This window comes from Enoplosus armatus, chromosome 19, assembly GCF_043641665.1.
Source record: "Enoplosus armatus isolate fEnoArm2 chromosome 19, fEnoArm2.hap1, whole genome shotgun sequence".
In the NCBI taxonomy this organism is placed as follows: domain Eukaryota; kingdom Metazoa; phylum Chordata; class Actinopteri; order Centrarchiformes; family Enoplosidae; genus Enoplosus; species Enoplosus armatus.
Genome location: NC_092198.1, coordinates 7,501 through 66,746, shown reverse-complemented (window position 1 = coordinate 66,746; position 59,246 = coordinate 7,501). Strand labels below are relative to the sequence as shown.

Here is a 59,246-nt window from a genome sequence, read left to right as displayed (position 1 = left end):
CTGTCACCCCTCACCCCCTCACCCTCCTCACCCCACCTCACTCTCTCACACTTGATTTCACTGGGACTTCAGATCTGGATCAGACAGAGAACAACTGAACTTTCCGGAGATACAGCAGCGTCTAAATGATCCAAACTCTAAACTGATTCGGGCTTCTGGTGGATCTGGACTCTGGACTCAGGTCTGCGGTGGTGCAGTCTTAACGGAGTGTTTTCATGATGCTGAGTTTTTTCCACATGGTGATCTTCCGTTTCTTCCAGGTGAGAGCTAATATATTGAATATATATTTTATTGTATATTAATATATCATTCTAATATTAATATATAAAATAATATGTAAGGGTGCTCTGACGTCAGATTAAACACGTTTCACCTCAGTGCTGACGTGAAAAGTTTTTATTTCACAGAACTTATAAAAACGTGACGAACTTTAATGCCTCATGTTTAACGTTTAAGATTAAATGTGATTCTATATATATAGCCTCTATACTTATATTATAAAGATAATATTATTACACAGACCTAACAGAGAGACAGAGAGAGAGAGAGAGAGAGAGAGAGAGAGAGAGAGAGCACACAGCAGCATAGAGATGTAAAGTAATAGTAATGGTAGTGGTAATAATATTAATATTGATAAAGATAATAATAATACTTATAATAACAACAACAATAATAATTATAGTAATGTTTGTAGCACTAGGTGTCTGCAGTCACAGATCCAGACTCTGCAGCTCCGGAGGCAGAAAACAACAGAAGCAGAGAGACGAGAAGATGTCCAGTTAGTAACATTAATGAGATGAGAATGAGTACAGATGGAGAGAGGAGCTCAGTGCATCATGGGAAGTCTCCCTCAGTCTAGGCCTATAGCAGCATCACTAGGTGCTGGTTCAGGGTTCACATGAGCCAGCCCTAACTATAAGCTTCATCAAAGGGGAAAGTTTTAAGCCTACTCTTAAAAGTAGAGAGTGTGTCTGCCTCCCGGACCCAAACTGGGAGCTGATTCCACAGGAGAGGAGCTTGATGGCTGAAGGCTCTGGCTCCTGTTCGGCTTTTGGAGACTCGAGGAACCACAAGCAACCCTGCATTCTGGGAGCACAGTGCTCTAGTAGGGTAATAGGGTACTATGAGCTCTTTAAGATATGATGGTGCCTGACCAGTAAGAGCTTTGTAGGTGAGGAGAAGGATTTTAAACTCTAACCCTAACCCAGGAGAAATATGATCTCTTTTCCTGGTTCCAGTCAGTACACGTGCCGCAGCATTCTGGATCAACTGGAGAGTCTTCGGGGGCTTATTGTTTCAATATTACGGAGGTGAAAAAAAGGCAGTCCTTGAAGTTTGTTTTTTACGTGAGACTTAAAGGACCTGTCCTGATCAAAGAGAACTCCGAGATTCCTCACGTGGTGCGGGAGGCCAGGGCAATGCCCTCTAGAGTAACTATATCTTTCGATAACATGTTTCAGAGGTTCAGGGCCAAGAACAGTAACTTCTGTCTTGTCCGAGTTTAACATAAGATAATTGCAGGTCACCCAGGTCTTTATGTTCTCAAGGCATGCTTGAAGCTTAGCTAACTGATTGGTTTCATCTGGCTTGATCGATAGATATAACTGGGTATCATCCGCATAGTGTTTTCTAATAATATCTCCTAAAGGAAGCATATATATGGGGAATAATAGTGGTCCAAGCACAGAACCATGTGGAACTCCTTGACTAACTTTGGCGTACATGGAGGATTCATCGTTAACATGTACAAACTGTGATCGATCTGATAAATACGACTTAAACCAGCTTAGTGCGGTTCCTGTAATTCCAATTAAATGTTCCGGTCTCTGTAAGAGGATGTGATGGTCAATGGTGTCAAATGCAGCACTAAGATCTCACAAAACAAGTACAGAGACAAGTCCTTTGTCTGATGCAATTAGAAGGTCATTTGTAACTTTCACCAGTGCTGTCTCTGTGCTATGATGAGCTCTGAAACCTGACTGAAAGTCCTCAAGCAACTTATTGTTGAAAGTCACACAGCTGGTTGGTGACTGCTTTCTCAAGAATTTTAGAGAGAAAGGGAGGGTTAGATATAGGTCAATAGTTGGCTAAAACCTCTGGATCAAGAGTGGGCTTTTAAGAAGAGGTTTAATTACAGCTACTTTAAAGGACTGGCCTGTTAATAAAGGCAGATTGATCATATCTGATCAATTGTCTCTGGTTTTTGGACTTTGCCTGCTCCCTGCCGGTTTGTTTGCCTGAATTGGACTGATCTCCTGTGTATGACTGCCTGGTTTTTTAGTAAAGATTTTGCCTTTTTGAACTCTGTCTTTCACCTGCCTAAAGTCGTTACAATATCTAGAAAAGAAGAGCTGACTACACCAATAAGGTTGAGCACAGGTTGACTGTGTGTGACCTGACAGGCTTAAAATGTAAAGTTTAAAAATATTAAATATGATAATGAAATGATAATTATTTTCCCTAAATCACCTGGTGTCTGTTTCCTGTCTGACTGTGTGTCCAGGTGTTGGAGATGGAGATGCGCTGCAGGGGTTGTCCTTACATCCTGTTACCTCCTCCTCCTCCACCTCCTCCTCCTCCTCCGCCCAGTGAGCTGACGTTCACAGGTAAACACACACAGGAACACAGGAACACCAATCACATGACTTATCTGTTTGTTTTAAAGATTCTGACAGTTTCAGAGGATGAGACACAATCTCTCATTCAGAGTTCCTGAAGTTTATTTTAAACCAGCTCCATGGCAGCAGCTGATATTAGAAACTGAAACCTTTGTGATTTTAATGACTTATGAGCACAAAACAATACTCCAGCTTTCATGAAAACATGTGTCCTCCATCTTTTCATATTGTTGTTGTGTTTCAGTGTTGCCCTCTGCTGTTCCAGATGTGAAGTTTGAACATCTGCTGCGCCTGATGTTCATCTTCTCTGCAGCATTTTTCTTCTTATTGCTCATCTTCACTGTGTGTTATAAAGTCATGAAGAGGTGAGTCATCTCTGATTACTGTTTGACCAACGTAGTCCCTGTTCACACCTGGCAACATCCGTCCTGGGTGATCGATCACAAGTGGACAGCTTTAATACCAGGTGTGAATGCATCCAAGACGCATTGAGGATGCATTGAAATCCGATCACTCAGACCACATTCAAAAGTGGTCTGGGCCGCATACGGCCACATTCTGTTAGCAGCGTGTATGCAACTGCATCCTGGGCCACAATGAAGGACCGCTCAGTGCAAAACAAGAAGAAGAAGACGCCACGATAACCATGAATGTATAATGGATTCTGGTGAATGGAGAACACACGAAACAAGCTGTCTGATGTCTCTAGCTGCTTTGCCTAAATTTAGGGGTAGAGTTTCCTGATACAGATGGACAGATAGCTTTACTTGTTACTAAAGTAAGAGCTACCTGCTGCTGACTGTACCTGTGTTAGTTTGTTAGGTCAGCTAGGGGTCCTGTTAACACTAGCTGACTTTGCCCGGACTGTAAGCATGTTAACACCAGGTGTGAACAGGGCCATATTCTTTAAAATCACATATATTAGCTTTCATCTGTTCTCCAATGTCGTTTTATATAAACACACTTCTAAACGACCTCCTCTCTTTTCCCCACAGATATAAAACAAGATTAAATACAAACCTTTAATTACAGTATCAGTTTATTTCAGTCAGATCAGCTAAAGTGACTTCATCAGCATCATCACTCTTCAGTCTTCTTCTAACATCATAAACTGCATTTATCACAGGTGGGACTGATTTCAGGGTCTGTTTGGGACAATTTAACCTTTGATATGAGTTGAACTGAATGAACTATGACCAAAGAATGATTTGAAATTGTATTAAAGAGTACACATGGAAGCTGAATGTACTGATCTAAGAATAGTGTTTCAGATTTAATTCATGAAAGATATACCAGATTTAATGATTACATCTTGATATGTTATCATACAGAGTGGAAAGAGCTTTAGAGAAAGTAAAGTATCAATAATATCCGACTGTTTTAGAATCCTGATTGAAAGTGAAAATGGTGGACAGAGAGATGTTAACATCTGGACAAACATGGAGAACAAATATGAGTTTTGTTTGTTCATATTTTAATATATTTCATATTTATACATAATATATCCCATTGCTGTTGTTCCCTTTTAACCTTTTATCTTTTAATCTTCGAATAAACAGTATATTCATACCTTCAAACACAGTAAAGCATTCTGTCACCTGCTGTCCTGATGACCAATCCAAACTGCCCACTGAAGTCTGTTTACCAAATTTATTTTAGGTAAGTCAAAGTAAATCTGTGCGGGGAAATGAAATTAACAACAACAAAATGGTGGTTTGGTTGATGTTTTACTGACAGATTCTCTGTTTTCTGGTTTTAAGAAACCTCTGAGGAAACAACAGCAACAAAAACAACAGCAACAGTAACAACAACAACAACAGAGACACTAACAACAACAACAGCAACAACTTTCTGTCACTTGTCGGGTTTCTGGGGCAGAGGGAGGGGAAGGAGATGCTCCCTGTGAGGCTGGGGGAGGACCATGGGGTGTTTGTTGTCTCCTCGGTCATGCCAGCAGACATCCAACAGAGGATAGACTTTCCCCTGGACCTCCAGCTTGAAGCTGTAGATGAAGCCCAGCTCGTCAGGACTGTCACTGTTATAGAAGGTCAGACCTCTGCCCTGGTAGTCCATGAAGAGTCCCACCCTGCGAGGGGGACACAACACCGGCAGGACCACCCTGGGTGAAGTGAAGGCTTCATAAACTCCGTCCTTCAGACCAATCAACCACACTCCACTATCTGGATTCTTCACCAGCTTGGCCTTACGATTGGTTGTCCCTTTGATCAACCCAAGACGCCATTTAGGTTTATTACCGACCTCCACCTGGACAGTCAGAAGAAGCAGAGCAGATGTATGGACCTACTGTAAAAAACATTGTTTCATTCATCTTCACCTGTAAATCATGTTACCCTACATGAACAGCAGAGTTTACCTCCCAGTAATGTTTGCCAGAGGAGAAGCCTCGGTTGGCCAGGACACAGTAGCTGTAACTGAACCTCTCTGGATTATCAGGAAGCCTCCGTAGTAGAGCCCCACAGGACACCTCTGTGTCGCCACGATGGAGCTCCAACATTGGGTGAGCAGTTTGAGGATCCAGCTTCAACGGCTCTGGTGCTGGAGGAAGAGAATAATATATAATCACCAGGTAGAGACAGGCAGACAGACAGGCAGACAGCCAGCCAGCCAGGCAGACAGACAGGACGTGAAACAGACAGGCAGGCAGACAGACAGACATACAGGCCGTGAAACAGACAGACAAGTACAGGTGTACCTGGCAGGACTTTTCGGTGTAATCTTTTCCACACGGTGAGTTTAATGTCGTTGTGGTTGAAACCTGGTTTAAAATTCAGAGAGCTGAAGATTCTCTCCTCCCTCTGCTGGAGCTCCTGAATCTCTCTGAACCTGAGGAGAGGAGGAAGAGGAGAGGAGGAAGAGGCGAGGCGAGGAGAGGAGAGGAGAGGAGGAAGAGGAGAAGAGAAGAGAAGAGAAGAGGAGAGGAGGATATGTTAAATGAATTCATGTTTAATCACTGAATTAGTTTATTGACGACATGTTGACATGTTGATGTTTGTTACCTCGGAGCGATCGATCCGTACTTCTGTAAACAGAAACAAATGTTATTTCAGATTTGATCAATAATCTATCAGAACTTTTCAATTCTGTGTTGTCTCATGTAGACTGATAAAAAAATCAAGAAATACACAACATAATAATCTATCAGAGACATAACTGATCAGTTTATACACTACATACTGGACTGATCACAGACTGGAGCAGACTGACAGTACCGTGATGAAGTCCAGGTGCCCCTCGTTGCTCAGGTCCTGCAGGGTGTTTTGGGCCTCCTGCAGCCTGTTTAGGTTCAGGTTTAACTGGTCTGTCTGGTTCTGGAGAGATGAGATGAGGACTGCAGCTGACGTCTCCACCTGCTGCATGAACCCCGCCTCCTCCACTTCCAGGCAGCGCCGCAGTTCACCAAACTCCTTCCTCACCACCCACTTCAGCACGTCAGACTCGTTCTGATTGGACAGAGAGCAGCAGTTAGTCACCTCCTACTGGCTGACTGCTCCAACAGAAACAGATCCTGTTTGAATGTTCAATGTCTGAACTGAGATCAGTAACATTCTCAGAGAGTCTGATGAACTGAGTTCATCATCTGAGCTCATCTACTATTCATTTTGTGTTTCTTGGTAATTGAGTCTCAGGGCGCTCAGGGTGCTGTGAGTGTTGTTTAAAATAACAAACACTACAGATGTTAATGTTGTTGACCTTTATGTTCTCAGTGTAGAGCAAGATAATATTAATGCTCATAAAGCCTCAGCTCTTGTACTTGGTTTGTGATGGAGTGGTTAAATGTGTTTAACTGTTTTAATAAAGACATAATGTATTGAGTTGTTTTCTCCAGGAAAGTCTCACATGGATTTAAGTGCTCTGGAAAATCACACATTGTCAACAATCAATAAATACAAAATAAAGTTAAGTAAGTTATTTACTACGTACTGTCAAATCACCTGGAAAACCGTGTGCTGCTGTTTTTCTCTTGTGTGTTTCTGCTCTCAACTCTTCTTCATTACTCAAATGCAAACTTGAAAGTCAAATTACTTCATAAACTTCCTCCCCCCCACCTTTTTGATGTTGGAATGGGGAGTTGTGTCCGACCGTTTTTGTCATTTTTGGAAGTACACAATCTGACATCACACCAACCTCATGCAGTGAGTGGTCAGCTGTGTGGAGGTGAGAAAGTAGGCGGGGTTTTAACCACTCTCTCAGCTCTCTTTTTTTCATTCTTTACATTTCTGTCACTTTTCATGTGAACAACTGAGGTCAACATTATGAATGTCTTCCAGCTCTTAACATGAGGATTTTTTTTGTCAATGGTTCTTCCAGTTGTGGTGACAGGATCAAACAGTGTTTGTACATTTAACAGATACATGATGAGGTCTCAACGTGGAACAACAAATCATTAAAGAATATCAGAAACGATAACAGTAAAGTGTAAATGTAGATATCACCCACAGTGATCCTAGATTTGTTGTACGCCATTTTACAGATCTGATCCTCCAGTTTACGTTTATGGTGCTGGAACTCTGTCATCAGGCAGGAAATGTCCTCCTGAGAGACAGACAGAAAAATAAAATCCTTTAGTACAGAAGAATCACATCATTAAAAGCAGAATAACTTAATCCAGGACCAATTATTACTCTTTAACGGTCTACTTTACTCTCAAAATTGTACTCTTTACTGTTAGGTGAACCACCTTTCAACATGAAGGAGCAGTGGTTCTCCTCTGAGCTCCTCTCCCTCTCTCTAAGGCTGAATTCAGACACCCTGTCAAGGAAACTAATTTCAGCTTTTCCAGGGAGACTGAGCAGTGTGATACCCTGGTAGTTGGAGCTTACCCTCTGGTCCACTTTATAAAATGGGAACCACCACACTGGTTGGCCAGTCCACAGGTACTGTTCCCAATCTCCACAAGACACTGAAGAGTAAACCAAGAAAGTCAAACAATTTCCAGAGCTTTCAGCATCTCAGGGTGAATCTCATTCACACCTGGCATGTCTGTAGAGCATTTTAACTACCCCAGTGACCTCCTCCAGGGAAATGTACATGGCTTCCCCCAAGTCTTCCCATTCTGCCTTCACAGAGGACATGTCAGTCAGGTTCAGGAATTCCTCAAAGTGTTCTGTCCACTGTCCAACAACATCCTCAGTCCTGGTCAGCAGTTCTCCTCCCTGTTGAAAACAGTCTGGACTAAGCCCTGCCTCCACCTCCTAAGTCATCTGAAGATTTGCCAGAGTCTCTTTGAGGCCGACCAAAAGTCCTTCTCTATGACCTCCCTGATCTTCTTCTGAACTACTGATACCTTTTTGCTGCCTCAGGAATCCCCTGGGTCAACCAAATCTCTAAGGACTGCATCCTCAGCTTGACCGCCTCCTTCACCACTGCTGTTCACAAGCAGGTTCTTTGGCTCAAGCAGTTGGAGGATTTTAACATGGTCCACTTGGATTCCAACTGTCTAGTTGCTACCGCTCTATCTCCTAAACCATCTCCAGTTCCTCCCCCACCAGAGAGGTGATGTTCCACATCCCTAAAACCAGTTTACGGTAGAGTCCACGCCCTTGTATGCCACCAGATTTACAACACACCCAACCCCAATGTCTATCCCTGCAGGGACCCACAGGGTTTCAAGTTGTACCCAACTGGGTCCAATGGGTTACTCTTTAAACGGCTCTCAGTCACCACAGATTAAGCTCTTCTTGTCATTATATGTTTGGAAACAGGGTAAACTCATGAGCCCACAATGATAAAGACATCTGAACAAACAGTTGCCTTCACAGCAGCCATTTTCTTCAGTTGACTGATTGATACGACCTAAAATGGCGTCAGCCTGAAGTCACACAGGATGTAAACACTATATGCCAGAGGACAGATGCCAATGAAGGTCAAACCAGTTACAGTGTGCAGTGTGTAGTATTACTGTTATTCATCAATGTTACACCAATCTGATGAAGACAAGATAGCCAAAAATGTTTGGTGAATAAAGCACGGTACACTGGAGAGGAGTTTAGTGATGTGTTTTAATTTTAATGGATTTGCATTGTAGCTCACCCTGGTCTTCACCTCGCTGTGTGTGTTCATGAACATTAACAGCATGTGACTTTATTGTTGTTAAACTGAAAACACAAAGGTGATATTTGGTTTGTGTGGAACATTAAACTCCTGGTTGTTAATCTCATTGTGATATGATGTGAGCTAATGGCTGCTTATCTGCACTGAGTCAACATCAAACTGCTTCAGGTTTTACTTTAACCTCAATGAACACTGTCTGTTCTCAAGATCAAAAGTTTACACAACTGCAGTTCTGTGAAAAATGATTATTAGAACAATGTTTGTACATAAATGAACAGAATATCACAACATTTTTCATTTATACACCATTCATATATAAATCTTCTTTATAAATGTATATATAGAACCTAGATATTTGATATGTATGTATTTATTACTGTAGACGGAGCTCACAGTGTGATTTTGTTTTTTTTGTACCTTCATGTGACTGTAGACGGAGCTCACAGGTGTGATTTTGTGTCCGCGGTGAGCACCGATGCTTCCACAGAGGCCACAGATCACCATTCGTTCATCCTCACAGTAAAGGCTGAGCGGGTTGTGATGTTGAGGACACGACTCCGGCTGAGCTCCACCTGAAACACTCACTTCCTGTCAGGATGAACAAAACAATGTGTTAATAAAAATATTTTAAATAAATATTTCAATTTGTCAGATCAGATGAGATGTTTCATTTGTTGAAGCATGAAGTAAAGGCCTTTTATTAAAATGCTTTAAATTTGAGTTTATGAGTTTTACTGTATTGATCACAGGTGTTTTTACCTGCAGAACCTCAATGATTCGGGCCAAACTGACGTTGGGAGGAGGACTGTCTCCGTCTACAGCACAGCGACACACAGGACACTGCAGCTGACCGAGCAGGTCCATTGTCATGGAGCGCACACAACACCTAGACAGGTGAGGACAGGACAAGACAGGACAGGACAGAACAGGTGAGGTCAAGACAGGTGGGGTGAGGACAGGTAAGTTCAGGACAGGTGGGGTGAGGACAGGTAAGTTCAGGACAAGTGGGGTGAGGACAGGTGGGGTGAGGACAGGTAAGTTCAGGACAGGTGAGGTCAGGTGGGAACAGGACAGGACTGGTGGGGTAAGGACAGGTGAGATCATGACAGGACAGGACAGGTGTGTCCCATCCATCCATCATACCTGCAGTAAGAGTGTCCACACTGTAACATCAGCGGTTCAGTGAAGACGTCCAGACAGACGGGACACCTGAGCTGCTCCTCCAGACTCTGGCGACGCTCCATGTCCTCACTGATCCCTCACAGCATGACCAGAACCACCAGATCCACCAGCACCATCAGGACCAGCACCACCAGGACCAGAACCACAGGCACCAACAAAAGCAAAAACCCTCCAAAAACAAACAATAAAACTTCCAGAGATCAGCACCAAAATAAACTTCAGTTAAACTTAAAAAACGAGTCTGGCTGAGTTCTGACTTCACTGCTAGTTTGAGTTTCTGAGCTGACTCTATTTGTAAACTGATGGTTTCTTTCTTTTTTCTTTAATGTGATTGGATTGACACTCATAGTAGGTGGAGCCAGAGGCTGATAGGTCCTTTATGTGTAATAGTAATAATAATAATAATAATAGTAATAATAATAATAGAAAATGTTTTGTGAGCTTAGAATGTCATCACAATATTTCAAAATGATTTGGCAGAAAATAAAAATGTTCTTATTAATTTAAATCAAACATATAATTCAATTTTCAATTTCAATTCAACTTTATTTATAAAGTCATCATAACAGATGTTATCTCATGCCACTTGACATACAGAGCAGGTCTAGACTCTGTATGTAAAGACTCTAGACTCTTTATAATATCATTACAGAGATAGAACAGTTCACCAGGAGCAAGAAAACGTCAAGCCTATTAGATACATACGGTGTCTGTTGACTATGGAGTTTGAGCAGAAACCGCTGAGTATGTGAAATGCACTCATTAATATTATTATCACTATTATTATTATAATTAGTCATGTAATTACTGTTATTATTATTGGAGAGTTTAACTCTCAGTTTGAACAGCAGTGTTTGTGTTCCTGAAAGTTTCTGATAATTTGCTTCTATTTGATAAACTGACACGTGAAAGTCACCTTCACCTCACAAACAACATCTCCGTGGTCACCGAGACATGCACAGGATAAAAACCAGTCCACACCAGACTGGCTCCACCAGTCCACACACCAGACCGGCTCCACCAGTCTACACCAGTCCACACCAGACCGGCTCCACCTGTGTACTATACTATACTGTTCTGTACTCATACAATACTATACTGTACTTATACTACATTATACTATACTGTACTATACCTTATTATATTATACTATATTGTACTATTCTACATAGTTCTCATACTATACAATACTACTGTACTGTACTATAGTACTATATATATATATTATATTATACCATACTACACTCACACTACACTACACTGTATTTATACTATACGGCACCATATTATATTTGATATTTGCTGTTATATTGCTGTACTATACTATAGCATGTTATACTGTTTTATTATATTATATACCACATTATATTTCTATTATAATTCTTTATTAATACAGACAAACACTAATTATTATGACTTAATCACATTATATATTAGTCTGCTGTTTACACACACTAGACTTGCTGACGCTGTTGTTATTAATCACACCACTTTACCTTGCATAGTTTCCATTCTTTACTTCTATTGATATTTTAGTTTTATGTATCTCTTATTATTTATGTTTACTTTCTCTATTTAATCTGCAACCAAATTTCCCATCTGGAGATCAATAAAGGATTATCTTATCATATCCTATATTATCTCACTAAATGTTGGATTTCTCCACGAACTTTGACACCAAAACTCTGATTCAACGTGTGTCATCAGCCGGTGGATAAATTACAGTTTGGAGAATTTTGGTTTATGTTGTCAAAATAAAATAGAAAGAAATGTAGGGATCCTGTTTGAACAGCAGAAGGCGCTGGAGAATCGGGTCTGTGAATGACGTCAGCCATGGGTGTCAGATGACAAAACAGGAAGAGAGAGTCGAGACTTCCCGGACCTCCCGGGACCGAAGTGGGTAAAAACGAGTCTACAGCAGAATTTTAATTTGAAAGAGTCAGCGCGAAGGAAGGTAAGAGCTGATAAAACACGAGCTAATCGCCTAATAGATTGCTAACAGGCTAAAATAGACTACTGCTACTGATTGTCTGTATGTAAATAAACAGAAAGCAAGATGGAGGTCGGCAGGAAACATCACAGTGTCCAACAGTCATCTGACTGAGAATTAAATTGGCAGAAAAATGAATGGAGTCTGGCACAGAGAGTCTATTGAACTTTGCTACAGTGAACCGAGGTCAGGTCAGATTCAATATTGTTTGCGTTGAAAGCAGGGGTCATAAATATAAAACTTCATATTAACCGGCATTAAAACCGGCAAAATATTAATTGAGTGTGGCAGGAACAGACAGTAACTTACATATCTGCTGGCTTGATATCACATCCGTTTTGAATGTAATGTTTAAGGTAAGAGTATGGACATAAATTGACAGGTAAGACTTAAATTACCTAACATTTAGCTGGAGACTGGCACAGACAGACCAGACACACTAATGGGTTAGGGGTCAGTACGGATAATGATGAATTTTCGTCGGAGGATAGGATAACATATTGATTTGATTTTTTTTTTTGCAGTATGGATGATGTACAGATAACGTATTGATTATTGGTAGATTTTTGATTGGTTTCTATGGGGTTACTTTTGTGTCTTTGTTATGCAACAGAATACTTACGAGTAAAACTTTACACACTGCAATGAAAAAATAATTTGAGAGTAAAGCTATCGACACTGAAATGAAAAAAGGTAGTATTGCAAGTAAAATATATTTGTAATATAAAAAATGTATTAATGCGAATCCAAAAGTTTTGTTTGCTGTTGAGCTGAATCTCATGGGATCTACGCTGAAAGATGTAAGACACGTCTCGATTGGCCAGTCTCAATGGGAATGACAGCTTGTCAACATCCACTGTTAGTAAAGGAGTTCTGAAGTCTGTGGAGAAGACAGAAAATCACTGCGCAGGTACGTTTACACACAACTTCTGTCTTAGTAATAGCAAGAATGTTACGTCCTCCTCAGTGTCAGTAATGAAATCACACCAGCTCAATCCAGTTACTGCTCATTGACTTCAAACCTGCCAGTAGAATTTAGGATTTATTATCAGTTTTGCTGGGACATTCACACCTTTGACATGCCCTGCCTCAGAAATATTACAGATGTCTGCATCTGGGCTGGCACCTGGTCAGGAGCACCGGGATGTGTGACAAAGCCACAGGGTGAGACATTTACATTGAACACTTTTGAGTATTGTCCCAGCACCTGAGGTTCACGCTCAAGGCCCCTTTTTCATTGCACTAGTGTCGTACTCCCTTAAGCATTCGTGCTGCCGTTGCCTGACCACAAGAGGTCCTGGCCATGAGATTCAGCTCAACAGCAGGCAAAGGTTTTGGCATTAAAACATTTTTAATCACAAATTTATTTTACTTTTAATAAAAAGCTGTTGGATTACATAATAAAGACACAAAAGTGAGAAGAGGATATTGAACATATAGATTATTATTGATTGTTTCTCCCTGCAGTATGGAGGATGATGAACTTCCGTCAGCGGATGGGATGGGTGGGCGTGACTCTCTACCTGCTGCTCAGCGTCATGGCTGTTTATTACATCTTTGAGGTTCACAGCTTCAGTTTGGAGCATGTGCAGAGGGGCGCGGAAGGCCCATCGGCTCCGCCCCTCACCATCAGCTGGTCTCAGAGCCTTAGCACTCACCTGCCGCCACTACCTGTCTGGATGTGGGTGTCGGTCTTCCTGCTGCCGTACCTGCAGCTCTTCCTCTTCCTATTCTCCTGTACGAGAGCCGACCCTCGAGCTGTTGGTTACTGCGTCCTTCCTGTCTGTCTGGCCCTGCTCTGCAGCCGCCACCACACTGTCCGCAAACCAGCCAATCAGAGAGGCTCGCCGCTCATCGACACATAGAGAGCAGGACGACCAATCAGAGAGGCGACATGTAGAGGGGGCGGGACCATGGCTGGAGGACGAACTGTGTTTGTGTTTTATGTTTGTGATGTCACTTCCTGTGTGCCTTTTTAAACAATTGAACAGAGACTTTTCTCGGATTCAAACCTTTTGTTTTGTCTATCAGGTGAAGTTTTGTAGTCTGCCCTGAACAGGGACAGTCAGGATCAATACATCTGCCCTCAGTTGTATCTTTCAATACTACCATCTTAACCCTGCGTGTCGACTGTCAGGATCAACAGTTCTTTGTACTATTGTCTGTTCCTTGATATAAACCTTTCAGTTTGCAGCTGTCAATCATTCTCCTCTTGTTATTTTATTATTGTAACACCACAGATAGTCCTGTGGTGTTTTTGGCTGGAGGATGTTTAGTCCACAGCACCTCCTGCTGTGTGTCTGTGGTCAGTTTAACCCATAGTTAGAGGTTAGTTTAACCTGTTAACCCCTAACCCTGAAGCATCAGTACTGTTGCTGTGGTTACCTGCAGTTTAATATTTAGAAGTTAAAATACTGACCTGACAGCTGCTGGGCAAGCGGTCAATCAAAATACTTTGCTGTATTTAATAAGATGAGTCACATGACAACATCAATAAAATGAAAGAAAAAATTAAAGTACAAAATTAAAGTGACGACCAGTCTGTATTCTCTTAACAGCTTTAATTTAACAAATTATTTCTTTTCTTCAGGTGAACAGGTGACCAACGTCAGCATGTCACACTGAAACAGGGTTTTCCTCTCACTTTCAGTATCCTAGTAGCACTGTAGTATTACATGTTGTCTGTCGCTGCTATGAACGTATAAACTCATTGAAAACCTGCATGAAATCAACAAAATGTGATTTTTGTGTTTTGAGAAATTATTTGTCATTAATTATTTATTTCTATTTATTGTTATTTAACTCTTTATGACTATTTATTGCTGTTTTTAAGTTTCAAAAAAACAAACTGGACCTGCTCAGAGATCAGGACTAAATGTTTCCTGTGAACTGGCCACACCTGACCTCAATATCACACATCACTAATTTGTCTCAGAAGACTTCACAATCTGTACAGCATCTGACGCCTCTGTCCTCAGACCGTCATCAGGCAAAGAACTAAGATTGGACACACATGATCTCACAGTTTGGGAATTTTAAAATAAAACGTCCTGTAACTTAACTGGTTCAAACTGACGTTTACATTTTCATTTCCAGTAAACTCAGTGTATGACGTCAGGTGAACTGTGGCTCAGAAGCTGTGATGTGTTCAGGAAAATCCGTTTGTTGGGACGCTGACATCACTTCCTATCAGTTTCACCCAAGCACCAACCTCCGGGTCTGAAAAGTGAAGCCAATGCTGAAGTGCCTTAAACCTGGATTCTTTCTAATGACCAGCCAGGGGTGACTCCACTGGTGGCAATAAGAAGTCTGATAGTATAGTATATGAGAAAATTACCCTACTTCTCACTTTATTTATTTATGACCTCAGTAAACATTTTCCTAATGATAATTACTAAATTATGGTCCCATTTAGAGTTAAACAGACAATAAAGCAGGGTATGCTTTAGGGTCCTGACCTGTTGTTTAGGATAGAGGCATTCCGTTGTACTAAAAGACACTCAAGGAGTCGGCAGTTCATGTTTTCCAGTAAGAACATTAACAAGCTAACTGTTAGCAGCTACTTTGCTCGGCGTAGCCAGGTGCAGTCAGGTTGCAGGTGTAGGTAGGCGTGCATAGTGGCCTCGGGTTCTCAGACCCCCAGCTCCACCCTCTAGTTGAAATATGGTCACTTCTGGTTCCAAAAAATCAAGATGGCGACGGCCTAAATGCCAAACTCAAGGCCTCAAAACGGTAGTCTACAAACCAATGGGGGATGTCACAGTGGTTAAGTCCACTTCTGTTGTACAGTGTATGGTTCTGGATCAATGACTCTGGATGACTGACAACTGATTGACAGAGTAGAAGAAAAGGCAGTGTGGTTACACACATTTTGAAAAGCAGATTTTATTTTTGGTCTTTACCTTGAGTGTAAACAGTGAATCAGGCACACCTGCAGCTACTGTTAGTTTCTAGTGGATCATGTGACTGGTCACGTGACATCATCTTCTGCTCAAACGGGTAGTAACGTCATCCTGTCTCATACTGTCCTCAGGTATTTCGGGTTTTGGATCTTTTAGCTGGTGGTTGTAGTTCAGAGTTTTGAGGATCCTCTGCCTTGTCGTCTTCTTCATCACCGTCCTCCTCCTCTTCCTCACCTGCAGGAGGTAAAACACAGGTGAATCAGAAAAACTATTGTGGTCTCACAGAACTGACAGGTAATGTTAGCAGCAGAGAGCTCACCTGCGCAGTCTCCGTGGGTTTTTTCCCGCTCCACCAGCTCGCTAAGGAGTCGCGAAACGTTCGAGTTCAGCTCGCGAATGCCGTTGATCAGAGAATTCAGATTATTTTCTACTTTGACGCTGATTTTCTCTTTCTGTCCATCTCTGAATTTCAACTCTGCTAGCATAGTCAGGGCCGCCATCTTTACCACAATTTCCTGATGGCGTCATCCCTCACCGTCTGCTGTCTTCAGGCGCCCTCCGAAAATAGGAGATTTCCAAGGGATTAACTCATTCAGAAATGAAGTATTGAAGAAATGTTTTCTTCTTCATCATCGTCATTATCATTATTATTATAGTAGCAGTAGTAGTAGTAGTAGTAGTATTGTTTTACAAACATGAAATAAAACAACACTGATGACTGATCTGTGTTCTGTAAGACTTTGGCGTGTGCTATGTGTAATTTCTGGGGGACACATGAATGCACCACAGACCCCCCCCCCGGTTACGCCAACACGTCATTAAAGTTTACTTTCATCATTACGCTATCAACGGTTCTTTTTCCGTCGCGTTAGAAGTCATTTTCCCCCGTCTGACTTATTGCATTTAATTTTATTCGTTTTATTTCTGTTTTTAAACTTGGTGACCTCTGACCCCAGAATACCGCCAAGTACGATCTGCGGAAATAAACCGGACGTTGTCATTGGAGCTACCAGCAGCTAGTGGTTTGATAACAAAGATCCGATCAGCTCAACACCAGACGGAGCTAATAATAGATAGTTATTGGCTGGTTTACGGTCGGATCAGACGGTTTAAACAGTCCAGTTAAAGTTCTGGTTGGGTCCTTGTTTGATTCGGTATGTTCGTGTTTTATTCACGCAGCTAACACTGTCCGCATTAGCAGCTGATTCACGTTCACGTCTACTGATGAAGCTAACTGATGCTAACTAATGTAAACTGGAGCAATCGGCAGCTTATCAGATTGATCAATGGGCTGATCGAACCTGTCCGATTATGAGCTGTTCACAGACGGTTCGCTGAGAGGCTGAACGTGGCGCTGTGTGTGATCTCATCATGTGTCCTTCAGTCAAATAACCACCGACTGGAGAGACAGTACAGACAGACAGACAGTAGAGACAATAGAGACAGACATGAGAGACAGAAGAAACAGTAGAGACGGACAGACAGTAGCCGTATTAAACAGTAGAGACAGACAGACTGTAGAAACAGTAGTGACAGACAGTAGAGACAGACATACAGTAGCAGTGTTAAACAGTATACAGATAGACAGACAGGCAGTAGAGACAGACAGACAGTAGCTGTATTAACTTGAATGTGTTTTGTAGTTCTTGAGGATGTCGGAGGAGCAGACGGTGTCTCTGGTTGATGTTTTGGAGGAAGATGAAGAGCTGGAGGAAGAAGCTTCTGCTGTGTTGGCAGGAAGTGACTCTGATCACTGCTCATATCCTCAGGTGAGTGTTAATGTGTATACTTAATATTAGGGCTGGGGGATTAATGAAATTTTATTTTCAATTAGGATTTTGGCTCCCAATGACTCTGAAAACAACATAGTTGAGATAAAGTGGTTGAGCCATTTCTAGCAAGTTCTTATAACTTCATATTGATTTCAATGTTAATAGTTTGGCAGCACCTAGTGGTAGTTTTTGGTGCTATACTTAGCGCACTGCAGCACCTAACTTCTCAGAAACCTCTTACTGAAGGCAGGTGTGTGAGCCTAACTCCACAACTCATATACCATTAAAACAACCCTTCAATCAACGCATTGCTTCCAAAGTCAATGAGTAATCATGTCGAGCAGCCCTACTATGTATGTATACAGTGCATCCGGAAAGTATTCACGGCGCTTCACTTTTTCCACATTTTGTTATGTTACACCCTTATTCCAAAATGGATTAAATTAATTTTTTTCCTCAAAATTCTACACACAACACCCCATAATGACAATGTGAAAAAAGTTTTTTTGAAATTTTTGCAAATTTATTAAAAATAAAAAACTAAGAAATCACATGTACATAAGTATTCACAGCCTTTGCCATGAAGCTCAAAATTGAGCTCAGGTGCATCCTGTTTCCACTGATCATCCTTGAGATGTTTCTGCAGCTTAATTGGAGTCCACCTGTGGTAAATTCAGTTGATTGGACATGATTTGGAAAGGCACACACCTGTCTATATAAGGTCCCACAGTTGACTGTGCATGTCAGAGCACAAACCAAGCATGAAGTCAAAGGAATTGTCTGTAGACCTCCGAGACAGGATTGTCTCGAGGCACAAATCTGGGGAAGGTTACAGAAAAATTTCTGCTGCTTTGAAGGTCCCAATGAGCACAGTGGCCTCCATCATCCGTAAGTGGAAGAAGTTCGGAACCACCAGGACTCTTCCTAGAGCTGGCCGGCCATCTAAACTGAGTAATCGGGGGAGAAGGGCCTTAGTCAGGGAGGTGACCAAGAACCCGACGGTCACTCTGTCAGAGCTCCAGAGTTCCTCTGTGGAGAGAGGAGAACCTTCCAGAAGGACAACCATCTCTGCAGCAATCCACCAATCAGGCCTGTATGGTAGAGTGGCCAGACGGAAGCCACTCCTTAGTAAAAGGCACATAGCAGCCTGCCTGGAGTTTGCCAAAAGGCACCTGAAGGACTCTCAGACCATGAGAAACAAAATTCTCTGGTCTGATGAGACAAAGATTGAACTCTTTGGTGTGAATGCCAGGCGTCATGTTTGGAGGAAACCAGGCACCGCTCATCACCAGGCCAATACCATCCCTACAGTGAAGCATGGTGGTGGCAGCATCATGCTGTGGGGATGTTTTTCAGCGGCAGGAACTGGGAGACTAGTCAGGATAGAGGGAAAGATGAATGCAGCAAAGTACAGAGACATCCTGGATGAAAACCTGCTCCAGAGCGCTCTTGACCTCAGACTGGGGCGACGGTTTATCTTTCAGCAGGACAACGACCCTAAGCACACAGCCAAGATATCAAAGGAGTGGCTTCAGGACAACTCTGTGAATGTCCTTGAGTGGCCCAGCCAGAGCCCAGACTTGAATCCGATTGAACATCTCTGGAGAGATCTGAAAATGGCTGTGCACCGACGCTTCCCATCCAACCTGATGGAGCTTGAGAGGTGCTGCAAAGAGGAATGGGTGAAACTGCCCAAAGATAGGTGTGCCAAGCTTGTGGCATCATATTCAAAAAGACTTGAGGCTGTAATTGCTGCCAAAGGTGCATCAACAAAGTATTGAGCAAAGGCTGTGAATACTTATGTACATGTGATTTCTCAGGTTTTTTATTTTTCATAAATTTGCAAAAATCTCAAATAAACTTTTTACACGTTGTCATTATGGGGTGTTGTGTGTAGAATTTTGAGGAAAAAAATGAATTTAATCCATTTTGGTATAAGGCTGCAACATAACAAAATGTGGAAAAAGTGAAGCGCTGTGAATACTTTCCGGATGCACTGTATATCATTGGTTAGTGCATTTCATTGTGTATTGTCTGTGTTTGTATTTGTGTGTACTTCAGGGCTATGTGAAGCGTCAGGCTCTGTATGCCTGTAACACCTGCACACCAAAGGGAGGAGAGGCAGCAGGAGTCTGTTTGGCCTGTTCATACAAATGTCACGAAGGTCACGACCTCTTCGAACTCTACACCAAGAGGTCAACACTCACCTTTAAATATATTATTCATCACATGTATCACATTTATATAACATTGTTTATAATAATCTGATGCTCTGGTTAAAATGTCTTTTTAATGTGTCAGAGGCTTATTGTGAAGACATTTATAACATGCAGATAAAGTTTAATGTTATACACTGATGGATCAATCAATTGATCAGTTTATAAAGGTGAAGTTCATGAAATGTAAACCATTAAAAACATTAAACTGTATTCAGATTATTAATAAAATCCTAAAACTAATCTGATGTGTCTCTGATGTCTCTATCAGCTGACATTAGACAGATTTAACATTTCTTCTCTGTTTTCTGTAGGAACTTCCGCTGTGACTGTGGAAACAGGAAGTTCACAGAGCTGCAGTGTAAACTCTTCCCTGTGAGTTCATAACAGATCACATATAATGACATTTAATTTAATTCACACCAACAGAGTACTGATGCTGGATCTGTTGAACAAACAGACATGGAGACCTGACCGTAATCTTTCCATATGTTGTGTGTTAACTGGTACCCATAAACACAGAATTACCTAAATTCCTGAAAATACCTACATTCCTGTCAGGTCCACAGATAGTTGTTTACATTCCTTTTCTCTAATTGTTGTGTGTGTGATATTTTTATCTTTCACAGTACTGCAAAGTGTTTCTGATGATTTTCACATTAAAATGAAAACAGGTGGTCCCCACAGTGCATGTTCAGGTCAGGTGGCCTCACCATGTCACAAAGATGTGTGTGTGTTATATTTACACTGTTTGTGTGTGTGTTTCAGGAGAAGGAGGAGGTCAATAGTCTGAACAAATACAGTCATAACTTCTTTGGAGTTTACTGTACCTGCAGTCGTCCTTACCCAGACCCAGACGACCAGGTGAGACACATACCTGAACATCACCTGACACCTGTCCGCCTGGTTCCTTTATTGAATCTGTCTGTGATTGGCTGGTTTTGTCCTCAGGTGGAGGATGAGATGATTCAGTGTGTGGTGTGTGAGGACTGGCTGCACGGCAGGGTGAGTCCAAGAAAAGTACACAGGTAGCAACAGTACACCTGACACACCTGTCAGCTGTGACGTCACACCTGTCAGCTGGCATCACAGTCCTGTGTGTGTGTGTGTGTGTGTGTGTGTGTGTGTATATATAAAATCTACCACAGCAGAAAGGTGAAACTCTGTGTCCAAACTGCTGATGTACAGGAATGAATGCTGCTGAATGAATTAAATTGTGTAGCTGTTGTGGCACTGCCTGCTGGCCGACTGTCACTGAACTCACCTGTTTGTGTTTACAGCACCTGGGCTGTGTGGTTCCAGACTGTGTGGAGCTGCAAGAGATGATCTGTGAATCCTGTATGAACAAAACCCCTTTCCTCTGGACCTACGCCACTCACCTGGCAGGTAATAGTCAATTTTATTTATATAACCCAATATCACAAATCTCAAATCTGCCTCAAGGGGCTTCACAATCTGTCCAGCATATGACACCCTCTGTCCTTAGACCCTCGATTCTCAGCTCAAAAACCCGTTAATAGCTCAGAAAGAACAATCAGGATGACAAAATTATAGCTAGATTGTAACGTATATGAAGAATATGGATCTGGAAGGACGTTGAGCTACTTCAGGTGTCGCCAAACAGACCTGAGTCACATGACCTCCTCTCCAGAGAGACAGAGGGGGAGAGAGGGAAGGAGAGGAGAGCACTGAGATCCTCTAATAGAAGTACTGAGGTGCAATCTGAAGATTTCAGTTTCAGTGGAGTGACGGGCATGGTTGTATATTGCTGAGACACAACTGCTTGTAGTACTTTAGAAAAGGATGGACGATTAGAGACTGATCTATAGTTGTTTAACTGTGTCCCTGTTTGACTGGTCTCCCTTGTGATTAATCCAAATCAAACTGCTAAAGAAGACAGGAGCTCTGTGATGTGTTTAAGGTGTTTCTGAAAATGGTGATAATCACAGAACTGATGGTATTAGAAACTGAAGGTGTTATTACCATCAAAATGTTTCACCAAGGTGTAAATTAAAACTGGTGGACAAGCATACCTCTATTCCTGATCATCTTACACTTCCTGTATCTGTGCTGTACTTCCTGTGTGTGTGATATACTTTCTGTTCAGTTCCAGGTGCAGCACTACAGGTGAAAGAGGAAACGAGAGCAGCCGAGTCAAACACAAACCTTCCTAACAAAGAAGAGAAGGTCAGAGGATTAAACTGATTAATTCTGTGTTAAAGTGAAAATCAGGTGGTTACCATAGTAACATCAGGTTTAATACTGCACCAGGTATCAGTCAGATCACATTATGAACAGTAACTCTGAATTACATGCTGTAATCTGAATCCAGAGCGGGAATGGTCCACCATTCCTGCTCTGGCTAACCCAAGGAGGCTAACCCTAACCCCAACAGTAACAACTACCATAAAGAGATAATGAATGATAATGAATGTAAAAACACTGGATGGTTTTGATAAATAAATAAATAATAATATCAGAATCAGAAATACTTTATTGATCCCCGGGGGGAAATTGTACAGTACCGGTGCTCCCATTCAAGAGTAAAAGTAGCATAATTTAGAGCTAAAAGTATGTACAAAATATAAAAATAAGAAATGCAAAATAAAAAATATACACATTTACAGTAATTAAGTGAAAAATAAGGTAAAAAATATATACAATAACAATGTATATATATATATATATATATATATATATATATATATGTATGTATTGCACTGTTGTGTATGACTATATATGTATTGCACTGAAACATTTAAAGAATAAATAGTGAGGTAGTATATGGCAGGTGAAGCAGGTCCAGATTTCCAGTCTCTTCCCGAGTGTCTGACACTCAGAGGGAGGAGTTGAACAGTTTAATGGCCACAGGCAGGAATGATTTCCTGTGTCGCTTCGTTGTGCATTTGGGAGGAATGAGTCTCCCACTGAAGCTGCTCTTGTGTCCGACCAGTACGTCATGGAGAGGATGTGAGACATTGTCCAAGTTGCCCCGCAGCTTAGACAGCATCCTCCTCTCTGACACCACCGTCAGAGAGTCCAGCTCCACCCCCACAACGTCACTGGTCTTGCAGATCAGTTTGTTTAGGCTGTTGGAGTCCGCCACCCTCAGCCTGCTGCCCCAGCATGCAACAGCATAGAGGATAGCACTTGCCACTACAGACTCATAGAACATCCTCAGCATAGTCCGGCAGATGTTGAAGGACCTCAGAAAATAGAGACGGCTCTGGCCCTTCCTGTAGAGGGTATTATAGTGTTCTTCGCCCAGTGCAGTTTATTGTTAATGTGAACTCCCAGGTACTTGTAATCCTCTACAGTGTCCACACTGACTCCCTGGATGGAAACAGGGGTCATCAGCACGTTGGTCCTCCTCAGATCCACAGTCAGCTCCTTTGTCCACAGCAGCCCTGTACTCCTCCTCATCACCCTTGCTGATACATCCAACTTTTGCTGAGTCATCAGAAAACTTCTGAAGATGGCAGGTCTATCTGCAGTAGCTGAAGTCTGTGGTGTAGACGGTGAAGAGGAAGGGAGAGAGGACAGTCCCCTGCGGGGCCCCGGTGTTGCTGACCACTCTGTCTGACACACAGTGTTGTAAGCGCACATACTGTGGTCTGCCAGTCAGGTAGTTGACAATCCAGGACACGAGGGGGACATCCACCTGCATCTCCGTCAGCTTCTCACCCAGTAGAGCCGGACGAATGGTGTTGAACGTACTGGAGAAGTCAAAAAACATGACTCTTATCCAGGTGGGTGTAGACGCGGTTGAGCAGGTAGATGATGGCATCCTCAACTCCAAGTCGGGGCTGGTAGGCGAACTGAAGGGGGTCCAAGTGTGGCTTGACCAAGGGCCGGAGCTGCTCCAGGACGAGTCTCTCCAGGGTCTTCATGATGTGGGAGGTCAGTGCCACGGGTCTATAGTCCTTTGAGCCACTGGGACGCGGCGTCTTTGGCACAGGAACGAGGCAGGACGTCTTCCACAGCACGGGGACCCTCTGAAGACTCATGCTCATGTTGAAGACATGGTGAAGTACGCCACATAGCTGGGGGGCACAGGCTTTAAGCACCCTCGGGCTGACACCATCAGGGCCTGCAGCCTTGCTGGAGTGGAGTCTCATCAGCTGTCTCTTAACATGGTCAGCAGTGAAGCACATTGTAGAGGTGACCGGCGGGGGAGGGGTGGTGTAGTCAGGTTGAAGAGTGCCGTCAGCCTGGGGACTGGGGAACGAGGTGTGAGGAAAGCTCTCACAGGGGGGTGGGGGGCTGTGAGGAGCAGGAGGGGGAGGGGGGAGTGGAATAGGTGATGGTTGGAGGCAGACAGCAGAATAGTCATGGGGGGGGGGTGAGCAGGGCCCGCAGAGTCAAATCTGTTGAAAAACAGATTCAGTTCGTTGGCCCGGTCCGCACTGCCTTCAGCTCCTCTGTTGTTGGTCGGCCTGTAACCTGTGATGGTCCTCATTCCACTCCAGACCTCTCTGGTGTTGTTCTGCTGGAGTTTCTTCTCCTTGGCTTCCCTGAAACACTGGATCAGATTCTGTACTGCACATGCTCAGATGAACCAGGTCCAGACCGGAGATTTATCCTCCAGAGTCCGAGGTATTAATCCAGCAGGTCTGAGTCCAGGTGAAGGCAGCATTGGTGCTGCAGGTCTGTTGTTGTTATTATTATAGTATTATAGTAAAAAGTCGTAAAAAAAAGTTGTGGTTTAGTCTGGTTAGACTGATCAATGTAATTGATTAATGATCAATAATTTGTCAGGGTGATGATGTCATCCAGCCCAGCTGTAAGCGGAGTCGTGAGGAGGCGGAGCCAAGCTGCAGATTGAAGGAGCTGCAGGCAATTGGTCAGAAAAGAATCCACTCAGGAGCTGTGTTCTGGCCGTCAGCATGGCGCTCCAAACTCTGCTCCTGCAACACCTGCCAGGTAAAATTCACCTGTCTGAGTTTCTATTGGCTGAGGCACTGCTGATGTGACAGTGAGGTGATGTCATGGGTTAGTTTAGCATGTAGTTCTGTTTATCTGATCACAGCCACACGTTTCATCACAGTTTACTCTTTAAATGCTCTTCAGACTGAAAAATCTAATCTTTGTAGTCTTTATTTTTTAGGAGAGTCTGTCTGGAGCTGGTCTCTCCTTCCTGTTGGACGAGTCGGACACCGTCCTCGCCTACGAGAACAAAGGAAAGAACAACGAACAGAGACAACAAGGACACGACCCTCTTATGTCAGCACTGGACAACCTGAACCGAGTGCAGCAGCTTGAGATCATTCACGGTATACAAAGTACTACACATAAAAGTACATCCTGAACTGAGTGCAGCAGCTCGAGGTCATTCACGGTACACAAAGCTTCAACTACTACACATAAAACTACAAGTGCCACAGATGGAACCACAAGTACTACAGTTACACCTGTATCTGTCAACCTTCTTTTCTGATGTCAGTTTGTTTCTTTCAGGATACAACGACATGAAAACTGAACTGAAGGACTTCCTGCAGAGATTTGCAGCAGAAGGAAAGGTGAGTCTAAGACTGAAGGTGACCTTTTTTTTGGGGGGGGGGGTCACTAATTGACTGACATGTTGTCTAAATTAAAAGGGGGCTTTTTCCATTCCACTCTGTGTCTAGTATTAACCCGGCGTCATGAGGGCGACCATCGGCTCTCAGAATAGAAATATTTTGGTTTGAGTACCTTGAAAGTGCTTTAAAGGTGCTTGAATTTTACTCTTTGGAAGCTGTTCGATATGTCCTGTGAACCAAACCATTACAGTCTATATTTACTACTCTCACGTGCAGAACAGAGATTCTAGAGTGCAAGTTTTACCCGTAGAGTTTTGGCAGCTTATCAGTTGCTGTCTGTCGATCAGGTGCTCATTAGTCAAGCTCATGTAGTGTCGCTGCCTCCGAATGAAAAACACAGAGCTGGAGGATCCGCCTGTGACATTACATTACAAAGAGTCGGTCTAGACCTGCTCTATTTGTAAAGTGTCATGAGATGACTTTTTGTTGTGATTTGGCGCTATATAAATAAAATTTAATTGACATTGAAATGACATTTAGATCCATTGTATGGGAATGTTACGGTTTACCAGTTAGTTACAGAGAAAAGAATGGTTACTGTCAAACTGTGTGTCATCAACGTTCAGCTGAAGTCGGGTCTTTCTGTGGAAACATTTCAAACATGACATTTACAACGTCACCTGAATATATCGATTAGAGATAAAACCAGACTGGAAGGGGAGTCCTCCTCCCCACACCGTCCAGGCAGCCTCTCAGTGCAGAGTAAGACCAAGGTAATAACTGATGCTACAGGAGTGTTTATCTCTGCAAATATGTGACTGTACAGAATTTAAACATGTGGTCAAAGTTCTTCAGCTACAATGAGCCTTCATGTTAGTCAGTCGTTGTTCCTGGTCTATATAAACCAGCTCAAACTGCAGCTGTTCTTGTCAACAGCTCAGAGTCTTGGATGGAGCATCATTGACGTTTGTGTTGATTATTTGTTGTTATTGATAATATGTCAGTATTTGAGTGCATTAAGGGTCAGTAAGAAATATATTACTCTGCTCTGATATGTTGTGACTCCTGATGACATGTGACTGTCTGTTCTCTGATAGGTCGTGACTCCTGATGACATCCGTCAATTTTTCGAGCAGCAGCAGAGTCGTAAGAGACGACGAGTCGACGGCCATTTCTACTCCACCTGATGACCTTTGACCTGCCACTAACCTTGAAATGACCGTCCTTGTCCTCCTGACTGGGATCGTCCTCCATCTTTTATCTTCGTCTTGTTTCCTCTGTTGTTTTCTATAGTTTCTTGTGTACGCTGTGGATTATTTTTGACATTTCAGTTTTTATTTGCAGTTTATTTTTAACCTTTCGAACTTCCAGTCTTTAATGTTGTTCCTTTGTGTTTCACCAACGTTAATGTCTCTGTGTTGTCTTTGTGTTTCCTTTTTAATGAAAACTAATAAAACTGAATCAACAACATGATTCAGCATCAATCAAAAGTACTGAGTGATTATTGGTGTCATAGTGGAAGCTTTATATCTCTGCAGGTTGATTTAAGTGAAACCAAACGCTGCCTGAAGGAAATCAAAATAAAAACTTAAGTGAATATTTGAAAATAAAATAAATTGTAATTTAAAAGGGTTAAAAATATGTAAATCATCCAGTTTGGTCCTCATATAGAGTTAGGCCCAGAAATATGTAATATAACCCTAACCCCCTAACGTCCACGGAAGACAACAGTGGTGGATGATCGCAGGATCCTTTACATGGTGAAGAAAAACCCAGTCACTACATCCACCCAAGTGAAGAACACTCTGCAGGAAGTAGGTGTATCAGTATATAAGTCTACCATAAAGAGAAGACTTAATGAGAGTAAATACAGAGGGTTCACCACAAGGTGCAAACCATTAATCAGCCTCAAAAATAGAAAGGCCAGATTAGACTTTGCCAAAAAATATCTGAAGAAGCCAGCCCAGTTCTGGAACAGCATTCTTTGGACAGATGAGACTAAGATCAACCTGTACCAGAATGATGAGAAGAAAGTATGGAGAAGAATTGGAACAGCTAATGATCCAAAGCACAGCACATCTTCTGTAAAACATGGTGGAGGCAGTGTGATGGCATGGGCATGCATGGCTTCCAATGGCACTGGGTCTGTTCATTGATGATGTGACAGAAGACAGAAGCAGCTGGATGAATTCTGAAGTGTATAGGGATATACTTTCTGCTCAGATTCAGCCAAATGCAGCCAAGTTGGTTGGACGGCGCTTCACAGTACAGATGGACAATGACCCAAACATACTGCGAAAGCAACCCAGGAGTTTTTTAAGGCAAAGAAGCAGAATATTCTGCAATGGCCGAGTCAATCACCAGATCTGAACTCGATCGAGCATGCATTTCACTTGCTCAAGACAAAACTTAAGGCAGAAAGACCCACAAACAAGCAACAACTGAAGACAGCTGCAGTAAAGGCCTGGCAAAGCATCACAAAGGAGGAAACCCAGCATTTGGTGATGTCCATGGGTTCCAGACTTCAGGCAGTAATTACCTGCAAAGGATTCTCAACAAAGTATTAAAAATGAACAATTTAGTTATGGTAATGTTAATTTGTCCAATTACTTTTGAGCCCCTGAAATGAGGAGACTTTGTATAAAAATGGTTACAATTCCTAAATGTTTCATAGGATATTTTTGTTCAACCCCCTGAATTAAACCTGAAAGTCTGCACTTCAATTGCATTTTAGTTGTTTCATTTCAAATCCAATGTGGTATCATGCAGAGCCCAAATCATGAAGATTGTGTTACTGTCCAAATATTTCTGGGCCTAACTGTAAAACATCGTGAACCCTGTTAGATACACATGAATCCAGGTTGTAGTCAGAAGTAAACAAGCCTCCATCAGTGCTTATAACTCTGCTGTACCACCATGTATAACCATGTTGAGAATATAGTCATCAGATATCATTTAAGTGAAATTTTACTCATCAGTGAATTTCGTTTTAATAGACGGACGTCTTTTCTGTTCTATGCTGTTATCAGCGGCTCCAACAACAAACTGTCGCTGTCTGTAGGAGGTTCCACGGCTGCTGGTCATACGCTGGTAGGTGCCACTCTTTTGGGCACCAGCCAACGTAGCTGCAGCTGCTGGACAATAGTTAAAGTCCAGTGAATGATTGCAACATGTATAGTGTCACTTTTACTACCATGTTGATTCTTGCTGCACCAGTCGCACATTGAATTTGAAATATATGAGCAGTATGCAGGATTTGATCCAGTGCTTAAGAGAGAGGATGTTTAGTTCAGTAATTGACTTAAATTGGTTCCACAAAGGCCAGGTTTTGTCAGAATACAGTACATGAGTCCACAAATGAAGTAAATTACAATTGGGCCCTTTTTTTCACCCACTAGTGGACATTTGGGAAACCTGACCGACCCATACAAATGTATTCCAGGTGTCAAAGAATTAGGGAAATTACATTTGGGATTCTTTCTGTCAGGTCAAAAGGTCGCCAGGTTTCCAAAATGGCAAAGCCATATGAGCCATTCCACTGAAAAGTGAAAGTTTTCAATAAAGCCAAAGGTCGAAACCTTTTCTGAGTCAAAGTTGGGTTTGTAGAGAATAACTGACCTGAATTTGGTGGATCTGGCTGCATGTTGAGGTTTCCAAAGACCTGCATAAATGTCAAAAGGTCAACAAGTTTCCCTAATGTTGCAGTGTATGTGTATAATTAAAAATATGTACATTTTCTCAGAGAATGTCCCAGAGACCCAGATTTTGCACAAACATGGTGGACGCTGCCTCGAACAAGCCCACATCACCACCTCCCCTCTGTGCCATCTGGAAAAGGGTTGGTTGTTTTTAAAGAACCCAGGTGAGGATGGTGTGAGGACGAAGTGGTTTGACACCCTGTGTGAAAGTGGGTCAGGTTGGGGAATTTCTTCTAAACTTGTCAGAGCTTTTTTAATATGTCGCCCAAATGAGGCATTTCCATTTTCGTTTGCACCCTCTATCACTTAGCATTCCTGTACGGGAAGCTTTTGACACTCCATTACAAATGAACAGGAATATTTTGCTGGGATTAATGAGTGGGATTTATTTCCCAAATATCAAATTTAGGCCTCAAACCTCCACCCTCCACCCCCCACCCTCAGGTATGGAGGTGTGGACCCTGATGTACATTTTGGAAACCTTACCGCAGTATACAAATTAAGGAAATGACGTGGGGAACTTTTTGAAATTGTGGCGTTGATTATTAAAAATATCTCTTGTTCTGTCCAGCTTCTGTCAGGTTTAATGGACACTTGGGGGTGCCAATTGTAATTTTGATTGCACCAGGGCCACATCTCCATACCTGAGGGGGGGTGGCTGGAGACGGAATCCAGCATTGACATACAGGGACTCTGATCTGGAGATCACAGAATTGATATGTTTTTCCAGAAGACAAACAAGGACTTACCAACATGCTGCCAAGATCAGAATTTGATCAGCTTAAAGAGTAACTGAAAACTGTAAATCTTGTCTTTGTTGACCTCCAGTGGTTGAACTTCTTACCTTGCTGCAGTGATGTACAGGTGTTAGTCTTAAAGCTGGCAGCATGTTGAGACGTTTCTGGTTATTGAGTGCAGTAGAAAAACAAAACAAATTCGTCCTCAATTTCATGCTTTCCATGTGAGAGGCTCAGAAAAGTAAAAATCGAGGTGATCGGATTAAAATAGAGTTAAAATGCTGACTTTTCGGACAGGAAGTGAATAAACAACCAGAAAACGTGCTGAAGTTACTTTTTATTTTCCTGTATCTATGTGGTCAGAAGGCAAAAGGGTTGGAAACACCTGGTTTCATCTTTATGAATACGTTTTATGTGTTATATGTAAAATCTTAGTCTCTGAAGTAACTCCAGTAAAAATGTAAATATTGCCCTCTGAAATGTAGTGGAGTTGAAGTATGAAGTATAGTAAATGTATTTAGTCACTTTCCTCTGCTGCTTTGTGTTTAATATCATGAGTCTCCTGTCGTGTTTGTGATGTTGAACAGATTTGAAGCAGCAGGTCTGTTTCTGTACATCAAACATCACATTAACTGTTTATCCTCCTTCACATCACTCATCCTCCATCAGTCCTTTTCTTCTCCTCTGTCAGCTGTTTGTTCTGCAGAGGAAATCTAATCAGCTGGACTGTTGAGATGCTCTGACTGTGAACCGGATGTTTACTGACTGTTGGTTCATTTGGATCATTTCACAATCGGCAGGCTGCTGGGACCTCTGCACCACCTCCTCCTCCTCCTCCTCCTCTGGTCCACCAGACTTCAGATTCAGTGTGACTGTACTGGTCAAACTGAACACATCATCAACAACATAGAGAACAAACAGTTACTCAGCAGCAGCCAATCAGACTCCAACACGTGCTGCTTAGTGAGCAGGTGACAATGGTGAGCGCTGTCCTGAGGATGATGGGAAATGTTTCTGCATCAACTCTGACTCGTCCAAAAGAAATCCTGAAGGAGACAAAGAAGATGATCTACAGCAAACCTCCCAGAAACAAGATCGGAGCCGTGGTAAGTCTGAAAAAACGAAGTAACTAACTAATGAACTAACTAACTAACTACTCTTAGAGTTTCTAGAATTCAAACAAAGAATATAAGCTGGTTTTACTCCAGCGACAGATCTGTATACCAGTAACCATACTCAGTGGAGAGACTTTAGAATGTAGAATTTTCATATTTCTGTGTTTTATTTGTTAAAATTGTGGTAGCTGAATTTTAAATGATCTGAGCTGCTGGAATAATTTAAAAGTAATTATAAGGATTTAACTGATTGAGTATGACCTTTTAGAGTCTGTACTTGTTTAGTCTTATAATAGTATATAATATATAGTCTAATTATTTTTCTTCTCAGCTCAAAACCCAAGTGTTTTCAGCTTCATTAAACTGAACAACATTGTAATTTTTTAAAATGTATTTTATCTTTAATTGGTTTTATTATTGAATGTTGATTGCTTTTAATTTCTCATGTTCACCAGTCTGCCACAATGTGATTAATCAATAAGGTTTAAATTAATTAATTAATTAAGGTTTAGATTTAATTTAGAGTGACACATGTAGTTATGATTTCTGTGAAATGATCACATCTTAAATGTATCATTAACATACATTTATATGTATGTTATATGTATGTTTCATGAAAGATGTTTTATTTTCTACACAGTATTGTTTGTATTGTTTATGTATTTTCAGTCTTTACCCTGATGATGTCATGTGATGTTTCAGATGGATGTCTGCTGTGATTGGTTGTAAAAAAAAAAAGAAAGAAGAAAAGGCTGTGATTGGTTGTTTTTTGTCTCTGACAGCAAAGTTTCATCGTCATGTCGGTGTTTGCTGTGGCCATGTTGACTCCAGCTGCCTGGATCCTTCATCACCTGCCAGAGTACCGGCAGAGGTCAAAACAGAGTCCCAGAGACTGATCTTCATCATCTTCATCACTTGAAGAACTTAACATTTTCTTCATCTTCATCTTCCTCTTCCTCACCACAAACAGCTGGAGGAAGTTCACTCATCAATATATTATTAATTTTAAGCATTAAATATTTCACATTTGATCATCAATATTAAACTGTAATCAAAGTGAAATAATTAATTGAATGATTTAATCTTGAAATCTGCAGGTTTTTACAAAATAGTCATGTATCTGTTTTATTGAGACTGAAGCTTCTTATATCATTATGATGTCATAAATATTTATTATGACACCGTAAATACTCATTATGTCTGTGTCCTCATTGACTTATTTTGTTAAAAACCATTTCCACCATGTTGAGCTGGACGTTTGCTTTTTTCTGCTTCTCTCGCTGTTTAAAAACATTAAAAACCAAGTTGTTCTAAAGTTTGTACAAACAAGAAGTGTTTTTGTGTTTGAAGAAAAAATAAATCTTCAGTTTGGGTGTTTGTGTTTGAGCAGGAAACATCTCTGTTTGTTTACTTGGTTCTGCTGGATTTACAGAGTTAATCACTTCCTGTTTGAGAACATCAGTTCCCACAGAGATGACATGATTAAACCTGAAAGACTCTTCATCATCTTCATCATCATATTTGAAAGATAATAATATACGTTCAAGAAAAGTTTGAAAAATAGGTTTATTTTAACAACATTAACTATTTACCTTGCTAACCTCAAATCCTGCTTCTTAGAATAGGCCTCTTCAGGGTTAACCCTGGTTTTGAGGGAGTGGCAGAGAGCTTTGTCTTTCACTGACAGTGTTTTATATGAGAGATATAGATTCTGGTCAGAGGGAATGACTTCTGTGTGCATTTTATTGTGCTTTGTATACTGATATCATTCTCCAGCAGAGACTAACTGAAGCACAAAAGCCTATAGTTACTGTTCTTATAAGATATGAAATTAAGCCTACTCAGCACTTTGAGTCATGTTTTTATATTTATGTTTTATTTGCTCCGTTTGTAACTCTGGTGCTGCAGCTGACAGAATAAGACTAAAACTGCCAAACAAGCCATAAGAGTACATCTCAGCAACACATACATTTTATAGAACACAAAAATGTAATCAGACCTCCTCATGCCCCAATGATGGGGCAGTGATATTAGAAGCCTTCATTCACACAGTGGGGATTGTTTGCCAGCTGTCCTTCCTGCATCTGGCAGCTGCAGCTGTGTTGGCTTTAGTTTGGATGAAGTGTGTCTTCTTCATATTTGTCTAATATTATAGTTTGCTCTGTTTGGTCTGTGTTTGCGATAGGTGAGATGCTGCCATGTTTGCTCTGTTTGGTCTGTGTTTGCGATAGGTGAGATGCTGCCAACCCGGCTAGGGTTAGGGTGGGGGAACTGAGCCCGTCCCATGAATGGGGCGGGAGGCACACGGTCCGTCCCCCGGTCAGCAGCATAATCCTGGCCCCAAGCTGGCTGACGGAAGCGCTGGCGTCTCCTGCCATAGCGCATTTCCGTCCAGCCATCCCACATATGAGCCATCTGGTATGGCTGTATGAAATATATTGTCGCCTTTGTTATGTTAATTTATGTATTTATTTATGTATTTATGAATGAAGTTATGTATTTAAGAGGCGAAAATCCAAAGGAAATGAAAAAACAAAAAAATAAAATAAAATCTGGTTTTAGAAAAATAAAAAAATAAACTGTATTTAAATCTTTCAAAACAAAGAAATTGTGTGCACTAAAGCAACGTTTCAACCCTGTAGTGGGTCTTCTTCAGGCTATGGCACACAAAAGAAAAGACTGGCTTGCTGGTAGTCGACTGGAGAGATGTTGTCTCTTTGAGAGTCTGAGCAAAAGTGAGCTCTAGTGATGGGTCATGCGCACAAGCATCGGCTCTGAGAGCCGGCTCTTTGTAGTGAATCAGAAGAGCCGGCTTGCATGGAGTGAGAGCCAGGCTCCCAGTTTTTTTCCATTCGCTGTTTAGGTTTCACTTTCAGTGCTCAGTCCCAGCTCTGGTTACGACAGAGCTTTGTTATGATTGGCCAGCATGGCGACCAGCATGCGGCATTCACGTGAGAATCAAGGATGTGTAAACAGAGAGGGGGGCTGGGCAGACACTCCACTTGAGCGTGTGTGCGTCTTGCATTGTCGTGTAGTTTAACTATGAGTGACACTAGAAAGCGAAGCAGCATCTGGCTGCAGGTTAAAGATATTGGGAACAACAGGGCAGATACTCACGGAGAGGCGAAATCGTATCAGCCCATCCAAGCTGAGGCATCTGATCTTCCTGAATGCCAACCTGCCCTGAGGACTAAAGCTGTTTGCTGGAGTTTGGTTGTGGTTTTGGTTCTGTTCTGTGGATTTGTTTGAAGTTTGTTTGTTCATTTGTCCAATAAAAAAGTTTAATTGAGGACATTATTAATGTTAGCTTGAGTTTGGTTCTGTTCTGTGGATTTGTTTGAAGTTTATTGTTAATTTGTGCAATAAAAAAGTTTAGTTGAAATAAACAAATGTAAGAGTGGTTTTTTCACAGACTAAATGCACAGAATTAGGCAATTATAAGGTCTCTCATAAAAACACTGAAAGCAAAAGGGTTTTCAACACATAAACCATGATTTTTTTGCAAAGTTAAGGTAAAATATAGGATACAAAAGATCCTAAATAAAGAGCCGTTCGGGAGTCGAAAGAGCCGGCTCTTCTTTGGGAGCCGAGTCAAAAGAGTCGGCTCTCGGAAAAGAGCCGAACTTCCCATCACTAGTGAGCTCTCCCCTGTGTGTGTGTGGCTAGCCACTCCCCTTACTGCCTTTGATGACTTTGATGTTTTTTTGTCCCTATTTTTTTTGTTCGTCTTTTAGTTTCTAAATTTTAACCCCTTAATCCGTGTACTAACTTAACTGGCGTCAATGGTATGTTTTTCTGTCAATATAATTTCAACTTTCTATATTAGTTCCCAACTTTTTTAACCCCTCGATTCCTTTCCAGACGAATAAAGCCCAATTAAATATAATTCTGTCCCTGTAAATTTAACTTTTAACCCCGTAATGTCCTTGCGAAATGAATAGTGTCAATATAAATGTAATTTTAACTTTAAACTATGTTAACCCCTTGCTTCCCTTATCAAGAAATTACTATTAATAAAATGATTAGGGGGTTTTACCCAAAGTGAGCCTGGGCTCACTTACTTTTTGGTGAATAACTTTTGAACGGAAGGTCGTAGAGACTTGAAACCAAGGTCCTTGAATTGAAATAGTGGGCCGGCCTTTCCAACGGTAGCACCCCCGAGTCTGTACGAGCTTCCGTTGCGGAGATACGTCACTTCCTTTGGTCATGATTTTGTGTATCTCAGCTTGGGAAGGTCGTAGAGAGCTGGGGACACTTCCTACGTGTTCAGCGTGGTGTAATTAGTGTATACGGAAGGTGGTTTGGAGAGTGTACGAGGTTCGGTTCGGGAGATATTGGCCAAAGTGTGTTTTGTGATTGATTGTGATTGGCCGAGTGGTTTTTGTTGAATAACTTTTGAAGGGAAGGTGCTAGAGACTTGCAACCCTCATTCGTCTAGCATATATGGACTATTGCCGTTCCAACGGTAGCAGCCACGAGTCTGTAGGACGTTCCTGTCCGGAGATACAAGTGTGTGCTATTCTCCATAGAGAATGAATGGAGTGAATTTTTATGGAAAAATGCCTAAGTGTGGAGGGAGGTGAAAAATGCCTAACTAAATGGTGTTCCCAGAAAGTGGTTAGGAGCACGTTTCAGGCAATTTGGAGTGGATTTGATTTGACTGGGTTAGGGTTAGGGTTAGGGTTAGGGTTAGGGGTTAGGGTTAGGGTTAGGGTTAGGGTTAGGGTTAGGGTTAGGGGGTTAGGGTTAGGGTTAGGGTTAGGATTAGGGGGTTTTACCCAAAGTGAGCCTGGGCTCACTTACTTTTTGGTGAATAACTTTTGAACGGAAGGTCGTAGAGACTTGAAACCAAGGTCCTTGAATTGAAATAGTGGGCCGGCCTTTCCAACGGTAGCACCCCCGAGTCTGTACGAGCTTCCGTTGCGGAGATACGTCACTTCCTTTGGTCATGATTTTGTGTATCTCAGCTTGGGAAGGTCGTAGAGAGCTGGGGACACTTCCTACGTGTTCAGCGTGGTGTAATTAGTGTATACGGAAGGTGGTTTGGAGAGTGTACGAGGTTCGGTTCGGGAGATATTGGCCAAAGTGTGTTTTGTCATTGATTGTGATTGGCCGAGTGGTTTTTGTTGAATAACTTTTGAAGGGAAGGTGCTAGAGACTTGCAACCCTCATTCGTCTAGCATATATGGACTATTGCCGTTCCAACGGTAGCAGCCACGAGTCTGTAGGACGTTCCTGTCCGGAGATACAAGTGTGTGCTATTCTCCATAGAGAATGAATGGAGTGAAATTCAAGCGAAAATTCTCTAAGTGTGGAGGGAGGTGAAAAATGCCTAACTAAATGGTGTTCCCAGAAAGTGGTTAGGAGCACGTTTCAGGCAATTTGGAGTGGATTTGATTTGACTGTACTTTTGAGCATTTTGGTGGATTGGTAGGTGACGACGCACTAGCCTGGCCCCTTTCCCTGACCTTAACCAGTGTGAGATGTGTTGCCTAAGCCCAACCTTGAGCTTGCCTCCCCCTGTGTTGGTTAGGGTAAGGATAGAGGAGAGGTGAGGGTTAGTGTTTGGGTTGGTGTTTGGGTTGGTGGTTGGTTGTTGGTTGGGGTTAGGATGGGGGAACTGAGCCCGTCCCATGAATGGGGCGGGAGGTGCGCGGTCCATCCCCCAGTCAGGAGCATAATCCCAGCCCCAGGTTGGCTGACGGAAGCGCTGGCGTCTCCTGCCGTAGCTCACATCCGTCCAGCCATCCCACCTCTGAGCCATCTGATATGGCTGTATGAACTCTATTGTCGCCTTTGTTATGTTAATATATATGTAGTTATCTATTTATGTATCTATTAACAAGGTATGTATTTTTAAAGGCGAAAATCCAAATGAAATAAAAAAATCAAATAAAATCTGTGTTTAGAAAAATAAAAAAATAAACTGTATTTAAATCAAGTTGTGTGCGCTAAAGCAACGTTTCAACCCTGTTGTGGGTCTTCTTCAGGCTATGGCACACAAAAGAAAAGAAAAGACTGGTTTGCTGGTAATCGAGTGGAGAGATGTTGTCTCTTTAAGAGTCTGAGCAAAAGTGAGCTCTCCCCTGCGTGTGTGGCTAGCCACTCCCCTTACTGCCTTTGATGGCTTTGATGGCTTTGATGTTTTTTTGTCCCTCTTTTTTTCTTTTTTTCTTTTTTTCGTTCGTCTTTTTTAGTTTCTAAATTTTAACCCCTTAATCCCTGTACTAAATTAATTGGTGTCAATGGTATGTTTTTCTGTCAATATAATTTGTAGTTCCCAACTTTTTTAACCCCTCGATTCCTTTACCGACGAATAAGGCCTGATTAAATATAATTCTAACCCTGTAAATTTAACTTTTAACCCCGTAATGTCCTTGAAAATCGTGTTGTATCAATGTTATTTTAACTTTTAATTAATTACCCTTATTAAATGTTTTAACAATAAATGAAATTGTGTCTTGTGTTTATTTAAAGGAGGGGAAAAGTTCGGGGAAGGGGGGAAGGTTAGGGTCAGGAAAAAGGATTAGGGGAGAGGTTCGGGGAAGGGGGGAAGGTTAGGGTCAGGAAAAAGGATTAGGGGAGAGGTTCGGGAAAGGGGGGAAGGTTAGGGTCAGGAAAAAGGATTAGGGGAGAGTAAGGGTCAGGAAAGGGGAAGGGGAGTTAGGGTAAGGAAAGGGGAAGGGGGGTGTTAGGGATAGGATTAGGAAAAGGGGAAGGAGGGTTTTAGGATTAGGAAAGGGGAAGGGGTTAGGGTCAAAGGGAGAGGGTTAGGATTAGGGTTAGGATTAGGAATGGGGAGCGGTTAGGTTTAGGAAAGGGGAAGGCGAGTTAGGCGTGAGAAGGAGGAGTGAATTAAGCATAGGGATGGGAAGTATAGGGTTAGGGTTAGGGTTAGGGTTAGGGGTTAGGGGTTAGGGTTAGGGTTAGGGTTAGGGTTAGGGTTAGGGTTAGGGTTAGGGTTAGGGGTTAGGGTTAGGGTTAGGGTTAGGGGGTTAGGGTTAGGGTTAGGGTTAGGATTAGGGGGTTTTACCCAAAGTGAGCCTGGGCTCACTTACTTTTTGGTGAATAACTTTTGAACGGAAGGTCGTAGAGACTTGAAACCAAGGTCCTTGAATTGAAATAGTGGGCCGGCCTTTCCAACGGTAGCACCCCCGAGTCTGTACGAGCTTCCGTTGCGGAGATACGTCACTTCCTTTGGTCATGATTTTGTGTATCTCAGCTTGGGAAGGTCGTAGAGAGCTGGGGACACTTCCTACGTGTTCAGCGTGGTGTAATTAGTGTATACGGAAGGTGGTTTGGAGAGTGTACGAGGTTCGGTTCGGGAGATATTGGCCAAAGTGTGTTTTGTCATTGATTGTGATTGGCCGAGTGGTTTTTGTTGAATAACTTTTGAAGGGAAGGTGCTAGAGACTTGCAACCCTCATTCGTCTAGCATATATGGACTATTGCCGTTCCAACGGTAGCAGCCACGAGTCTGTAGGACGTTCCTGTCCGGAGATACAAGTGTGTGCTATTCTCCATAGAGAATGAATGGAGTGAAATTCAAGCGAAAATTCTCTAAGTGTGGAGGGAGGTGAAAAATGCCTAACTAAATGGTGTTCCCAGAAAGTGGTTAGGAGCACGTTTCAGGCAATTTGGAGTGGATTTGATTTGACTGTACTTTTGAGCATTTTGGTGGATTGGTAGGTGACGACGCACTAGCCTGGCCCCTTTCCCTGACCTTAACCAGTGTGAGATGTGTTGCCTAAGCCCAACCTTGAGCTTGCCTCCCCCTGTGTTGGTTAGGGTAAGGATAGAGGAGAGGTGAGGGTTAGTGTTTGGGTTGGTGTTTGGGTTGGTGGTTGGTTGTTGGTTGGGGTTAGGATGGGGGAACTGAGCCCGTCCCATGAATGGGGCGGGAGGTGCGCGGTCCATCCCCCAGTCAGGAGCATAATCCCAGCCCCAGGTTGGCTGACGGAAGCGCTGGCGTCTCCTGCCGTAGCTCACATCCGTCCAGCCATCCCACCTCTGAGCCATCTGATATGGCTGTATGAACTCTATTGTCGCCTTTGTTATGTTAATATATATGTAGTTATCTATTTATGTATCTATTAACAAGGTATGTATTTTTAAAGGCGAAAATCCAAATGAAATAAAAAAATCAAATAAAATCTGTGTTTAGAAAAATAAAAAAATAAACTGTATTTAAATCAAGTTGTGTGCGCTAAAGCAACGTTTCAACCCTGTTGTGGGTCTTCTTCAGGCTATGGCACACAAAAGAAAAGAAAAGACTGGTTTGCTGGTAATCGAGTGGAGAGATGTTGTCTCTTTAAGAGTCTGAGCAAAAGTGAGCTCTCCCCTGCGTGTGTGGCTAGCCACTCCCCTTACTGCCTTTGATGGCTTTGATGGCTTTGATGTTTTTTTGTCCCTCTTTTTTTCTTTTTTTCTTTTTTTCGTTCGTCTTTTTTAGTTTCTAAATTTTAACCCCTTAATCCCTGTACTAAATTAATTGGTGTCAATGGTATGTTTTTCTGTCAATATAATTTGTAGTTCCCAACTTTTTTAACCCCTCGATTCCTTTACCGACGAATAAGGCCTGATTAAATATAATTCTAACCCTGTAAATTTAACTTTTAACCCCGTAATGTCCTTGAAAATCGTGTTGTATCAATGTTATTTTAACTTTTAATTAATTACCCTTATTAAATGTTTTAACAATAAATGAAATTGTGTCTTGTGTTTATTTAAAGGAGGGGAAAAGTTCGGGGAAGGGGGGAAGGTTAGGGTCAGGAAAAAGGATTAGGGGAGAGGTTCGGGGAAGGGGGGAAGGTTAGGGTCAGGAAAAAGGATTAGGGGAGAGGTTCGGGAAAGGGGGGAAGGTTAGGGTCAGGAAAAAGGATTAGGGGAGAGTAAGGGTCAGGAAAGGGGAAGGGGAGTTAGGGTAAGGAAAGGGGAAGGGGGGTGTTAGGGATAGGATTAGGAAAAGGGGAAGGAGGGTTTTAGGATTAGGAAAGGGGAAGGGGTTAGGGTCAAAGGGAGAGGGTTAGGATTAGGGTTAGGATTAGGAATGGGGAGCGGTTAGGTTTAGGAAAGGGGAAGGCGAGTTAGGCGTGAGAAGGAGGAGTGAATTAAGCATAGGGATGGGAAGTATAGGGTTAGGGTTAGGGTTAGGGTTAGGGGTTAGGGGTTAGGGTTAGGGTTAGGGTTAGGGTTAGGGTTAGGGTTAGGGGTTAGGGTTAGGGTTAGGGTTAGGGGGTTAGGGTTAGGGTTAGGGTTAGGGTTAGGGTTAGGGTTAGGGTTAGGGTTAGGGTTAGGGTTAGGGTTAGGGGGTTAGGGTTAGGGTTAGGGTTAGGGTTAGGATTAGGGGGTTTTACCCAAAGTGAGCCTGGGCTCACTTACTTTTTGGTGAATAACTTTTGAACGGAAGGTCGTAGAGACTTGAAACCAAGGTCCTTGAATTGAAATAGTGGGCCGGCCTTTCCAACGGTAGCACCCCCGAGTCTGTACGAGCTTCCGTTGCGGAGATACGTCACTTCCTTTGGTCATGATTTTGTGTATCTCAGCTTGGGAAGGTCGTAGAGAGCTGGGGACACTTCCTACGTGTTCAGCGTGGTGTAATTAGTGTATACGGAAGGTGGTTTGGAGAGTGTACGAGGTTCGGTTCGGGAGATATTGGCCAAAGTGTGTTTTGTCATTGATTGTGATTGGCCGAGTGGTTTTTGTTGAATAACTTTTGAAGGGAAGGTGCTAGAGACTTGCAACCCTCATTCGTCTAGCATATATGGACTATTGCCGTTCCAACGGTAGCAGCCACGAGTCTGTAGGACGTTCCTGTCCGGAGATACAAGTGTGTGCTATTCTCCATAGAGAATGAATGGAGTGAAATTCAAGCGAAAATTCTCTAAGTGTGGAGGGAGGTGAAAAATGCCTAACTAAATGGTGTTCCCAGAAAGTGGTTAGGAGCACGTTTCAGGCAATTTGGAGTGGATTTGATTTGACTGTACTTTTGAGCATTTTGGTGGATTGGTAGGTGACGACGCACTAGCCTGGCCCCTTTCCCTGACCTTAACCAGTGTGAGATGTGTTGCCTAAGCCCAACCTTGAGCTTGCCTCCCCCTGTGTTGGTTAGGGTAAGGATAGAGGAGAGGTGAGGGTTAGTGTTTGGGTTGGTGTTTGGGTTGGTGGTTGGTTGTTGGTTGGGGTTAGGATGGGGGAACTGAGCCCGTCCCATGAATGGGGCGGGAGGTGCGCGGTCCATCCCCCAGTCAGGAGCATAATCCCAGCCCCAGGTTGGCTGACGGAAGCGCTGGCGTCTCCTGCCGTAGCTCACATCCGTCCAGCCATCCCACCTCTGAGCCATCTGATATGGCTGTATGAACTCTATTGTCGCCTTTGTTATGTTAATATATATGTAGTTATCTATTTATGTATCTATTAACAAGGTATGTATTTTTAAAGGCGAAAATCCAAATGAAATAAAAAAATCAAATAAAATCTGTGTTTAGAAAAATAAAAAAATAAACTGTATTTAAATCAAGTTGTGTGCGCTAAAGCAACGTTTCAACCCTGTTGTGGGTCTTCTTCAGGCTATGGCACACAAAAGAAAAGAAAAGACTGGTTTGCTGGTAATCGAGTGGAGAGATGTTGTCTCTTTAAGAGTCTGAGCAAAAGTGAGCTCTCCCCTGCGTGTGTGGCTAGCCACTCCCCTTACTGCCTTTGATGGCTTTGATGGCTTTGATGTTTTTTTGTCCCTCTTTTTTTCTTTTTTTCTTTTTTTCGTTCGTCTTTTTTAGTTTCTAAATTTTAACCCCTTAATCCCTGTACTAAATTAATTGGTGTCAATGGTATGTTTTTCTGTCAATATAATTTGTAGTTCCCAACTTTTTTAACCCCTCGATTCCTTTACCGACGAATAAGGCCTGATTAAATATAATTCTAACCCTGTAAATTTAACTTTTAACCCCGTAATGTCCTTGAAAATCGTGTTGTATCAATGTTATTTTAACTTTTAATTAATTACCCTTATTAAATGTTTTAACAATAAATGAAATTGTGTCTTGTGTTTATTTAAAGGAGGGGAAAAGTTCGGGGAAGGGGGGAAGGTTAGGGTCAGGAAAAAGGATTAGGGGAGAGGTTCGGGGAAGGGGGGAAGGTTAGGGTCAGGAAAAAGGATTAGGGGAGAGGTTCGGGAAAGGGGGGAAGGTTAGGGTCAGGAAAAAGGATTAGGGGAGAGTAAGGGTCAGGAAAGGGGAAGGGGAGTTAGGGTAAGGAAAGGGGAAGGGGGGTGTTAGGGATAGGATTAGGAAAAGGGGAAGGAGGGTTTTAGGATTAGGAAAGGGGAAGGGGTTAGGGTCAAAGGGAGAGGGTTAGGATTAGGGTTAGGATTAGGAATGGGGAGCGGTTAGGTTTAGGAAAGGGGAAGGCGAGTTAGGCGTGAGAAGGAGGAGTGAATTAAGGGTTAGGGTTAGGGTTAGGGTTAGGGGGTTAGGGTTAGGGTTAGGGTTAGGGTTAGGGTTAGGGTTAGGGTTAGGGTTAGGGGGTTAGGGTTAGGGTTAGGGTTAGGGTTAGGGTTAGGATTAGGGGGTTTTACCCAAAGTGAGCCTGGGCTCACTTACTTTTTGGTGAATAACTTTTGAACGGAAGGTCGTAGAGACTTGAAACCAAGGTCCTTGAATTGAAATAGTGGGCCGGCCTTTCCAACGGTAGCACCCCCGAGTCTGTACGAGCTTCCGTTGCGGAGATACGTCACTTCCTTTGGTCATGATTTTGTGTATCTCAGCTTGGGAAGGTCGTAGAGAGCTGGGGACACTTCCTACGTGTTCAGCGTGGTGTAATTAGTGTATACGGAAGGTGGTTTGGAGAGTGTACGAGGTTCGGTTCGGGAGATATTGGCCAAAGTGTGTTTTGTCATTGATTGTGATTGGCCGAGTGGTTTTTGTTGAATAACTTTTGAAGGGAAGGTGCTAGAGACTTGCAACCCTCATTCGTCTAGCATATATGGACTATTGCCGTTCCAACGGTAGCAGCCACGAGTCTGTAGGACGTTCCTGTCCGGAGATACAAGTGTGTGCTATTCTCCATAGAGAATGAATGGAGTGAAATTCAAGCGAAAATTCTCTAAGTGTGGAGGGAGGTGAAAAATGCCTAACTAAATGGTGTTCCCAGAAAGTGGTTAGGAGCACGTTTCAGGCAATTTGGAGTGGATTTGATTTGACTGTACTTTTGAGCATTTTGGTGGATTGGTAGGTGACGACGCACTAGCCTGGCCCCTTTCCCTGACCTTAACCAGTGTGAGATGTGTTGCCTAAGCCCAACCTTGAGCTTGCCTCCCCCTGTGTTGGTTAGGGTAAGGATAGAGGAGAGGTGAGGGTTAGTGTTTGGGTTGGTGTTTGGGTTGGTGGTTGGTTGTTGGTTGGGGTTAGGATGGGGGAACTGAGCCCGTCCCATGAATGGGGCGGGAGGTGCGCGGTCCATCCCCCAGTCAGGAGCATAATCCCAGCCCCAGGTTGGCTGACGGAAGCGCTGGCGTCTCCTGCCGTAGCTCACATCCGTCCAGCCATCCCACCTCTGAGCCATCTGATATGGCTGTATGAACTCTATTGTCGCCTTTGTTATGTTAATATATATGTAGTTATCTATTTATGTATCTATTAACAAGGTATGTATTTTTAAAGGCGAAAATCCAAATGAAATAAAAAAATCAAATAAAATCTGTGTTTAGAAAAATAAAAAAATAAACTGTATTTAAATCAAGTTGTGTGCGCTAAAGCAACGTTTCAACCCTGTTGTGGGTCTTCTTCAGGCTATGGCACACAAAAGAAAAGAAAAGACTGGTTTGCTGGTAATCGAGTGGAGAGATGTTGTCTCTTTAAGAGTCTGAGCAAAAGTGAGCTCTCCCCTGCGTGTGTGGCTAGCCACTCCCCTTACTGCCTTTGATGGCTTTGATGGCTTTGATGTTTTTTTGTCCCTCTTTTTTTCTTTTTTTCTTTTTTTCGTTCGTCTTTTTTAGTTTCTAAATTTTAACCCCTTAATCCCTGTACTAAATTAATTGGTGTCAATGGTATGTTTTTCTGTCAATATAATTTGTAGTTCCCAACTTTTTTAACCCCTCGATTCCTTTACCGACGAATAAGGCCTGATTAAATATAATTCTAACCCTGTAAATTTAACTTTTAACCCCGTAATGTCCTTGAAAATCGTGTTGTATCAATGTTATTTTAACTTTTAATTAATTACCCTTATTAAATGTTTTAACAATAAATGAAATTGTGTCTTGTGTTTATTTAAAGGAGGGGAAAAGTTCGGGGAAGGGGGGAAGGTTAGGGTCAGGAAAAAGGATTAGGGGAGAGGTTCGGGGAAGGGGGGAAGGTTAGGGTCAGGAAAAAGGATTAGGGGAGAGGTTCGGGAAAGGGGGGAAGGTTAGGGTCAGGAAAAAGGATTAGGGGAGAGTAAGGGTCAGGAAAGGGGAAGGGGAGTTAGGGTAAGGAAAGGGGAAGGGGGGTGTTAGGGATAGGATTAGGAAAAGGGGAAGGAGGGTTTTAGGATTAGGAAAGGGGAAGGGGTTAGGGTCAAAGGGAGAGGGTTAGGATTAGGGTTAGGATTAGGAATGGGGAGCGGTTAGGTTTAGGAAAGGGGAAGGCGAGTTAGGCGTGAGAAGGAGGAGTGAATTAAGCATAGGGATGGGAAGTATAGGGTTAGGGTTAGGGTTAGGGTTAGGGGTTAGGGGTTAGGGTTAGGGTTAGGGTTAGGGTTAGGGTTAGGGTTAGGATTAGGGGGTTTTACCCAAAGTGAGCCTGGGCTCACTTACTTTTTGGTGAATAACTTTTGAACGGAAGGTCGTAGAGACTTGAAACCAAGGTCCTTGAATTGAAATAGTGGGCCGGCCTTTCCAACGGTAGCACCCCCGAGTCTGTACGAGCTTCCGTTGCGGAGATACGTCACTTCCTTTGGTCATGATTTTGTGTATCTCAGCTTGGGAAGGTCGTAGAGAGCTGGGGACACTTCCTACGTGTTCAGCGTGGTGTAATTAGTGTATACGGAAGGTGGTTTGGAGAGTGTACGAGGTTCGGTTCGGGAGATATTGGCCAAAGTGTGTTTTGTCATTGATTGTGATTGGCCGAGTGGTTTTTGTTGAATAACTTTTGAAGGGAAGGTGCTAGAGACTTGCAACCCTCATTCGTCTAGCATATATGGACTATTGCCGTTCCAACGGTAGCAGCCACGAGTCTGTAGGACGTTCCTGTCCGGAGATACAAGTGTGTGCTATTCTCCATAGAGAATGAATGGAGTGAAATTCAAGCGAAAATTCTCTAAGTGTGGAGGGAGGTGAAAAATGCCTAACTAAATGGTGTTCCCAGAAAGTGGTTAGGAGCACGTTTCAGGCAATTTGGAGTGGATTTGATTTGACTGTACTTTTGAGCATTTTGGTGGATTGGTAGGTGACGACGCACTAGCCTGGCCCCTTTCCCTGACCTTAACCAGTGTGAGATGTGTTGCCTAAGCCCAACCTTGAGCTTGCCTCCCCCTGTGTTGGTTAGGGTAAGGATAGAGGAGAGGTGAGGGTTAGTGTTTGGGTTGGTGTTTGGGTTGGTGGTTGGTTGTTGGTTGGGGTTAGGATGGGGGAACTGAGCCCGTCCCATGAATGGGGCGGGAGGTGCGCGGTCCATCCCCCAGTCAGGAGCATAATCCCAGCCCCAGGTTGGCTGACGGAAGCGCTGGCGTCTCCTGCCGTAGCTCACATCCGTCCAGCCATCCCACCTCTGAGCCATCTGATATGGCTGTATGAACTCTATTGTCGCCTTTGTTATGTTAATATATATGTAGTTATCTATTTATGTATCTATTAACAAGGTATGTATTTTTAAAGGCGAAAATCCAAATGAAATAAAAAAATCAAATAAAATCTGTGTTTAGAAAAATAAAAAAATAAACTGTATTTAAATCAAGTTGTGTGCGCTAAAGCAACGTTTCAACCCTGTTGTGGGTCTTCTTCAGGCTATGGCACACAAAAGAAAAGAAAAGACTGGTTTGCTGGTAATCGAGTGGAGAGATGTTGTCTCTTTAAGAGTCTGAGCAAAAGTGAGCTCTCCCCTGCGTGTGTGGCTAGCCACTCCCCTTACTGCCTTTGATGGCTTTGATGGCTTTGATGTTTTTTTGTCCCTCTTTTTTTCTTTTTTTCTTTTTTTCGTTCGTCTTTTTTAGTTTCTAAATTTTAACCCCTTAATCCCTGTACTAAATTAATTGGTGTCAATGGTATGTTTTTCTGTCAATATAATTTGTAGTTCCCAACTTTTTTAACCCCTCGATTCCTTTACCGACGAATAAGGCCTGATTAAATATAATTCTAACCCTGTAAATTTAACTTTTAACCCCGTAATGTCCTTGAAAATCGTGTTGTATCAATGTTATTTTAACTTTTAATTAATTACCCTTATTAAATGTTTTAACAATAAATGAAATTGTGTCTTGTGTTTATTTAAAGGAGGGGAAAAGTTCGGGGAAGGGGGGAAGGTTAGGGTCAGGAAAAAGGATTAGGGGAGAGGTTCGGGGAAGGGGGGAAGGTTAGGGTCAGGAAAAAGGATTAGGGGAGAGGTTCGGGAAAGGGGGGAAGGTTAGGGTCAGGAAAAAGGATTAGGGGAGAGTAAGGGTCAGGAAAGGGGAAGGGGAGTTAGGGTAAGGAAAGGGGAAGGGGGGTGTTAGGGATAGGATTAGGAAAAGGGGAAGGAGGGTTTTAGGATTAGGAAAGGGGAAGGGGTTAGGGTCAAAGGGAGAGGGTTAGGATTAGGGTTAGGATTAGGAATGGGGAGCGGTTAGGTTTAGGAAAGGGGAAGGCGAGTTAGGCGTGAGAAGGAGGAGTGAATTAAGGGTTAGGGTTAGGGTTAGGGTTAGGGGGTTAGGGTTAGGGTTAGGGTTAGGGTTAGGGTTAGGGTTAGGGTTAGGGTTAGGGTTAGGGTTAGGGGGTTAGGGTTAGGGTTAGGGTTAGGGTTAGGGTTAGGATTAGGGGGTTTTACCCAAAGTGAGCCTGGGCTCACTTACTTTTTGGTGAATAACTTTTGAACGGAAGGTCGTAGAGACTTGAAACCAAGGTCCTTGAATTGAAATAGTGGGCCGGCCTTTCCAACGGTAGCACCCCCGAGTCTGTACGAGCTTCCGTTGCGGAGATACGTCACTTCCTTTGGTCATGATTTTGTGTATCTCAGCTTGGGAAGGTCGTAGAGAGCTGGGGACACTTCCTACGTGTTCAGCGTGGTGTAATTAGTGTATACGGAAGGTGGTTTGGAGAGTGTACGAGGTTCGGTTCGGGAGATATTGGCCAAAGTGTGTTTTGTCATTGATTGTGATTGGCCGAGTGGTTTTTGTTGAATAACTTTTGAAGGGAAGGTGCTAGAGACTTGCAACCCTCATTCGTCTAGCATATATGGACTATTGCCGTTCCAACGGTAGCAGCCACGAGTCTGTAGGACGTTCCTGTCCGGAGATACAAGTGTGTGCTATTCTCCATAGAGAATGAATGGAGTGAAATTCAAGCGAAAATTCTCTAAGTGTGGAGGGAGGTGAAAAATGCCTAACTAAATGGTGTTCCCAGAAAGTGGTTAGGAGCACGTTTCAGGCAATTTGGAGTGGATTTGATTTGACTGTACTTTTGAGCATTTTGGTGGATTGGTAGGTGACGACGCACTAGCCTGGCCCCTTTCCCTGACCTTAACCAGTGTGAGATGTGTTGCCTAAGCCCAACCTTGAGCTTGCCTCCCCCTGTGTTGGTTAGGGTAAGGATAGAGGAGAGGTGAGGGTTAGTGTTTGGGTTGGTGTTTGGGTTGGTGGTTGGTTGTTGGTTGGGGTTAGGATGGGGGAACTGAGCCCGTCCCATGAATGGGGCGGGAGGTGCGCGGTCCATCCCCCAGTCAGGAGCATAATCCCAGCCCCAGGTTGGCTGACGGAAGCGCTGGCGTCTCCTGCCGTAGCTCACATCCGTCCAGCCATCCCACCTCTGAGCCATCTGATATGGCTGTATGAACTCTATTGTCGCCTTTGTTATGTTAATATATATGTAGTTATCTATTTATGTATCTATTAACAAGGTATGTATTTTTAAAGGCGAAAATCCAAATGAAATAAAAAAATCAAATAAAATCTGTGTTTAGAAAAATAAAAAAATAAACTGTATTTAAATCAAGTTGTGTGCGCTAAAGCAACGTTTCAACCCTGTTGTGGGTCTTCTTCAGGCTATGGCACACAAAAGAAAAGAAAAGACTGGTTTGCTGGTAATCGAGTGGAGAGATGTTGTCTCTTTAAGAGTCTGAGCAAAAGTGAGCTCTCCCCTGCGTGTGTGGCTAGCCACTCCCCTTACTGCCTTTGATGGCTTTGATGGCTTTGATGTTTTTTTGTCCCTCTTTTTTTCTTTTTTTCTTTTTTTCGTTCGTCTTTTTTAGTTTCTAAATTTTAACCCCTTAATCCCTGTACTAAATTAATTGGTGTCAATGGTATGTTTTTCTGTCAATATAATTTGTAGTTCCCAACTTTTTTAACCCCTCGATTCCTTTACCGACGAATAAGGCCTGATTAAATATAATTCTAACCCTGTAAATTTAACTTTTAACCCCGTAATGTCCTTGAAAATCGTGTTGTATCAATGTTATTTTAACTTTTAATTAATTACCCTTATTAAATGTTTTAACAATAAATGAAATTGTGTCTTGTGTTTATTTAAAGGAGGGGAAAAGTTCGGGGAAGGGGGGAAGGTTAGGGTCAGGAAAAAGGATTAGGGGAGAGGTTCGGGGAAGGGGGGAAGGTTAGGGTCAGGAAAAAGGATTAGGGGAGAGGTTCGGGAAAGGGGGGAAGGTTAGGGTCAGGAAAAAGGATTAGGGGAGAGTAAGGGTCAGGAAAGGGGAAGGGGAGTTAGGGTAAGGAAAGGGGAAGGGGGGTGTTAGGGATAGGATTAGGAAAAGGGGAAGGAGGGTTTTAGGATTAGGAAAGGGGAAGGGGTTAGGGTCAAAGGGAGAGGGTTAGGATTAGGGTTAGGATTAGGAATGGGGAGCGGTTAGGTTTAGGAAAGGGGAAGGCGAGTTAGGCGTGAGAAGGAGGAGTGAATTAAGCATAGGGATGGGAAGTATAGGGTTAGGGTTAGGGTTAGGGTTAGGGGTTAGGGGTTAGGGTTAGGGTTAGGGTTAGGGTTAGGGTTAGGGTTAGGGTTAGGGTTAGGGTTAGGGGTTAGGGTTAGGGTTAGGGTTAGGGTTAGGGTTAGGGTTAGGAATAGGGGTAAAAACCACGATTAGAATTTTGAGGATTATAATAATTGAATAACTTGTGATAGGAAGGTCGTAGACACTTGAAACCAAGATACGTCCCCCCTATATCGACTACGGCCGTTCCAACGGTAGCACCCCCGAGTCTGTACGAGCTTCCGGTGCGGAGCTACGTCATTTTTTGGCCGGAAATTGTCTGTATCTCGGGAACGGTAGGTCGTAGAGAGCTGGGGACACTTCCTACGTGTTCAGCGTGGTGGAATTATGCCAGACGAATGCTGGTTTTGAGACTGTACGAGGTTCGGTTCGGGAGATATTCGCCAAAGTGTGTTTTGTGATTGATTGTGATTGGCCGAGTGTTTAAGTGGCCATAACTTTTGAAGGGAAGGTGCTAGAGACTTGCAACCCTCATTCGTCTAGCATATATGGACTATTGCCGTTCCAACGGTAGCAGCCACGAGTCTGTAGGACGTTCCTGTCCGGAGATACAAGTGTGTGCTATTCTCCATAGAGAATGAATGGAGTGAATTTTTATCGAAAAATGCCTAAGTGTGGAGGGAGGTGAAAAATGCCTAACTAAATGGTGTTCCCAGAAAGTGGTTAGGAGCACGTTTCAGGCAATTTGGAGTGGATTTGATTTGACTGTACTTTTGAGCATTTTGGTGGATTGGTAGGTGACGACGCACTAGCCTGGCCCCTTTCCCTGACCTTAACCAGTGTGAGATGTGTTGCCTAAGCCCAACCTTGAGCTTGCCTCCCCCTGTGTTGGTTAGGGTAAGGATAGAGGAGAGGTGAGGGTTAGTGTTTGGGTTGGTGTTTGGGTTGGTGGTTGGTTGTTGGTTGTTGGTTGGGTTAGGGTTAGGGTTAGGGTTAGGATGGGGGAACTGGGTTTAGGGTTAGGGTTAGGATTAGGGGGTTTTACCCAAAGTGAGCCTGGGCTCACTTACTTTTTGGTGAATAACTTTTGAACGGAAGGTCGTAGAGACTTGAAACCAAGGTTAGGGGGTTAGGGTTAGGGTTAGGATTAGGGGGTTTTACCCAAAGTGAGCCTGGGCTCACTTACTTTTTGGTGAATAACTTTTGAACGGAAGGTCGTAGAGACTTGAAACCAAGGTCCTTGAATTGAAATAGTGGGCCGGCCTTTCCAACGGTAGCACCCCCGAGTGTGTACTCGCTTCCGTTGCGGAGATACGTCACTTCCTTTGGTCATGATTTTGTGTATCTCAGCTTGGGAAGGTCGTAGAGAGCTGGGGACACTTCCTACGTGTTCAGCGTGGTGTAATTAGTGTATACGGAAGGTGGTTTGGAGAGTGTACGAGGTTCGGTTCGGGAGATATTGGCCAAAGTGTGTTTTGTGATTGATTGTGATTGGCCGAGTGGTTTTTGTTGAATAACTTTTGAAGGGAAGGTGCTAGAGACTTGCAACCCTGATTCGTCTAGCATATATGGACTATTGCCGTTCCAACGGTAGCAGCCACGAGTCTGTAGGACGTTCCTGTCCGGAGATACAAGTGTGTGCTATTCTCCATAGAGAATGAATGGAGTGAAAGTCAAGCGAAAATTCTCTAAGTGTGGAGGGAGGTGAAAAATGCCTAACTAAATGGTGTTCCCAGAAAGTGGTTAGGAGCACGTTTCAGGCAATTTGGGTTAGGGTTAGGGTTAGGGTTAGGGTTAGGGTTAGAGGGTTAGGGTTAGGGTTAGGGTTAGGAATAGGGGTAAAAACCACGATGATATATTTGAGGATAGGGTTAGGGTTAGGGTTAGGGTTAGGGTTAGGAGGTTTAGGGTTAGGGTTAGGGTTAGGGTTAGGGTTAGGGTTAGGGTTAGGGTTAGGGTTAGGGTTAGGGTTAGGGTTAGGGGTTAGGGTTAGGGTTAGGGGGGTTAGGGTTAGGGTTAGGATTAGGGGGTTTTACCCAAAGTGAGCCTGGGCTCACTTACTTTTTGGTGAATAACTTTTGAACGGAAGGTCGTAGAGACTTGAAACCAAGGTCCTTGAATTGAAATAGTGGGCCGGCCTTTCCAACGGTAGCACCCCCGAGTCTGTACGAGCTTCCGTTGCGGAGATACGTCACTTCCTTTGGTCATGATTTTGTGTATCTCAGCTTGGGAAGGTCGTAGAGAGCTGGGGACACTTCCTACGTGTTCAGCGTGGTGTAATTAGTGTATACGGAAGGTGGTTTGGAGAGTGTACGAGGTTCGGTTCGGGAGATATTGGCCAAAGTGTGTTTTGTCATTGATTGTGATTGGCCGAGTGGTTTTTGTTGAATAACTTTTGAAGGGAAGGTGCTAGAGACTTGCAACCCTCATTCGTCTAGCATATATGGACTATTGCCGTTCCAACGGTAGCAGCCACGAGTCTGTAGGACGTTCCTGTCCGGAGATACAAGTGTGTGCTATTCTCCATAGAGAATGAATGGAGTGAAATTCAAGCGAAAATTCTCTAAGTGTGGAGGGAGGTGAAAAATGCCTAACTAAATGGTGTTCCCAGAAAGTGGTTAGGAGCACGTTTCAGGCAATTTGGAGTGGATTTGATTTGACTGTACTTTTGAGCATTTTGGTGGATTGGTAGGTGACGACGCACTAGCCTGGCCCCTTTCCCTGACCTTAACCAGTGTGAGATGTGTTGCCTAAGCCCAACCTTGAGCTTGCCTCCCCCTGTGTTGGTTAGGGTAAGGATAGAGGAGAGGTGAGGGTTAGTGTTTGGGTTGGTGTTTGGGTTGGTGGTTGGTTGTTGGTTGGGGTTAGGATGGGGGAACTGAGCCCGTCCCATGAATGGGGCGGGAGGTGCGCGGTCCATCCCCCAGTCAGGAGCATAATCCCAGCCCCAGGTTGGCTGACGGAAGCGCTGGCGTCTCCTGCCGTAGCTCACATCCGTCCAGCCATCCCACCTCTGAGCCATCTGATATGGCTGTATGAACTCTATTGTCGCCTTTGTTATGTTAATATATATGTAGTTATCTATTTATGTATCTATTAACAAGGTATGTATTTTTAAAGGCGAAAATCCAAATGAAATAAAAAAATCAAATAAAATCTGTGTTTAGAAAAATAAAAAAATAAACTGTATTTAAATCAAGTTGTGTGCGCTAAAGCAACGTTTCAACCCTGTTGTGGGTCTTCTTCAGGCTATGGCACACAAAAGAAAAGAAAAGACTGGTTTGCTGGTAATCGAGTGGAGAGATGTTGTCTCTTTAAGAGTCTGAGCAAAAGTGAGCTCTCCCCTGCGTGTGTGGCTAGCCACTCCCCTTACTGCCTTTGATGGCTTTGATGGCTTTGATGTTTTTTTGTCCCTCTTTTTTTCTTTTTTTCTTTTTTTCGTTCGTCTTTTTTAGTTTCTAAATTTTAACCCCTTAATCCCTGTACTAAATTAATTGGTGTCAATGGTATGTTTTTCTGTCAATATAATTTGTAGTTCCCAACTTTTTTAACCCCTCGATTCCTTTACCGACGAATAAGGCCTGATTAAATATAATTCTAACCCTGTAAATTTAACTTTTAACCCCGTAATGTCCTTGAAAATCGTGTTGTATCAATGTTATTTTAACTTTTAATTAATTACCCTTATTAAATGTTTTAACAATAAATGAAATTGTGTCTTGTGTTTATTTAAAGGAGGGGAAAAGTTCGGGGAAGGGGGGAAGGTTAGGGTCAGGAAAAAGGATTAGGGGAGAGGTTCGGGGAAGGGGGGAAGGTTAGGGTCAGGAAAAAGGATTAGGGGAGAGGTTCGGGAAAGGGGGGAAGGTTAGGGTCAGGAAAAAGGATTAGGGGAGAGTAAGGGTCAGGAAAGGGGAAGGGGAGTTAGGGTAAGGAAAGGGGAAGGGGGGTGTTAGGGATAGGATTAGGAAAAGGGGAAGGGTTAGGGTTAGGGTTAGGGTTAGGGTTAGGGTTAGGGTTAGGGTTAGGGTTAGGGTTAGGGTTAGGGTTAGGGGTTAGGGGTTAGGGTTAGGGTTAGGGTTAGGGTTAGGGTTAGGGTTAGGGGGTTAGGGTTAGGGTTAGGGTTAGGGGGTTAGGGTTAGGGTTAGGGTTAGGGTTAGGGTTAGGGGTTAGGGTTAGGGTTAGGGTTAGGGTTAGGGTTAGGGTTAGGGTTAGGGGTTAGGGTTAGGGTTAGGGTTAGGGTTAGGGTTAGGGTTAGGGTTAGGGTTAGGGTTAGGGTTAGGGTTAGGGTTAGGGGTTAGGGTTAGGATTAGGGGGTTTTACCCAAAGTGAGCCTGGGCTCACTTACTTTTTGGTGAATAACTTTTGAACGGAAGGTCGTAGAGACTTGAAACCAAGGTCCTTGAATTGAAATAGTGGGCCGGCCTTTCCAACGGTAGCACCCCCGAGTCTGTACGAGCTTCCGTTGCGGAGATACGTCACTTCCTTTGGTCATGATTTTGTGTATCTCAGCTTGGGAAGGTCGTAGAGAGCTGGGGACACTTCCTACGTGTTCAGCGTGGTGTAATTAGTGTATACGGAAGGTGGTTTGGAGAGTGTACGAGGTTCGGTTCGGGAGATATTGGCCAAAGTGTGTTTTGTCATTGATTGTGATTGGCCGAGTGGTTTTTGTTGAATAACTTTTGAAGGGAAGGTGCTAGAGACTTGCAACCCTCATTCGTCTAGCATATATGGACTATTGCCGTTCCAACGGTAGCAGCCACGAGTCTGTAGGACGTTCCTGTCCGGAGATACAAGTGTGTGCTATTCTCCATAGAGAATGAATGGAGTGAAATTCAAGCGAAAATTCTCTAAGTGTGGAGGGAGGTGAAAAATGCCTAACTAAATGGTGTTCCCAGAAAGTGGTTAGGAGCACGTTTCAGGCAATTTGGAGTGGATTTGATTTGACTGTACTTTTGAGCATTTTGGTGGATTGGTAGGTGACGACGCACTAGCCTGGCCCCTTTCCCTGACCTTAACCAGTGTGAGATGTGTTGCCTAAGCCCAACCTTGAGCTTGCCTCCCCCTGTGTTGGTTAGGGTAAGGATAGAGGAGAGGTGAGGGTTAGTGTTTGGGTTGGTGTTTGGGTTGGTGGTTGGTTGTTGGTTGGGGTTAGGATGGGGGAACTGAGCCCGTCCCATGAATGGGGCGGGAGGTGCGCGGTCCATCCCCCAGTCAGGAGCATAATCCCAGCCCCAGGTTGGCTGACGGAAGCGCTGGCGTCTCCTGCCGTAGCTCACATCCGTCCAGCCATCCCACCTCTGAGCCATCTGATATGGCTGTATGAACTCTATTGTCGCCTTTGTTATGTTAATATATATGTAGTTATCTATTTATGTATCTATTAACAAGGTATGTATTTTTAAAGGCGAAAATCCAAATGAAATAAAAAAATCAAATAAAATCTGTGTTTAGAAAAATAAAAAAATAAACTGTATTTAAATCAAGTTGTGTGCGCTAAAGCAACGTTTCAACCCTGTTGTGGGTCTTCTTCAGGCTATGGCACACAAAAGAAAAGAAAAGACTGGTTTGCTGGTAATCGAGTGGAGAGATGTTGTCTCTTTAAGAGTCTGAGCAAAAGTGAGCTCTCCCCTGCGTGTGTGGCTAGCCACTCCCCTTACTGCCTTTGATGGCTTTGATGGCTTTGATGTTTTTTTGTCCCTCTTTTTTTCTTTTTTTCTTTTTTTCGTTCGTCTTTTTTAGTTTCTAAATTTTAACCCCTTAATCCCTGTACTAAATTAATTGGTGTCAATGGTATGTTTTTCTGTCAATATAATTTGTAGTTCCCAACTTTTTTAACCCCTCGATTCCTTTACCGACGAATAAGGCCTGATTAAATATAATTCTAACCCTGTAAATTTAACTTTTAACCCCGTAATGTCCTTGAAAATCGTGTTGTATCAATGTTATTTTAACTTTTAATTAATTACCCTTATTAAATGTTTTAACAATAAATGAAATTGTGTCTTGTGTTTATTTAAAGGAGGGGAAAAGTTCGGGGAAGGGGGGAAGGTTAGGGTCAGGAAAAAGGATTAGGGGAGAGGTTCGGGGAAGGGGGGAAGGTTAGGGTCAGGAAAAAGGATTAGGGGAGAGGTTCGGGAAAGGGGGGAAGGTTAGGGTCAGGAAAAAGGATTAGGGGAGAGTAAGGGTCAGGAAAGGGGAAGGGGAGTTAGGGTAAGGAAAGGGGAAGGGGGGTGTTAGGGATAGGATTAGGAAAAGGGGAAGGAGGGTTTTAGGATTAGGAAAGGGGAAGGGGTTAGGGTCAAAGGGAGAGGGTTAGGATTAGGGTTAGGATTAGGAATGGGGAGCGGTTAGGTTTAGGAAAGGGGAAGGCGAGTTAGGCGTGAGAAGGAGGAGTGAATTAAGCATAGGGATGGGAAGTATAGGGTTAGGGTTAGGGTTAGGGTTAGGGGTTAGGGGTTAGGGTTAGGGTTAGGGTTAGGGTTAGGGTTAGGGTTAGGGTTAGGGTTAGGGGTTAGGGTTAGGGTTAGGGTTAGGGGGTTAGGGTTAGGGTTAGGGTTAGGATTAGGGGGTTTTACCCAAAGTGAGCCTGGGCTCACTTACTTTTTGGTGAATAACTTTTGAACGGAAGGTCGTAGAGACTTGAAACCAAGGTCCTTGAATTGAAATAGTGGGCCGGCCTTTCCAACGGTAGCACCCCCGAGTCTGTACGAGCTTCCGTTGCGGAGATACGTCACTTCCTTTGGTCATGATTTTGTGTATCTCAGCTTGGGAAGGTCGTAGAGAGCTGGGGACACTTCCTACGTGTTCAGCGTGGTGTAATTAGTGTATACGGAAGGTGGTTTGGAGAGTGTACGAGGTTCGGTTCGGGAGATATTGGCCAAAGTGTGTTTTGTCATTGATTGTGATTGGCCGAGTGGTTTTTGTTGAATAACTTTTGAAGGGAAGGTGCTAGAGACTTGCAACCCTCATTCGTCTAGCATATATGGACTATTGCCGTTCCAACGGTAGCAGCCACGAGTCTGTAGGACGTTCCTGTCCGGAGATACAAGTGTGTGCTATTCTCCATAGAGAATGAATGGAGTGAAATTCAAGCGAAAATTCTCTAAGTGTGGAGGGAGGTGAAAAATGCCTAACTAAATGGTGTTCCCAGAAAGTGGTTAGGAGCACGTTTCAGGCAATTTGGAGTGGATTTGATTTGACTGTACTTTTGAGCATTTTGGTGGATTGGTAGGTGACGACGCACTAGCCTGGCCCCTTTCCCTGACCTTAACCAGTGTGAGATGTGTTGCCTAAGCCCAACCTTGAGCTTGCCTCCCCCTGTGTTGGTTAGGGTAAGGATAGAGGAGAGGTGAGGGTTAGTGTTTGGGTTGGTGTTTGGGTTGGTGGTTGGTTGTTGGTTGGGGTTAGGATGGGGGAACTGAGCCCGTCCCATGAATGGGGCGGGAGGTGCGCGGTCCATCCCCCAGTCAGGAGCATAATCCCAGCCCCAGGTTGGCTGACGGAAGCGCTGGCGTCTCCTGCCGTAGCTCACATCCGTCCAGCCATCCCACCTCTGAGCCATCTGATATGGCTGTATGAACTCTATTGTCGCCTTTGTTATGTTAATATATATGTAGTTATCTATTTATGTATCTATTAACAAGGTATGTATTTTTAAAGGCGAAAATCCAAATGAAATAAAAAAATCAAATAAAATCTGTGTTTAGAAAAATAAAAAAATAAACTGTATTTAAATCAAGTTGTGTGCGCTAAAGCAACGTTTCAACCCTGTTGTGGGTCTTCTTCAGGCTATGGCACACAAAAGAAAAGAAAAGACTGGTTTGCTGGTAATCGAGTGGAGAGATGTTGTCTCTTTAAGAGTCTGAGCAAAAGTGAGCTCTCCCCTGCGTGTGTGGCTAGCCACTCCCCTTACTGCCTTTGATGGCTTTGATGGCTTTGATGTTTTTTTGTCCCTCTTTTTTTCTTTTTTTCTTTTTTTCGTTCGTCTTTTTTAGTTTCTAAATTTTAACCCCTTAATCCCTGTACTAAATTAATTGGTGTCAATGGTATGTTTTTCTGTCAATATAATTTGTAGTTCCCAACTTTTTTAACCCCTCGATTCCTTTACCGACGAATAAGGCCTGATTAAATATAATTCTAACCCTGTAAATTTAACTTTTAACCCCGTAATGTCCTTGAAAATCGTGTTGTATCAATGTTATTTTAACTTTTAATTAATTACCCTTATTAAATGTTTTAACAATAAATGAAATTGTGTCTTGTGTTTATTTAAAGGAGGGGAAAAGTTCGGGGAAGGGGGGAAGGTTAGGGTCAGGAAAAAGGATTAGGGGAGAGGTTCGGGGAAGGGGGGAAGGTTAGGGTCAGGAAAAAGGATTAGGGGAGAGGTTCGGGAAAGGGGGGAAGGTTAGGGTCAGGAAAAAGGATTAGGGGAGAGTAAGGGTCAGGAAAGGGGAAGGGGAGTTAGGGTAAGGAAAGGGGAAGGGGGGTGTTAGGGATAGGATTAGGAAAAGGGGAAGGAGGGTTTTAGGATTAGGAAAGGGGAAGGGGTTAGGGTCAAAGGGAGAGGGTTAGGATTAGGGTTAGGATTAGGAATGGGGAGCGGTTAGGTTTAGGAAAGGGGAAGGCGAGTTAGGCGTGAGAAGGAGGAGTGAATTAAGCATAGGGATGGGAAGTATAGGGTTAGGGTTAGGGTTAGGGTTAGGGGTTAGGGGTTAGGGTTAGGGTTAGGGTTAGGGTTAGGGTTAGGGTTAGGGTTAGGGTTAGGGGTTAGGGTTAGGGTTAGGGTTAGGGTTAGGGTTAGGGTTAGGGTTAGGGGGGTTAGGGTTAGGGTTAGGGTTAGGGTTAGGATTAGGGGGTTTTACCCAAAGTGAGCCTGGGCTCACTTACTTTTTGGTGAATAACTTTTGAACGGAAGGTCGTAGAGACTTGAAACCAAGGTCCTTGAATTGAAATAGTGGGCCGGCCTTTCCAACGGTAGCACCCCCGAGTCTGTACGAGCTTCCGTTGCGGAGATACGTCACTTCCTTTGGTCATGATTTTGTGTATCTCAGCTTGGGAAGGTCGTAGAGAGCTGGGGACACTTCCTACGTGTTCAGCGTGGTGTAATTAGTGTATACGGAAGGTGGTTTGGAGAGTGTACGAGGTTCGGTTCGGGAGATATTGGCCAAAGTGTGTTTTGTCATTGATTGTGATTGGCCGAGTGGTTTTTGTTGAATAACTTTTGAAGGGAAGGTGCTAGAGACTTGCAACCCTCATTCGTCTAGCATATATGGACTATTGCCGTTCCAACGGTAGCAGCCACGAGTCTGTAGGACGTTCCTGTCCGGAGATACAAGTGTGTGCTATTCTCCATAGAGAATGAATGGAGTGAAATTCAAGCGAAAATTCTCTAAGTGTGGAGGGAGGTGAAAAATGCCTAACTAAATGGTGTTCCCAGAAAGTGGTTAGGAGCACGTTTCAGGCAATTTGGAGTGGATTTGATTTGACTGTACTTTTGAGCATTTTGGTGGATTGGTAGGTGACGACGCACTAGCCTGGCCCCTTTCCCTGACCTTAACCAGTGTGAGATGTGTTGCCTAAGCCCAACCTTGAGCTTGCCTCCCCCTGTGTTGGTTAGGGTAAGGATAGAGGAGAGGTGAGGGTTAGTGTTTGGGTTGGTGTTTGGGTTGGTGGTTGGTTGTTGGTTGGGGTTAGGATGGGGGAACTGAGCCCGTCCCATGAATGGGGCGGGAGGTGCGCGGTCCATCCCCCAGTCAGGAGCATAATCCCAGCCCCAGGTTGGCTGACGGAAGCGCTGGCGTCTCCTGCCGTAGCTCACATCCGTCCAGCCATCCCACCTCTGAGCCATCTGATATGGCTGTATGAACTCTATTGTCGCCTTTGTTATGTTAATATATATGTAGTTATCTATTTATGTATCTATTAACAAGGTATGTATTTTTAAAGGCGAAAATCCAAATGAAATAAAAAAATCAAATAAAATCTGTGTTTAGAAAAATAAAAAAATAAACTGTATTTAAATCAAGTTGTGTGCGCTAAAGCAACGTTTCAACCCTGTTGTGGGTCTTCTTCAGGCTATGGCACACAAAAGAAAAGAAAAGACTGGTTTGCTGGTAATCGAGTGGAGAGATGTTGTCTCTTTAAGAGTCTGAGCAAAAGTGAGCTCTCCCCTGCGTGTGTGGCTAGCCACTCCCCTTACTGCCTTTGATGGCTTTGATGGCTTTGATGTTTTTTTGTCCCTCTTTTTTTCTTTTTTTCTTTTTTTCGTTCGTCTTTTTTAGTTTCTAAATTTTAACCCCTTAATCCCTGTACTAAATTAATTGGT

The 59,246-nt window shown here is 43.1% G+C and overlaps 5 protein-coding genes across 8 annotated transcripts; 3 read left to right on the top strand and 2 right to left on the bottom strand.

The window, feature by feature from the left end:
• Positions 1-4,408: 4,408 nt before the first annotated feature.
• On the bottom strand, positions 4,409-9,934 carry LOC139302421 (E3 ubiquitin-protein ligase TRIM50-like). Its single transcript, XM_070926105.1, has 9 exons — positions 9,834-9,934; positions 9,450-9,576; positions 9,108-9,278; positions 7,077-7,172; positions 5,849-6,079; positions 5,636-5,658; positions 5,332-5,462; positions 4,993-5,174; positions 4,409-4,883 (listed from the first exon to the last, which is right to left on the bottom strand). The coding sequence occupies exons 1-9, from the start codon at positions 9,932-9,934 to the stop codon at positions 4,473-4,475; spliced, it is 1,473 nt and encodes a 490-aa protein (XP_070782206.1). The 3' UTR covers positions 4,409-4,472.
• A 1,797-nt stretch (positions 9,935-11,731) lies between these two features.
• On the top strand, positions 11,732-14,590 carry tmem251 (transmembrane protein 251). Its single transcript, XM_070925914.1, has 2 exons — positions 11,732-11,826; positions 13,330-14,590. Exon 2 carries the CDS (start codon positions 13,338-13,340, stop codon positions 13,725-13,727), a length of 390 nt encoding a protein of 129 aa, XP_070782015.1. The 5' UTR covers positions 11,732-11,826; positions 13,330-13,337; the 3' UTR covers positions 13,728-14,590.
• A 1,141-nt stretch (positions 14,591-15,731) lies between these two features.
• On the bottom strand, positions 15,732-16,289 carry LOC139302134 (EKC/KEOPS complex subunit GON7). Its single transcript, XM_070925732.1, has 2 exons — positions 16,084-16,289; positions 15,732-15,998 (listed from the first exon to the last, which is right to left on the bottom strand). Exons 1-2 carry the CDS (start codon positions 16,262-16,264, stop codon positions 15,892-15,894), a joined length of 288 nt encoding a protein of 95 aa, XP_070781833.1. The 5' UTR covers positions 16,265-16,289; the 3' UTR covers positions 15,732-15,891.
• ubr7 (ubiquitin protein ligase E3 component n-recognin 7) lies at positions 15,865-26,744 on the top strand. 4 transcript variants are annotated; one of them, XM_070925729.1, is made up of 12 exons: positions 15,865-16,018; positions 17,408-17,533; positions 19,598-19,731; positions 20,067-20,127; positions 20,521-20,616; positions 20,704-20,757; positions 21,033-21,138; positions 21,860-21,939; positions 24,511-24,675; positions 24,860-25,025; positions 25,210-25,271; positions 26,369-26,744. In XM_070925729.1, the coding sequence occupies exons 2-12, from the start codon at positions 17,417-17,419 to the stop codon at positions 26,456-26,458; spliced, it is 1,131 nt and encodes a 376-aa protein (XP_070781830.1). In that variant the 5' UTR covers positions 15,865-16,018; positions 17,408-17,416; the 3' UTR covers positions 26,459-26,744. The 4 variants fall into 4 exon arrangements, with proteins under 4 accessions (XP_070781830.1, XP_070781831.1, XP_070781829.1 ...); XM_070925730.1 differs by lacking the exon at positions 15,865-16,018 and adding an exon at positions 16,796-16,918 and having other exon boundaries at positions 24,529-24,675; XM_070925728.1 differs by lacking the exon at positions 15,865-16,018 and adding an exon at positions 16,796-16,918.
• A 3,819-nt stretch (positions 26,745-30,563) lies between these two features.
• LOC139302403 (cytochrome c oxidase subunit 8A, mitochondrial-like) lies at positions 30,564-32,215 on the top strand. Its single transcript, XM_070926080.1, has 2 exons — positions 30,564-30,812; positions 31,604-32,215. Exons 1-2 carry the CDS (start codon positions 30,684-30,686, stop codon positions 31,715-31,717), a joined length of 243 nt encoding a protein of 80 aa, XP_070782181.1. The 5' UTR covers positions 30,564-30,683; the 3' UTR covers positions 31,718-32,215.
• Positions 32,216-59,246: the final 27,031 nt, after the last annotated feature.

Coding starts and splice junctions, on each gene's coding strand:
- LOC139302421 (XM_070926105.1), bottom strand. CDS start 9,934: ATGGAGCGTCGCCAGAGTCTGGAGGAGCAGCTCAGGTGTCCCGTCTGT. Junction 7,173..9,107: donor CCGTCTACAGTCACATGAAG/GTACAAAAAAAA, acceptor TCTGTCTCTCAG/GAGGACATTTCCTGCCTGAT. Junction 4,884..4,992: donor CTGGCAAACATTACTGGGAG/GTAAACTCTGCT, acceptor CTGACTGTCCAG/GTGGAGGTCGGTAATAAACC.
- tmem251 (XM_070925914.1), top strand. CDS start 13,338: ATGATGAACTTCCGTCAGCGGATGGGATGGGTGGGCGTGACTCTCTAC.
- LOC139302134 (XM_070925732.1), bottom strand. CDS start 16,264: ATGGCGGCCCTGACTATGCTAGCAGAGTTGAAATTCAGAGATGGACAG. Junction 15,999..16,083: donor AACCCACGGAGACTGCGCAG/GTGAGCTCTCTG, acceptor TACCTCCTGCAG/GTGAGGAAGAGGAGGAGGAC.
- ubr7 (XM_070925729.1), top strand. CDS start 17,417: ATGTCGGAGGAGCAGACGGTGTCTCTGGTTGATGTTTTGGAGGAAGAT. Junction 17,534..19,597: donor ATCACTGCTCATATCCTCAG/GTGAGTGTTAAT, acceptor TGTGTACTTCAG/GGCTATGTGAAGCGTCAGGC. Junction 20,617..20,703: donor ACCCAGACCCAGACGACCAG/GTGAGACACATA, acceptor TTTTGTCCTCAG/GTGGAGGATGAGATGATTCA.
- LOC139302403 (XM_070926080.1), top strand. CDS start 30,684: ATGGTGAGCGCTGTCCTGAGGATGATGGGAAATGTTTCTGCATCAACT. Junction 30,813..31,603: donor GAAACAAGATCGGAGCCGTG/GTAAGTCTGAAA, acceptor TGTCTCTGACAG/CAAAGTTTCATCGTCATGTC.